Source organism: Sciurus vulgaris (genome assembly GCF_902686455.1).
Source record: "Sciurus vulgaris genome assembly, chromosome: 14".
NCBI classification, from domain to species: Eukaryota; Metazoa; Chordata; class Mammalia; order Rodentia; family Sciuridae; genus Sciurus; species Sciurus vulgaris.
In genome coordinates, this window is record NC_136475.1 from 84,743,494 (window position 1) to 84,815,582 (window position 72,089).

The 72,089-nt window shown below is 38.9% G+C and overlaps 1 long non-coding RNA gene across 2 annotated transcripts; it reads left to right on the forward strand.

Annotated features, from left to right (window-relative positions):
• Positions 1 to 1,498: 1,498 nt before the first annotated feature.
• Positions 1,499 to 53,383, forward strand: LOC306644225. Of its 2 annotated transcripts, none has more exons than XR_013759209.1 (6): positions 1,499 to 1,663; positions 16,889 to 16,947; positions 19,167 to 19,279; positions 51,955 to 52,065; positions 52,180 to 52,276; positions 52,938 to 53,383. It is a non-coding gene; the product is annotated as an uncharacterized lncRNA (long non-coding RNA). The 2 variants fall into 2 exon arrangements; XR_013759210.1 differs by having other exon boundaries at positions 52,180 to 52,273; positions 52,938 to 53,382.
• Positions 53,384 to 72,089: the final 18,706 nt, after the last annotated feature.

A 72,089-nucleotide genomic window follows, 5' to 3' on the forward strand; every position in this document is an offset into this window, starting at 1 on the left:
CAACCTTATAATATATAAGGTATACTAATTATATGTTTTAGTGAGCTTTATCATCACTGTGACCAAAAGACCTGACAAGAATAATTTGAGTAGAAAAAGTTTATTTGGGGGTTCATGGTTTCAGAGGTCTTAGTCCATAGATGGCCAACTCCATTCTTTGGGGCTCAAGATGAGACAGAACTTTATGGCGGGAGGGTGTGGAGGAGGAAAATAGCTGGGAACATCGCACCAGGAAGCAGGGAGAAAACTCTGCTTTACAAGGACAAAATATGTATCCCAAAGGTGTGCCCCCAGAGACCCACTTCCTCCAGCCCCAACCTACCTGTCTACAGATACAACCCAGTTAATCCCTACCAGGGAATTAATGTACTGGTTAGATTAAGATTCTCATAACCCAATTATTTTACCTCTAAACTTTCTTGCATTGTTTCATACATGAGCTTTTGGGAGACACCTCATACCTAATGCATAATATCATACCATTATTGTTCTATCATTTGATCTTATATCACTTCTTTGAATGAAATGATAAACTTATATGTAGAAATGTGTATTTTATATAAATATAAAAGAATAATATATATACATGTATAAGATTTAAACATGACACATGATGCATAACATATATAATATAGAGTCATGATATATAATAAGAAATACAGCAAAATACAAAGCCATATTTCACAGTATTGTGAGTACATTGTTTAAATAGTATATAATACATAATATATAATACATAACTCATATTTTAAATAATTACATATAATTGCTTATAGATTATATAATCTAATAAGGGTTAATAATTAGATTATTTACTTAAATAAATAATGCAGGAAAATATTCTCTATTATAATCTAATACAATAGTATGGCATCTCATATGATGAATAAATTTGATGACTAAATAATAAAGTTATGAAATAATTTGTAAATTGTGTGGTTCAGAGTCTAGTATAATGCCTTCAGCCATAGCTTATCAATATTTATTAACTACTGAATGCTAGAAACCATCTCAGGCACTTTACATATCACCACCTCTGAACCTCAATAAGCCAGCAGAATAGGTTCCATTTTTGGAAAAGAAACTCTGATTAGATAAATGTTTTGTTTTCCTTTAAAGATGGTAAAAGAGCCAGGGATCAACTTTGATTTTGTCTGATTTCAAATCATACGGGCTTAGTATTCTACCAGATCAGATAAGTAGTTGGAGAAGAGAAATAACTAAACACAGGAAGGAAAAGGAAACTGCCCCTGACTGCTTGCCTTGTCCTTGTCATAGAGGACACTGGGGCATGCGTTAAGTTCTCAGGGATGCAGGGGGCAAGGCAGAGGGACCTGCCCTGGAGCCCAGGCAACCATCCCTCAGCCTCTTGTTTAGTTCACATGCTGTTCCTCAGGGTACTGGGGATGCAGGAATGATCTGGCCCAGGGCCCCCAGCACGTGTCCTGATGCAGGTACATGCAGCCTCCATTGCAGGACCCTTCCAGAGGGACACCCTTGTGACCAGAGTCCACACACTTAATGACATTCCCTTGCACTCATTCTATTTTCCCTTTGCCCCAGGACTGCAGCCTAGATACTTGGCACTGGAAGGACTGCCAACAGCAAGACAGATTGGGAGGACAGAGACGGCACTGAATCAACAGCCCACATGGGAAGACACGTAAGTCCAGGGAGATTTCTTAACTATTTACCAAATAGGGGCATTGTTTATTTTCTACATATCTCCCTAAGAGTCCATTTATGAGCTCCATTTACGACTTCAAACAGGCGAGCTGGCAGAGGTATGGCAGTGGAGATAAGATGGTGACTAATTAACGGTTTTGCAACAGGTTTCAACACCCAGATCTACAACCACCTGTATTTTTTTCTTAACCGCCAACACTTATTTTCAAATACAAACATGCTTTTAAGTATTTTTTTTAAAATACAGCTAATAGTTTTATCTTGTTCCTGGCACTATTTCTTCTTCTTGATAGGGTTATAAATAGGGTATTCCACTTGGCAAGACTCTTGTCCATGGCATTGGAGAGATGGTTCTTTAGTTACTCTAAGAAAACAGCACATAGTTGGCATATTTCTCCTCAAGCTTTCCTAACATTTAAACTACCATCTGCATACTTTTCGTTTGACTTCACTCTGAAAATTGCCTGTTCTTCTGATACATACCAGAGACTTGGCTACTCAGACATTTGGGGGAAAAAAGAGAGAGAGAGAGAGAAAGAGAGAGAGAAGAACATGAACAGCATTCTTCCCATTTCTGATCTCAGGCTTTTAATACTTGCAACAGTACTTGCTTTCTTTAAAGTCGGTTTTAATTTTAAGATCGTAGGATTCTGAATAGAGGGGCAATTCAGTATTAATACACGAATCCTGACAGCTGTATTACTTTCCTTAGGTTTATGCAGCTAATTTCCTACATTCAGATAAGTGTGTAGAAAATACATGATTCCATATCTTGGCACTGTGTGTGTGTGTGTGTATGTGCAAGAGAATTCAAATATGAGTTTTAAAAATGCAAGCAATAAAGTTACATTTGAAGATCCAGAGCTAAAAGGCTTTCACTTTTCATTGCCAACATTTCAAGCCAATTTAGATAACTTGGGTGAGTTTGTAAGAGGATTGAAGTGCTAGAAAATACTATTTCTTGAAATTCAAGGCTTTTCATTGTGAGACAAAGAAGACAGTGGTACAAATAGCCTCTGCTCCTTCTCCAAGATAATCCAGGGCCCCCCAACAGCTGATCTTCACCTTTCCTGAAGGACTACAAAAAGGAAAAGGAAAGGTTGCAGTAATACTTAGAGCCATTATGGATGAATTGCAAAAAATTCTACAAAATTAGACTTTTTGGGGGTTTCCACAAAAACACATATCACTAGCCTGAAGAACTGGATGAACACTTTATCTACATGGGTCATGGTTAGCTGAAGCATCATTTGAATGAATGTCAAGGAAAAAATGAGTTCCGAATGCTTCTTCCCAAAACTCTGTATCCTATTGGTATTCGTGGTTTGTAGAAGAAAGGCCAGGTAAATGTTGGCCCATAACACTCTGCATGGAGGTCTGTCTGGTGCTCTTCAAACTCCATGTGAGGATTCTCCAACCCCAAAATATTTTAACTTATTTAAGAATGCAGCCAAAGGATCTGTTCTTTCGAGGGTCCAAAAATATTAGTGTTTCAATTGGTGGTGTTAGAGGCAAGGTAGCTTTGCTATTTTGCTATTATTTTATTCCTTTCCTTTTTCTTCTTTCTTCTTTTCCCTATTTTTAAGAAATTGCTGTAAGAAACTATTTATCAAGGTCAGCACCAATTTTTGCTTGTGTTTTGAAATTTTGTTCCTAAATCTTTGGAGATTCAATTTCTCCTGGTCTGGGGAAGCTCAGTTTTCTTTGTTTTAACAATCCTTTTGGTCCATGAAGCAAAGGCGTGGACACTGCCTACTGACAGAATGCTTCATTCATGATTTAAAAATCTAATGAAGCTGAAATAGAAATAGGATTTTTGAAATGGGTTTGAAGTAATTCAGATAAGGTGTTCAATGAACATCTTGGCGGTTTTCAAACTCCAAGGGCTTTAAGATAAAAATTTGAGGGGAGGGATAAACCAATATACGTGCACACATACACAATGTTTTTAAGTGTTGTCTTGCTGCGATTAAATGATTGAATGGTCGCTACCTCCAACGGTCATCCCTTCCACCCATTTGAGGTACTTAACCATGTTATGTTATCACCTATAGGTCTTGGACTAGCTCTCTCTCCATTCAGTAAAGAATTGAAGAACGGGACACAGAGAGAGCCAGAGCGGAGCAGGTTTATTGTGAAGTAGTAGTAACAGAATTCTCTGAAGAGAAGGAGCCCTGAAGCAGGGGGAAGTTTGGGCTTGTCCTTTTTATGTTCCCTGGAAGTTCTTTCTTTCCTTATCTCCTCCCCTCCTCATGCTCTCCTCACTATTGTTCATTGGTGTCCCCATGTCCATGCATCTATTTTGGATTTTCTATTGAATCCCCCACTTACGAGCACAAGTATAGAAGTATGTGTCTGATTGGGTCCCCTGCTTGTGTCCACAAACACTTTGGTCAACTGGGCAGTTGACCTCACTTGTAAACCCTCTCCATGCTCCTGAGGTCTGGATCTGCCCCTGACGTCCTTACTCACCATCTTGCCCTGGCTGCCTGCATCCTTCCATATCTTTCTCCACAACATATTAACAGAACTGTGATTGAGTTTAGCAAAAATATGTTGCATAAGGCACAGTGCTGATAGTGAATGTCAATTAAGAGATGAAAGAAAGGACATCATTTTGATACTGAAGGAGTTCATTTGTTGGGAACAACCTTCCATATAAACTGAGTGTGTGTGAGCAGTTGCCTTTTGAACTCTGGTTCACAGATCAGGCAGTTACAACCTTGATATCATCTCTGATCGGAACTTCCAATTCCTGTACTCTTCCTCCTTTTCTCCTGACCTCTCCAAAGAATCTCATTTCATCTCTTTCCTTCTATTAGAAAGTATCTATTTCCCCCAGGTAGGTGTAGAATTCACTGTTAATCTCATTCTGCCAATCAATTCTCTGTTCACTGACTATCCACAATGATAGCCCCTAGTAACATAAGGCCTTTAGATTAAAATTAAAATTAATTACAATGAAGCCAGTTGCAGTGGTTCGTGCCCATAATCCCAGCTACCCGGGAGACTGGGACAGAGGGATCACAAATTTGTGGTCAGTCTGGACAACAAAATGAAACCCTGTATCCAAAACTAAGGGTGGGGACTGGAGATGTAGCATAGTGGAATAGCACCCCTGGCTTTAATCCCCAGTAACAACAACAACAAAAGACTTAAGTTGAACTTTTAATTTCTTAGTTGAACCTTTCAGTGCCTAATGGCCACATACAGCCAAGGGCTACCCTATTGAATGATGCTGATGATAAAACATTGCCATCATCTCAGAAAGTTCTTCTGGTCAGACCTGCTCTAGAACATGGTTAAAGGCTTGCTGGTGGTGCTCCTCTCTGCCTGGTGCTCCCCAGGCCTGCCATCCTCCAACAAATTCAGTGTGCACTGTTCTCTGCATATACCCTGAGCTTTGCGGACTGTCTCTCTGCTATTTCCAAATCTTGAAGCTCTCTGGAAATCATGGTATTGTTCAAGACTTAGTTCCCAAGAAGCTTTCTCTTTTCCAGTCAGAACTCTGCCTCCTCTGAAATCCTAGATCATACTTCATACTTCGGTTGTACCTGATTTGTGGTTCTTCTTTAGTGTGTTTCCAACTGTAGTCTTCAAAGACCTTTCTTCCATGTAACCCCTAGCAGATTCTGCTATTTTTGAGAGAGGTGTGAGGCTCATTCTTTTTATATTTCATGACCTCTATTTTTTGATATTTGCCAATGTGTCTTATTTTATTTTATTCTCTCTCAGTTTTGAAGACAATAAGGAGGAGCTACAAAGTGCAGGGGTGTGGGGGAAGAGACACATGTGGTACCAAAGTCTGAAGGAGGAAACGAAGAAATACGTTTATGTCAACCATACAAAAGGGGACAGAATGAGGCTTTGCACATGCTGGAAAAGAATTCTGCAATCGAAGTCTGACTCTGCCCTTTGTTTTATGGCTCCGAGTACTTATCCTCACAATTCAGCCATATCATTTATCAAATAGGAATAGTACTGTTTACCACACAGGTTTTTGTGAATTCCCTTGAAGTAACATGCATAAAAGTGCCTCTGAGAAAATAAGAGGGGAGTCTCAACAAACACAGAGAGTCATGCTCACACCTCTCTTCCAGAAAAGACTGGTAGGGGACTGGGAGAAATACACATTCCCCTGCCCCTCACAAGCCCACTTTCTCCGGACAAACCCCACCTACTGATAAAGTTGCAGTAGACTCTGCGAGTTATCCCCAGGATTCTCTTTTTATCTCACAGAAATATTTATGTATCTAGAAGTCTCTATAATGTTTTTTTATTCCACCCTCTGGGGGACATAGTTATGGCTGTTGAATGTTTACTTTGCAGGCATTCCTTCTCCCTTTGAAGAAATCCACAAAAGAAAGAGCAAGACGCTGACACGTTTTCAAAGCCATGATTTACAGGAATGATTTCTCAAAAGCAAGTGGACACATCCGAGTTCATCATCAAATAATATTTCTAAAGCACCCTCTAGTGTCTGGCCCCAGGCCAGATGAGTCAAGGCCTGGGGAAGCTGCACACTTTTTAAAAATAAAATGGACTCAAGTCAGCTGCTGCAAATCACGTCTGCAATGCGTGGGCTGCTTCAGGAATGACTGACTCCCTAGGTATAAGACGGTGCATTGTTTTAGAAAAAAAATATATGATTAGACATACTCATTCTCTTAAATGCAATTCAACTCCTTTTTGAAATAGATATTCAGACTTAACAAGATCAAGTTAAAAATTACTCTGGAAATTAGAAGAATTTAAAATCTAAGTAAATCTTAGGGAGGAAAATTTGCTCTCTATGTGAAAAAAATTCTGAACTTGAGGCAAGGTAAGAAGGGCAAGAGCAGAGAGGTGTCATCTATTAGGAATGCAGGAGTCACCTGCCAAATGATGATGCTGTGGCTGTTATCCTCTGTGGAGCTCACTCAGTGGACTCTCAGGGGTACAGTGGAGAGGGTGGACACCTGGAATCAGAAGGCCTTGGGGTTGTCCCCAGGCTGTGTGATTTGGAACACATCACACAAATTTTATGACCCTTCATTTCTTCTCATGTAAAATAGTAATAATTCTGCCAGATTCACGGAATTGTTTGGACTTGAATTAGTTCAGATACGATGGACTTGTTCCTTGGACATAGTATTTGTTCTGAGAATGTAACTATTTTTTTCTCAATTGTGTGATCAATTTGGCAATCCTCAATTTCATAATATGCACTCCATTGGACTGCAACAGACAATGTGACTCTTGAATGCATTTACTCCCCTCAGTATTCCATTGTCACATCTTTGAGAATGGGATCATATTTTACACGGACTAGAAGAGTCAATTTCTGCATGGGCCAGTTGACTTCCACCCAAAATACCCAATCATTCACTCATTCTTAATTCATTCATTTAATTCTCATCTCTTAAACCCAGAAGGCTTCCTTCACTAACTGGAGATCTCATTAATAAGATAGAGCAGGCACTTTTTATCACCTATAAAAGATCTTTGTAGGCAGTGGAGAAAGAGCACTGGATCATTTCAAGAGGTCACATTGAAAAGAAAATGACTTTTGAACATGGAAGAACTTTGGTCCAAGCAAATTATATTTCAAAGTTTTACTTACAAGTTTATTTATTACTGTGTGGAATCTCACTCCTGTGGCTCCGGTCAAAGAAAATGGGCACACAGGTGTCTGCCTATTTACACAGGCATTAAAAAGTGTTGTAAAATGAGCTTCAGCCTTTTAAGTTACTGTCTTTTCCTTTATAATAATAATCTCTTCAATTTTACAAGGTCTATATTATTTTTAGGTAAGAAAACACTGTAGAGTTCATGTTTTATTGTTCCTTACAGTTGTATAAATTATGTTTGGCCAAAACAAATGTAATTCCTACTGTGTGAACTGGGAACCCCAAATGTTGATTTTCCTCAAGTTATAAACAATGTGAAGATATGTTATACTAGGTCACAATTTTCCAGAGCAGGGCAAAATATATAACTCAGTTTTAATAACAAAACTGCATATATCATTAAAGTTTCCTACTCCACACCAAATGTATTATATTACTGTGCCCAGCAAGAGACATCCTTTGTGTTGACCGCAATTTCTAAACTACCATTTGATTGAATGGAAAGCATTTTAACCACTTGTTATTCTTAAAAAAAAATATTTAAAATCTCTAAATGCTCATGAAAATTCTGCATTTTCTTTGCCAGTGAATATTAAATTGCTTATTGGTTTGATTACCATAGATTTTGTGGACACAGGGTCTGGGGACAATTGTTATAAACCTTTTCTGACTATTGGATAAATCTTCACACTTTAGCATCCCGGAAGCAAGATGCCACTTCTTTGTAACATCAAAGAGCCTTTATAATATATTTTATGCATATATTTATACATATATTATACATATATTTGTACATATATTATATCAACTTCAAGCTGCTTTGTAATTATTCACTTGCAAAGTTTTCACTCTAAAAAGATTGTCATTCAACAAGCAAGGATCAGCTCACGTACCCTGTGCTCCTGGGATAGTATTACAGCATTAGAAATGTCAAACGAATGAATAAACACTGAAGGAGCCACCACTGAATCACCAATTTAACCAATTTAATCTCATCATACAAATTTTAATTGACACATAATAATCATACATATTTATGGGATACAGTGTGATATTTTGATATACGTTTACAATGTATAATTATCAGTCAGACTAGCATATTCATAATAAAACATCGTTTCTTTGTGTTGGGAATATTCAAAATCCTTTTTTCTTTCTATTTTAAAGTAGAAAATAAATTATTGTTAATTTTAGTTACCCTGGTCTGTCTAATACTTATTCCTGATATCTGACTTAATCTGTGGACCCCATTCCCAGCCTCATTTTTCCTTTCTTTTTTTATACTGAGGATTGAACCCTGGGGTAGTTCACCACTGAGCTACATCCTCAAACTTTAAAAAAAAAATTCACTTTGAGACAGGGTCTTGCTACGTTGCTCAGGGCCTTGCTGATTTGCTGAGGGTGGTCTCTAACTTGTGATCTCTCTGGCCCAGCTTTGCCACTCACTGAGATCACAGGCGTGTTCCACCATGCTCGGCCAGTTACCAACCTCTTTCTATCCTTCCTTCAGCCTGCCTCTTCCAGTCTCTGGTAACCACTATTTAACTCTATACTTGTATAAGATAAATTTATTTAACTTCCTATATGAGTGAGAACATGTGGTATTTGTTTTTCTGTGTGTTATGGTTTGTATATAAAATGTCCCTCAAAGACTCATGTGTTAAAGGCTTGGTCCCCAAAGCAGCAGGGTTTAGAGGCGAGGTGTCTGGGAAGTGATTGGACGGATCCTAAAGGCTCCGACCTCATCAGTGGATTAATAATTTGAAGGCATTATAGTGAGACCCGGTTGAAGGAAGTATATCACTGGAGGCACTCCCTTGGGGACTATGTCCCTGTCTCCTCTCGATGTGCTTCTTGACTGCTGAGAGCTGAGAAGCCTTCCTCTGCTAGAATCTTCTGTCTCACTTTAGACAGGCCCAAAGCAATGGAGCCAGATGATCATGAATGGAAAACTCTGAAATCAGGAACCAAACTAAATTTTTCTCCTTTAAGTTAGTTTTCTCAGGTACTTGTCACAGGGGTGACACTGTATCTGACTTACTGCCTTTAACATACTATCTTCCAGACTCATCTCTGTTGCCACAAATGATGCTATCTCCTTCTTTTTTGTGACTGAATAGTATTTCACTGTGTGCACATACAGTTTTTTAACCATTCTTTTTCCTGTAGCATGCAACATTTTACGGGTGCCTATTAATTATGAGAAGTGGAGATTTTCTTTATGGCACATTGGTGCATGGCTATAACATAATTTGATCAATCTCGCACCTTAATATCTTCTCTTACCCTCCTCTCCTCCTTCTCCCTGTTCTTTTTTCTGTCCCATTGTTCTCCCTTCTGCTTTCATGACATCCTTGTGTCCCCCGCCCCTGCAACTGACTTCCACATGTGAAAGAAAACACGCAATACTTCTGTTTCTGAGTCCGACCCACTTTGCTCAACATCATGCTATTTCTATCCATTTCCTTGTAAATGGTACAATTTTATTCTTCTTTACTGCTGTATATGCCACATTTTTCTTAACCATTCATCTGCTGACAGACACCTAGGCTGATACCAACTTGACTATTGTGAATTGTGCTGAGATAAATGTGGGTTTAAAGCATGTATCTCTAAAGAATGTGAATTAAATTCTTTTGGATAAATACAAAGTAGTGACATATTGGATCATATAGGGTTCTTTTCCTTTTTCATGCTTTAAGGAATCTCCATACTGATTTTTATAGTGGATGTATTCATTCACATTCCTACCAATAGTGTATAAGTGTTTCGTTTAACCTGTATCTTCACCAACATTTATTGTTATTTGTATTCTTGATCATGGCCATTCTCAGTGTAGTTTTGATTTGCATTTCCCTGATGGCTAAAGATCTGGAACATTTTTTAAATATAATTGCTGGTCATTTATAAATCTTTTTTTTTTTTTTTTTTTTTTTGTACCGTGGATTGAACTCAGGGACATTTGACCACTGAGCCACATTCCCCAGCCCTATTTTGCATTTATTTAGAGACAAGGTCTCACTGAGTTGCTTAGCACCTTGCTATTTTGCTGACACAGGTTTTGAACTCAAGATCCTCCTGCCTCAGCCTCCCAAGCCACCGGGATTACAGGTGTGCACCACTGCACCTGGCTCTACACATCTGTTTAATGTCTGTTTAGTTAACTTGCCCATTTATTATATATTTGTATTATTACTTTTGGTGTTGAACATATTTTAGTTCTGGAGGTTAATCCTCTATCAGAGAGTAGCTGGCAAAGTAGCTCCCATTCTTTAGACTATTTCTTCTCTCTTCTGTTTCTTTTGCTGTGAAAAGGCTTTTAAATTAATTAGGTTTTCTATATTCTCTTGGTTCAGTTTTGGTAGTTTATATATGTCTGGAAATTTGTTCATTTCTTCTAAATTTTCAAATTTATTGGAATGCAAGATTTTAAGATCTCAGTTGCATCTATTGTAATATTTCCATTTTTGTCTTCAACTTCATTAATTTGGGTATTCTCTTTACTCTTCTCTCTTATTTCCCTCCTTCTTAGTTTAGCGAAATGTTTACCAAAATTGTTTATCTTTTCAATGAAACAATGCTTTTTTCTTTAATCCTTTGCATTTTTTGTTTTAGTTTCTATTTCATCAATGTCAGCTCTGAGCTGTATTATTTTTTCCTTCTGATAATTTTGTTATTTAGGTGTTCTTATTTCTGTAAGACTTTGAGAGGCATCATTAGCTTGTGCATTTGAGATCACTGTTTATTTGTAGGCACTCATTGCTATAAATTTGCCTCTTAGAACAGACTTCCACTATATCTTATAGACTCTGGTATGTTCTCGTTCCACTTTTATATAATTCCAAACATTTTAAAATTTTCCCCTGATTTCTTCAATAATCCACCCATTATTCAAAAGTATATTAATCAACTCTCATGTTATTTGTATAGCTTATATAATTTCTCGTGCTGCCGACTTCTACTTTCAGTCCATGATTATCTAAATTGATGCAAAACATCATTTCAATTTTTTCCGGACTTGATTTATGGCATAATATATGGTCAATATGTTGGAGAAAGTTGCATGTGTAACTGAAAAAAAAATGAATTTAGCTGTGATGAATAAAATATTTGATAGATATCTGTTAAGTCCACTTGATCAATGTATAATTTATTTTATTATTATTTTTTGATTCATTGTACACATATGGGGTACAACTTTTCATTTCTCTGGTTGTAAACAAAGTAGAGTCACAGTTTGTGTAATCATACATGTACCTGAGTTTCCTTTCCCCTGCCCCCACCCCACCCCTTTACACAATCCATCCTTTCCCCATTCTTCCTTTACCTCTGCTCCCATTACATATCATCATCCACTAATCAGAGAAAACATTTGGCCTTTGGTTTTTTGGGATTGGCTTATCTCACTTAGCATGATAGTCTCCAACTCCATCCATTTATCTGCAAATGCCATAATTTTATTGTTCTTTATGTTTGAAAAATATTCCATTGTGTATATATACCACAGTTTCTTTATCCATTCATCAATTGAAGGGAATCTAGGTTGGATCCACAATCTAGCTATTGTGAATAGAGCTGCTATAAACATTGATGTGGCTGAGTCACTGTACTATGCTGTTTTTAAGTCCTTTGGGTATAGGTCAAAGAGTGGGATAGCTGGGTCAAATAATGGTTCCATTCCAAGTTTTCTAACAAATTTCCATACTGCTTTCCAGAGTGGTTGCACAAATTTGCAATCCTAGCCAACACCTACTATTGCTTGAATTCTCAATAATAATAGCCTTTCTAATTAGGGTGAGATGGAATCTTAGGATAGTTTTGATTTGCATGTCTCTTATTACTAGATATGTTAAACTTTTTTTGTATATATCTGTTGATTGCTTATAAATCTTCTGTGAAGTGTCTGCTCATTCCCTTACCCCATTGACTGATTGGTTATTTGCATTCTTGGTGTAAAGTTTTTTGAATTATTTATAAATTCTGGAGATTAGTGCTCTATCTGAAGTTCCTGTGGTGAAGATTTTCTCCCACTCTGTAGGCTATTTCATCACATCATTGATTGTTTCCTTTGCTGAGAAAAAGCTTTTTAGTTTGAATCTATTCTATTTATTGATTCCTGCTTTTATTTCTTGTGCTTTAGAAGTCTTGTTAAGGAAGTCTGGTCCTAAGCCAGCATGATGAAGATTTGGACTTACGTTTTCTTCTATTTCATGCAGGGTCTTTGGTCTAATTCCTAGGTCCTTGATCCATTTTGAATTGAGTTTTGTACAGGGTGAGAGATAGGAGTTGATCAATGTATATTTTAAATCCATTGTGTTTTGTTGGTCTTCACTCTGATTGACATATTAGTGAAAATGGTGTGTTGAGGCCCCAATACTACCATCATTTTATTAGTGCATATCAGTTTCTTAATGTTTTACTTTATAAAATTGGGTCCACTGAAATTTGGTATAAATATTTATAATCATACTATTCTTTTTGAGTTGTTCCTTTTATCATTATGTAATGGTTTTATTTGTCTCTTCTAATTTTGACTTGAAGTCTGCTTTGTTGGATATGAGCATAACTATTCCTGCTTGCTTTTAGATTCCATAGTTTAGAATATTATTTCCCATCCTTTCACTTCCAGTCTGTTAATGTCTGCTTGTGAGGTGTATTTCTAGGAAACATCATACAGTTTGGTCTTGTTTTTAAACCCAACATGCCAATCTATGCCTTTATTATTTTTATTTTTTTAAGATTGAAAAAAAATGTTTTTCATTTGTCATATAACTTTTTAATTTTTTAATTCAAAATATTTCACTAAGCATCAAGCAGAACAGTTTCCAATCTTTTCACTCAGAACACATTTATTGTTGAAAGACTGCCCTGAACATAATTCGTTTACTTAGTCTTTTTGTCAAAAATTCTAAAGGTGTCAATTGGAACTTCTAATGAGTATGAGATGACCAGATTAAATCCTTATAACACAAGTTTAAAGACTTTGTTTAATCTGTGCATTTTAACTGTGGAGAGTCTTTGGCCTCGGTTGGCAAACATCCATGTGTCAAATATCATCCACAGAGCACACAAACAAAAATAAGTCATAAGTATTGTACATAAAACATGTTAAAATTGTCATATAAAATACATGGTCTCACCCGCTCAGGGGAATAGTGCCTAATGCACATAAGCACATATTGAAACAAAGAGCACAGAAACAAGTACAGATCACTAAGTGACAAGGGAGAATCAACATGGACAATGGAAGTCATATTTATAGGTCCTGTGCCCTGGACATGAAATGAAAAGGGCATTTGTAAGGAACCATTGACCAGGTGGCATCCAGGTCAGGCAAGGAACACAACTAGACATCAGTTCAGGAGGGAAAGGATCTCCAAGACTAGAAAGAACAATAATAACTGAAATACTGGGCCATAGACCTACTGACTATTCAGAAGACAGTAGAGTGGAGTGTTACACTGGGTGAAAAAATGTAATCTAATAAGAGACTGCATAAAACAAAGAAAAGAAACCTCATTCACCAAGGACAAAATGCCTTCCCCAGTGCAGCTCCCACATGCTCGCTGTGGACGATAAATGGATGAGGATCACTCCGCAGGGTTCCCTCCACCCTTGAGGCACTAGGCCTTTGGAATCAAGTCCATGAAGCAAGAATCTTCCTTAATGGAAAGTGTCTCTTCTCCAAAAAATAAAACAAAAACAAAACAAGCAAAGAAACTCAAAAGTAAAAGAGACATTGGAGTAAGCCTTGACTTCTCACATTTCACAAGCGTAGAGTGTCATGCTACTGAGACAGGGTCTGCTTCATTACTCACACTGATTCAGTACTGCAGAGTGTAATAACATGCAGCATATCATGCTTCTCATATATCCACCCTCAAGAAAGGAAACCCAACACAAAATATAAACCTATCCCAAATAAAAGGCAGCACCAACTTAAGGATCTACTGTAATAGTAACACACTAACCTAGCATATTTCAACACTTTTCTGGCTCATTTACAAAATACCCACACTATGTAATGCTTTGGAAACATTACAAATGTTGCATTCAATTCCTCTTCTAAGGTAGTTCTTGAAACAGCAAATTTGCATATTTTCCTACACTACCAGGGATGGGTAGTTATCATCAAAAGCCTAACCCTAAGCTCATCCTCTGATTCTCAGATGATTGTAATTGTTTCCTCAGATCAAAACAACCTAGTCAAACAACTTAAAGTTGTACAAAAATGAAATCGAGGGGAAAGAAAGACTCTGTGTCATCACACTAGCAGCCTAAACTTTGCTACAGAAAAAAAAAAAAAAAACTTTGTTTACCAAAGCTAAACGCATTTTATGTAGTACTCAAGAAATTAACAGCTCATAAAAACAGGGGGAAAATTTTAGGTGGAAGCTTAAAACTAACATCAACTCATTCTCCAATAAAAAGTTCTTCCAAAATTCCTTGTCCTCAAGGAGTGATGTTTGGGGAAAATGTCTCTGGGGAGCAACCATGTAGGCCAGACCACTCTTAGGTGTATGTGGAGGCCCAGGGAGTATCTTCAGAGGCCTGCTCGAGGTAGGCCGAGCAGCCCAGGGCCTTGGGCTGGCGTTGTGTGCTGTGACTGACCTCCAGCACCTGCTGCCAGTACCTCAGCTGTGTCCAGTGCTTCTGGACCAATATGTCTTTGGCAATTCATTCCTTAGATCTGAGACATCTTAGCTCTTTGATTCCCTGTCCTTGTTTCTGGACATAAAACTGCATCCTTTCTTAGATGAAAAAAAAAATCTGTCTTGCAACATCTAAAAATTCAGGGTATTTTTATATCATTCAATTATTTGCCAATTTGTTATCTTTGATTGTAACTTACACAAGGGAAAGGAGAAAGGACAAAAATTTGGAAAGCAGGTCTGTTTGTATCAATTTAGAGAGCAAAGAAAAGCAAACTGACAGACAATACCATTTCCTTCTTTCCAGATTTAATGCTAATAACTAATGATGAGCAGAAGGGGAAGCTCTAATACAGACGAGGTCATAAGGAAACAGAGGCAAGTTGAGCGTGGGGCACTTCTGTAAGCCCAGTGGCTTGGGAGGCTGAGGCAGGAGGATTACAAGTTCAGACAGACTCAGAAACTTAGCAAGGCTTAAGCAACTTAGCAAGACCCTGCGACTGAGTGGTTCAGTACACCTGGGTTCAATCCCTGCTACAGGAAAAAAAAACAAATGAAAGAAAGAAAACAGAGGCAATCTTATCCTGCTTCCCTGAATGGATACTGGAACAATATTAAGTTTAACAACAAGCGGATATTTTAAAATATTCATTCAATTAATATTACTTCTGTTACTCCATCCATAGGGGAAAATCAGAAATGTAGACAAAATAAATGCATAAAGCAGAAAGCAACACATTATTTGTAAATGTGAAAGAATTTAAAAGTGGGATTGTGATTAAGTAAATTATGATTTATTCATATTATGTCATATTATTCAGCCTTTTGAAAGGTTCTTAGGGAGTTTTAAAAGTGTTAGCTATTTTTTTGGTATAAAAATGAGGTGTACTGTCATTATACAACATGATTTCAAACATATAAATATTACATGAAAAAATTCTGCTGTTACAATACATATTTAAAAATTCTGTATAATTTGTATTTATGTATACATTAATATTTATTAAATATTTACAATACCATTAAATATGTTTTTAAACATACCTATATATTTTTACATATTCATATATTTAAAAATATATTGATACATAATTTATATAAATATATAAGTATATATTTATAAAACACACATTTATAATATATATATTTTATACTAAAATCTATATCTTTTTGTATACCTATTTACACAAATACAAATAACATATAAATATATAAATAAACATGATATACATCATATAATAGATATGTTTAAATATTTAAATATAAATAATATATAAAATACATTTAAATATAATGATATTTAAATATACACAACATATTGCATATATTAAAATTAAATGCATGTTAACACTTATTAAATATATATACTTAACTTTTTATTTTAAAAATTCTTTTCAAGTGTTTTAAAATTTTAATTGTGGGTGAAAATATACAAAATAAAATGCCATCTCAATCATTTTAAGGGTATAATTGAGTAGTGGTTAGTATAGTCACAAATTTTCCACAGGTGAAACTCTATATTTATTGTACAACTTCCCTTTCTGCCTTTTTCCAGCCTCTGAAAACCAATATTTTACTTTCTGAATTGATAGAGTTAACTACTTCAGATGCCTCATATAAGTGGAAACATGTAGTGTTTGTCTTTTTCTGCTTAGTTTACTTCACTTAGCATAATGTCCTCAAGGTTCATTGGCACAGTAACATGTGACAGGATTTGCTTCCTTTTCAAGACTGACTACTATTCCATTACGTGTTTTGTTTTTCTTTGTCAGTTCATCTGATGATGAACTTTTGGGTTTCTTCTGCCTTCTATAAGGCCACATTTTTTCCTTGCTATTTATCTCCTTGAAGCTGCCTCTTAAGTACACATTATCTGCAGGGAAACCTAGCTAGTGCACAATCATTTAATTTTTGTTATTTACGTTATTTTCCAATTAATAGATAAGGAGTCTGAAACAAGGAGTATTGTGCACAGATCATGTGACAAGTCAGCGTTAGAGGTAAGATGTAAATCCAGGATGATCTGCCTTCCTTCAAAGACAATGTTCTTAATGCTCAGAGAGACATAAAAACAGAACAGAAAGGTGTTGAGATGCCCTCCAGACTTAAGACCCATGACAGGGAGATAGATATACATACGTTCAAGAACTGGGCACACCTGGAGTCTAGAAGGAAAAGACAGTGATTTGTCAATTTAGGAGGAGGGCTCATTTTTCAGAAGTTACCTCCAGGTGCACCTTTATGTGTTCAAAGATGAGCTCCCAGTTCACCACCTCCATTCTGGGCTCTTCACAGTGGGGCATGAGATCCATAGAGGAAGGGATCAGTTGTTCTCCTGTTGATCAGAAATGTGGGAAGCACTCGTCTGACCTTTCAAAAGTCAGGAAATCTTTATGGTCTGAGGCATCAGAGAAGAGGCAGATTACAGGCAAGAGATCTAAGCATAATTTGCCCCCCAGACACCAGCAATCTGGGGCTGGTTCAGAAACCAATAAAATAGGTGTTGCATGAGACATTCATTTGTGAAGAATTGAATATTTCAAAAAGAAAAAACAAAAACAAAAACCAGCCTGTCAGACATTGCTGCTGTGTGGACCTAGCGTGCCCCCACAAGGCCCACGTGTTGAAGATTTAGTTCCCAGAGCTAGGCTTCTGGGAGGCGGTGGAATCTTTGAGGGAGGAACCTCAAGAGACGTCCTTGGGTCATGTGGGGTACGCCTTGAAGAGGACTGTGGGATCTTGGCCCCTTCCTTTCCTGTCTTTGCTCCCTGGCTCATGGTGTTAAATGGGTTTGCTTTGCCATGTGCTCCTGCCAGGATGCACTGCCTTGCCACAGGTTCAAAGCCATAGGGCCAATCAGTCATGAACAGAACCTCCAAAACCGTGAACCAAATAAACCTTTTTCTCTTTATCAGTTATCTCAAGTAGTTTGATATAATGTCAAAAAGTCAACTAACAAATCCATTCTGCTTGTTTCAATTGTTGTGCTAGTTCTTTTTTTCTATTTTTCAGGAGACATTATGGGTAGAAGCTTTATCCTGAAGGCTCTATTGAGACACCTTCCCTCCAAATGCTTTGCATATCTCCCACAGTACCTAATGCCAATTGCACTAAACACAAGTAATAGACTATGTAAGAAGTAAACAGGGAATCTCAAATGTGAGAAGGAAGAAGAATGAAGAACCAGCTAAGAAGGGAAAACCACTAAGAAGAAAGAGAATAACTGGGGAGCTAAGAGCAGGGAGAAAAAAAAAAATATATATATATATATATATATAATACTTTAAAAAAGCAAAACTCACAAGCACAGCAGAATAATGAACTAATAACTGTTGGTAAGAAAATTTCAAGAATGTCATCAAAAAGTTAAGACATTTATCAATAGTTAATATCTGTTTCTGAGATGATCTCACCATGTTGCCTAGGCTCACCTCAAACTCCTCTCAGCTCAAGCTATCCTCCTTCCCCAGCCTCCTGAGTCCATAAAACCCTCAAGGAAAGAATAAGAAATAAAGAGCTAATGATGACCTAAACTTCAAAATTAAGAAACACCATCATAATGCATTATTGAAAGATCAAATTAATGGATTCTTGAAAGAAGTATGTTAAGATATGGAAGACAGACCCTGAAGTTCCAAAATCTAAATAGAGAATGACCTTCAAAATTCTGGGGAAAAGCTGGGTGTGGTAGTGTATGCCTGTAATCCCAGTAGCTTGGTAGGTTGAGGCAGGAGAATCACCAGTTCAAAGTCAGCCTCAGCAACTTAGCGAGGCCCTAAGAAACTCAGGGAGACCCTGTCTCTAAATAAAAACTTTTAAAAAAGGACTGGGGATGTGGCTCAGTGGTTTAGTGCCGTTGGGTTCAATCTCCAGTACCAAAAATAAATAAATAAATGAGTGAATAAATAAATAAATAAATAAAATTCTAAAAACTTATGAATCTAGAAATCTCTATCTAGAAAAATCATCATTTAAGTGGAAAGTCAAAATAAAGGCAGCACTTTCAGATACACAAGGATCGGAAAGTTTACCACCCAAAACCATAATGAACAGCTTTACAGAACAATTACTCTTGGTCCTGAGTTGACATTGTAAATTCTGGTTTCCCCATAGGAGAAAGAATGCAGGATCTTTCTACACATGCAATTTAAGAATTTAAGTGGAGTCGTAGGTAGGTTGTGTCTGGTTATTGTTGGCAAATCATTCTGTTGTATTTCAGATTTCTCCCAGCAAAAAACAACAACAAAAACCATTTTCCTTCACTTATACGTTGTGCCTCCTGCATGCCTGCAGAAGAGAAGAAGAGGTTACACAGAGGACCAGATCAGAGAGGTAGGACGGGTCCTGGCCAGGTAGGACACTGTCGTGACTGGAAGGTTTGAGCAGAAGGATATGATCTGGCTCTTGTTTCGTCCAGTGATTCAAACTTCTGTGCTTAGAAAGACTGAAGGAGAACAGGGGAGTCAGGTGTTGCTACTGGATAGTGCAATCACCCCCTGAATCAGTAAGCAAAGGCAGGAATAGCGCTCTGTAAGAAGTGACCCCAGAGTGCAATGGTTTCAACAGATTCTTATTCTCCAGAATCTGGTTGTCGCTAGGAACCAACTGACCTCGGCTGGCTGGGCTGGGAATGTGGGTTCCAGCTGCGGGTCTGGTTGTGCTGCCTCCTCATATCTGCTCTAGGACTACTGGGGACAGGGCAGCGGTGAATTGGGCAGCTCGTCTCAAGGTGATGGCACAGACCAGAGGAAGCTCCAGAGTGCACGCCCATTCCAAGAGTCAGCCTTCATCCTTGGAGCACACACAAAGGGCACAAAGTCAAGGGCAGCCTGTGGACTTTGCCCACTTCAAAGCCAGGGGGAGGGTGGCTTGCAGAGGAAGGTGATGATGGTGTGCCACAGATAATTCCATTATGACCCCAGTCTGAGGTGTGAGGGTGGCTTGGGCTGTGCCAGAGACAGGGAGCAGGAGGGAAGAGGTCAAGTTGCGTAGCTACTTTGCAGATAAGGCTGATGGGATTTGTGTGTACATCAGACATGGAGTGAGAGACAAAGAAACTGAAGATGACTTCCCTCATCCAGGTGTTCAGAAATATTTCTTTCAATAATTGTACTTTAGATGGACATTAAGTTCACGTCCCTTATTTTTAGTGTTTTGATATTTCCCTTAACTTTCACAATCCCTTCCAAGATCATATACAGAAGCTCAGAGGTCTCATCTTATTTTTTGTTCTCATGGGACTGAGATTCAATGGATTGGGCCAGGTGAGATGGTCTATGTTTATACACCTGTGTCAAAACTCTCTCAATGTCTCCTCCACAATAAGACATCAGATTCTTTGCAACAAAGTCCAGACCACCCTTCTGTCTACCAACAAGCCCTCTTGAACAAAAACAAGAAGTAGAATAAGCCTGGCGTGGTTTGCTTTTCTTGGTTAGTCACCAGCATGAAAGCTTCAGACTTAGCCATGTGCCTGGCCATTTCTTTTCCACTTTTTTCCCTCCAAACATATTGAAAGTCAAACTTCACTCTGCAGATTGTGTTTAAAACACTAGGGAAAGTTTTGAAGGGTTTTCATCATATGTAGTTAAAATTTTCTGAAGTTTTGGCATTTAAATTCACAGGCTTGGGTTATTTGGAATATTTATCTGTAATAAATAGTGCATTCCCTAGTGACAGTAAATAAGTAAGGAGTCAGTCCATTTCATTTTCAGTGATTTATGCATCAGTATGGAGATTGTGTTCCATTTAACAATGCAAAGAGTGCACGTGGTGAGTTTGTTTGGTTGCTATGTGTACCGTTTAGTCCCAGGATAGCTTGGACTGGAAATTAAGCCCTGTGGAGTGACAGAGTTGCATAATTCTGCCTTCCTGATGAACTGTCTTGGGCCTCAGTGTCCCCAGCTCAGATATCTGTGTATCAAATGGAATGTGGGTCTTGCATTGTTCTTTCTGGTTTGACCCCAAGCCAAGAAATTTACAGAAGCCTGAATCCTGAGTCTCTTTCCTAAGCAATTGCCACTGGCATAGAAGCAGTCAATTCCTGCTCATTATTACAGCTTTGATTGACAGAAAATTGGGTGCTGGTTTTCTTCTAAAAATACAATGAAAATCATTCCCTTACAGGTGGAGCTTTCTGGCTCCAATGAAGATTAAAAATGAAATTAGCCATTAGTAATTTCATTCAGCTCAGTCCAAACATTGCAAAATACAGCAAATGCAGAACTTTGCGCACTCAACAGTCAAGTTCAATTTCTACCTGTGTCTCTCTTCCAAAGCAGTCAGCTGTGAAACCTTTATAATTGCCTGTCATGTATCTGGTTGTTACCAGAATCTAGAGGTAGAACATACCAGAAGAACTCTGATTCCTGACCTGGCATGATTTGTGATCTAATCTGGGTGACCAGAGACACCCACATAAACTTCTCAGTGAAAAAGGTAGCCAGGGGATTCAGGCAGTAAGGAGCTCAGAGCCAAAAGCAACTGCTAAGTGCATGACAGAGCCAAATCCAAGAGCAAGCAGAATTTGACAAAACAGTATAAATATGACGCCTGATTTGGATATTTCAACCTCTACGGTTTCCTTTCGTCCGACTTTAATTTCCCTGTAACAGATCAAAACCACTCCATAGCAGTAACCACTTAAAATGAACTTTAAACTTATAGGCTCCCATTCTAAAGCAATGCTCTTATTTTGGATGGACTGACCATTCATCAATCACCCTGACCCACCCCAGCAAAGAGATGCATAATCCATCTCAGAGCTTTCGGCACATAATTCCCCTGCTCAGGCACATCAGTGGCTTCCGAAAGCCCACATCAATCAGCCTCTGCCTGGAGACCCTTGGTGTCCCTAGTAGAGACCTGCCTCACCCACCCACATCTGACTTACAGCATAAGGACTGATCCCTGAGGACCTCTTCTGCAAGGTCCCCATGTCCTCATACTGAGTCCACCACTTTGTGACCTATGTGACCGTGATGGTTCATGGAGGTGATGATAGAGCTGATTTAATTGCTTCTCCACTGCATGTCTTATCTTTTCAGTTAGATGACATTTTCCTTCAGTACATTCCTATGCAATATGATTGGAAGTGGTTTCACTTGCCCTACAACAGAGGGCACATAGTAGATGTTTAATGAATCTCTAGTAGGCTGGCTTTCATTTCAGTGGAACTAGAACATGTGGTAATCGTGGACATGGGGCCAAGACTAGGGTGAAGCAAATCAGTGAGGAACTTGGACATCGCTGACCACCTTCTTAAATTGAGCACCAGGGGCTTTGCTTCTCTCATCCTAGAAGTGTCCCTGATTGGATGGTATTGTGAAGCATTCCCCCCACCCCCAGGATCTGTCTTTATGCAGTAAAAGTAGATATTGACTTTATTTTCTCTCACAGATCTTCATAAACAGGACACACAGTGTGTATGCATAAGAAGGGGCCAATTCCATCAGAATGGCTTCCCTGTAGTGGTAGCAAAACCACTCAGATGACGATGACACTCCTTGAGTCAGCTCCACAAGAGGCTGCAGAGCCTGGCTTTGAGTCAGATCTACTCAGCGTTGAGGATTAACTTCACTCTTTGCTACCTAAGTCATATCAGCAGAACCACCAAATATTATTTGCCAAAGCAATAAAATAAGAATTAGAAGAATAAAATGTAGAAAATAAGGAGAAGGAGGAGATGGAAAAGGAGCAAAAATATAATTATAATTTTTCTTTAATTAGGACTGATCAATTGCAGTTGTATCAATTGCAGTTTCTTTGTGCATCACAAAGCCCTAAATAAAACTTGGTTATTATCATTGTTATTATCTATGATGGTTGCAGCTTGCTTTTTTAGAATGCATTCTTTGCTCACAATTGCAGAAGTATCATACTCTGCACACATATATCTCTGTACAAATGCAGTCAGAATAAATAGTAAAGTTCCTGTACATTAATTGCTTACTTAACAAAGACAATGAGGGATCACATAGAAACTATTTCCGAGTTGTTCCAACAACTAAGAGAAGGGAAATATTGAATGAGACCACATATAAAGTGTTCTGGGGTTCTATGCACCAGGGGCCAGCTCTAATTCACCTTCACACTGGGAGATTTCAAGGTTACTGATACTACTGATGCCATTTAAAAAAAAAACAAAGACAGCAGGAGCAGTCACTATGGGGAGAAAATGGTACATCCAGGCTTGAAGTACTAATGGCACCAAGGGAGGACTAGGTATTTTTCTAAGGAAAAAAAAAAAAAGTTTTCAATCTAAGGGAATCATTTCTTAATAATTCATAATCAAGGAGTGAAATGTATGTCACGTGTGCCATGATGCAAAGCTCTCATGCACTTTCTGCAACTGTTCCTAAGTTAGACATCACAGGCCCATGTGTGGTGCTGAACTTGTTAACTTCAGTGAACTCGCTCACCAGTCGGGACCATTTCTACCATCAGGCGTGATGTTTCCATGACTTACTCTGGTAAGAGCAGACTGGCAGTGAATCAATGAATACGTACACACATAGCCCTGAAACATAAGTGATCTTACCTAAATTAATTAGGCAGTTGTGAATATATAACCTTGGTTTGAAAAATAATCCATGAGACCAAAATGGAAAAACATATATACATATATATAAAATATTTATTTCTGGCCAGTATATTCAGAAATACAACCTACTAGATCAGGTGATTTCCCATGGTTTTTAATGAACTCTTAGTAGTAATATTAACATTTGGATATAAAGTCTTTACATATACAATCTGAAAAATGAACTAATTTGTTTTTCCTAACCTCATCGAAAAAAAAAAAAAAAGGATTTATAGGTTGTGTATGTGCATTTCTTTGTTACTTCTTTTGCTCAAGTGTTCTGAAGAATTTTAGGATGCCAAATTCAGTCACTGACACTAAACAGGTTTAAACCATAGTCTAGGGAAAGTGGTCTTTATATATAATGTTAAGGAGAAATATTCAGCCAATAAGTGGTTGAATATTAATAGTCTTTTAATAATTTAATATTTAGGACAAGTAAGCAAAGTCAGATGTTAACTGAAATGTCTCTGGGTCAGATTGGAGTCTGAGCCTTCTCCTCCAGCATAAACAGCATAAACACTCCCACCTCGTACCCAAGAGCAGAAAACCGACCAAGGACTAAGTCACATAGCATTCACAACCCAATCAGTGTGCAGGTAACACAACTGAAACAACATGAATTAAGGATATGTTAACAAACTCTTACACACACACACACACACACATACACACACACACAGGAAAACCTGGTATTAATAACCTCACGTTCTCTATTAACAACCCAATTCTTTTGGTAGTTCACCACACTGATGACTTGAAACCTTCCAGGACTCATTTAAGAGTCTCAGGGAGTCTGATTTACTTCTCAATGACCCATTCATCCTTTGAACGTTTACTCTGTAGCCTGTGCAGTAATAACCTAAGCTGGATTTCATACATGAAAACCAACCTCCAACACCCAATACTTTTGCCAAGTCCCAGCAAAGGAAGGCTCTTGGAATAATTTAGAGTTTGCCATAATGACAAGTTTAAGATTCAATTATTAAGTGTAGTAATTTATTTTTACTATGTTTGTAAAATGGCTTTAGTCCAACTAATTTTACTCCCCTTCACAGCCAAAAGGCCTAAGATAGCAACACTGATCCTCCCAGCAACGCGACACAGCAGTTCGCTCTCCGTTGTTTAATGCCACGTCAAACAGAAGGATTTCTCCGGGACTCAGATGGAGACATTTCTCTTTTGCCTTAGTTTGGGCAAAAGCTTGATTTCCTTCAGATAGCTGTAATGGATGGCGAAGACGGCAGAGAGGAATCAGGCGCAGCTTGAGGCAAATGCCAGAAGTTTCCCAGAAGGATAAATCTTGTTTCCTGCCTTACTTCACAGAATTAAGCCTTAAACAAGTCATGTTTTGTGGCTTGGATGCTGTGTTTATATCAGCTTTGGCTCTCTGGCTCGTGGTTGGGAACATTGTATTGGTCTGGAACTCAGGAAGGTTTTCCTGAAGCAAGAAATCACTATCCCAGTATCCTTATCTCCTGCTGTATTTTATTTGTTCTATTAATACTAGCAAACGAGCTCTGAATGGTAAGTAGATTCATAGGAGACAGTGACATTGACCAGGTGCAGCCTGCAAAGCCATTGATTTAGCACTCTGCTTTGGTAACCGTCTTTCCCAGGAGCTACATGAAGGATACCTCTTCATAAAGGATTTTGTTTTGGAAAATTATAACAGCACCTCATCTGTGCATGATGCATTCTCAGTAGGTTCAGGAGAAAATCGTTTCTGTAGAGTTCAGGGTAGGCTGAAACCTTGCGGTCTCTCAGTGTCTTAAATGAAACCAAATCCTCCGGGAATTGCATTCGTTTATGGTTAGTAACAGGCCACTTCCTGTTTCGAAGCAAAATGGGCTTGAAGAGGCTTATAAAAAAGGCTCAAAAGGTTTCTTGGACATCAAATGGCTCTAGTAAAACATTTTGATGAGTTAAGTGTAAATGCATCAGCAGCATACGGATTAAATTCCCTTCTAAATAAACATTAACAGAGAACATGTTTGGCAAAATGCATTTTGAGTTTTGCAAAACTGAAAACATTTGAAAAAGGAGTGTGAGATGTTTGATGAACTCAGAAAGCAGCCGGATTGCCCATCCCATGCTTGAATATCTTCTTTGGATGTTCTGCAGATGTCAAATAAATTAGGATGCAGATATTAAAACCAACGTAGGCTGCAGAAATGATCAGCTGCCTGTCAGTTAGAAGGGCGTTTCTGTGGATACCCTGGTCACGTATATGTGGCTGAAGAAGGTCCCAGGGGCCCTGTAACCCTTTCCTCACTCGCAGGCAGCAGCTCTTGCCTGGACTGAGCTCTGCAAATCCTTCTATTATTCATAGTTCTTGCATCTGTTTTTCTGCCTGTGGTATGTTTTAGATCCCAAAGGGAACTCCGGCTTTGCTATACATCTGCAATGAAATCTCAGTGCCACCAGCAGATGACATTCTTGGCACTGCTTGGGCCAAGGCCTTATATCAGGAAGCCACTGTCCTTGTCAAAACTTTCATTATCTATCACCATCTCTATTTTTCTGATATGCTCCCAAGACAAAATTTATTAATCACTTGGGGCAGTGGGAAGTGACAGTGGAACAGACAGTAGAAAGCAGAGATGTACACTTTAAATGACCATCGGCTGTGTTTGTTAGCTCACTGTAGGTAGGAAAGAGTCAACTTTTACTCCAAGAGTTGACTTCTCTTGATCAGATATGTGAGGAAGCCATTGAATGAGAGAAAGGCACCTCTTGGCTTATGAAGCTTCACAGAGCAGGGATAACTCCATTGTTATCTTGTCTTGTAAAATGCTTGACCCCGAACCACACACTGGCTTGACACAGGGCAAATCTCATATATGCAGATGCCACATCCTGAGAGTCTGTAGATACACTGACTTCAGGGACATTTTGTTTTTTGAGTTCTACAAGGGGAAAGCAGATTCTAAGAAAGCTTACAAGCAGATCAACTACAGGTATTTGGTGGAAATGCTTGAAAGATTTAACTCAGTGTGTTTGGCAAATGATAAGTGATAACCCAGACATATAAAATTAGACAGGAAATTAATATACTACTCATTAAAGTATTTATTCAAACCTCAATAGGCAGCACCCACTTGTTTTGCATTTATTCAACAGCCCAACAACTGGCGGCCTCTTTGCTTCTCCCTGTTCTTGGATTCATTAAACGGTTTTCCACTGAGGCCAGAGCAGGCAGAGTCTGTTGACCTGACATCTCTCTCCTTTCAATTTTCTCTCCATATGGTTGCCAGAGTTTTCTTTCAAAAGGACTCGTCCTGTCATTCACCTGTTCAATAATCTTTGATGCCTACCAGGTGTCTCCAGAATAAAGCCCGAATTCCTTAACCTGGGGTCCAACCCCTCTGTTCTGGCCCTAATTCACCTTTCAGTTCATGTCCCACCACCTCATCATACAGACAGAGTCTCCATTCCCAACCTCCGTGTGTTCAGATGCGTTCACAGTCCTCGGTTACCTCTTCTCAGCATTTTGCACCCTCTAAATGATTGCTTTAATGCAATTTTCCTGCTGCACTCTCTGTTGCATGAGGGTAGGATTGTGTCTGACCCGTGTATCTCCAGGGTCTTGGGCAGTGACTGGAACACAGCAGGTGCCATGTGACATTTATGAAGTGGTGAAGTGATCTCTGCGTTCTCATGGCACTGGCTTTATATTTACATCATGGAGCTTATAAATTCCATGTTGGTTCACCTGATTTTTCTACCACTGGTCTTTGAACCTGGAGGACAGAGACTGTGCTTTAGTAGATTTCTGTGTCCTTGGCATCTGCGCTAGTCCCTAGCACACCCGGAATGCTCAATACACATCTGCCAAATTTAAATGAAGAGCGTAGGCTGCAGTAAGAGGTCCTGCAAAGGCAGGCCTGCCCTTAAGCGAGCTTTGGGGCTTGATGGCAATTCGGAAATGTGACTTTCATTCTTTTTTTCTTAATTGATTTGTTTTGATTCATTGTACTCAAATGGAGTACAACTGTTGTTTCTCTGGTTGTACATGAAGTAGAGTCACACCATTTGTGTAATCATACATGTACGTAGAGTAATGATGTTTGTCTCATTCTGTTATTTTTCCTTCCCCACTCCTGTCTTTTTCCTCTATACAATCCATCCTTCCTCCATTCTTGCCTCTCTCCCACTCCCTGTTGTGTATCATCATCCACTTATCAGAGAGATCATTTGGCCTTTGTTTTTTTGGAATTGGCTTATCTCATTTAGCATGACATTCTCCAACTGCATCTATTTACCTGCAAATGCCAGAATAGCTAAAGCAATGTTTAGCAGGAAGAGTGAAGCAGGGGGTATCACAATACCAGAATTTCAACTATACTATAGAACAGTAGTAACAAAAATGGCATGGTATTGGCACCAAAATAGACAGGTACGTCAGTGGTACAGAATAGAGGACACAGAGACAAACCCACATAAATACAGTTATCTCATACTAGACAAAGTTGCCAAAAACATACAATGGAGAAAAGATAGCTTCTTCCTGGGAAAACTGGAAATCCATATGCAGCCAAATGAAATTAAACCCCTATCTCTCACCCAGAACAAAATTCAACTCAAAATGGATCAAGGATCTAGGAATTACACCAGAGACCCTGCACCTTATAGAAGAAAAAGTAGGTCCAAATCTTCATGTTGGTTTAGGATCAGATTTCCTTAACAGGACTCCCAGAGCATAAGAAATAAAAGCAGGAATCAATAGTTGGGATAGATTCAAACTGAAAAGCTTTTACTCAGCAAAGGAAACTATCAGTAATGTGAAGAGAGAGCCTACAGAGTGGGAGAAAATCTTTGCCAAACATACTTCAGATAGAGCACTAATGTCCAGAATATATAAAGAACTCAAAAAACTTTACAACAAGAATACAAATAATCCAATCAATAAATGGGCTAAGGAAATGAGCAGATGCTTCATGAAAGAAGATCTACAAGCAATCGACAGATCTATGAAAAAATGTTCAACATCTCTAGTAATAGGAGAAATGCAAATCAAAACTACCCTAAGAGTCTATCTCACCCAATTAGAATGGCGATTATCAAGAACATAAGCAACAATAGGTGTTGGTGAGGAGATGGGGAAAAAGGTCCACTCATACATTGCTAGTGGGGTTGCAAGTTAGTGCAGCCAATCTAGAAAGTGGTGTGGAGATTCCTTAGAAAACTTGGAATGGACCCACCATTTGACCCAGCTATCCCACTCCTTGGCCTATACCCAAAGGACTTAAAATCATCATATTACAGAGATGCAGCCTCATCAATGTTCATAGCTGCTCAATTCACAATAGCTAGATCATGGAACCAACCTAGATGCCCTTCAACTGATGAATGGATAAAGAAACTGTGGTATATATACACAATGGAATATTATTCAGCCATAAAGAACAATAAAATTATGGCATTTGCAAGTAAGTGGCTTTCACTCTTGGGCTTATGACAAGGTTCTGGGCAGGTAAGCTACCAGCCAAGGACTGAATCTTTGCCTCTCCTTGCTTTTGAAGATAGTTAAATTGGAATTCTCATTTTCACATTGTCTAAGTCAGCTTTCGCACTACAGTGGCAGAGTTGAGTAAGTAGAGATGAAAGTCCCACAAGGGCTATAATATTTACTATTTGGCCTGTAAGAAGATGTAGTTTGCGAAGTCATTGTTGTAGGTGGCAGGCATAAATAAGAAGAAGAGTAGGATCTGCTTCCTAGAATGGAGGTGAGCTTTAAATGAAATGACGCTCAGTACCATACTGAGCGTCTTGGTCATATATGAACAGCTCAGCAATTCTTAGGTATTATAATCATTATCATAGTATTTTGAGTATTTTCTAACATTAATAATATATGATATTCTAGGAACTTGAGACAGGCTATGTTAAAGGCAGGAACAGGAGAAGCCAAGGCTAAGAGGTTGGCACTGAAGGGCAGCCTGGTGGACTACAGTTTATAGAGATGTCACTTGATATCTGCCAGTCTTATTATCATCCCCATTTTTCAGATGAGAAACACGAGGCATCAAGTGTTTGCCCACTTGTCTTAGAATATTAATTGAGATGCCCTGGGGGCTGGGGCTCGAGCTTGGAAAAACTGTTCCACATGACCCAGGAGTGGAAAGGAGCAAGTCTACTCATTGTCCCAGCCTCATGAATCACCAGTTAGATAGGACATCTTGTGAAAAGGAATCACCAAAAAGTCCTGGCACCTTGCCAGCTGTGGGAGCCCAGAGGGGAAACAGGAACAGAAGTTAATCCATCAACAAAACATGAAGAGGAGACCAATGCCCTTGGCGAGATTAGGGGACCGCTCATCAACATCACACTGGTTATCATTTAACAACCAGGTACATTTTGCAGTTGGTACATATTTTAAAGTCTGACATTTCCAAGTACTTGAAAGAATGAAATCAGTAGACAGGATTATAAATGGATACAACCGATTCAGAAAAGAGCTTTATGTCACCTTCTAAATCTGACTGTTCATATACCCTATCACACAACAAATATACTCTTAAATATTTGCCCAACAATACTTTTGCACACATACAAGAGAGAATATGAATGCTGACAGGGCCCTGTTTTTAATAGCAAAGGCCTAGGTGTCCTTCAACAGAAGAATGACAAAGAGTGAACAACTATCTTTCATATAACTGTCCAAACAAATGAGCTCCAAGAATACATAGCAATAGGGATTAAGCTTAGTAACATAAAATTAGAAGCTATCAAACTAAATAAACACTTTTACAGAATATGTAGAGGGGTACAATAAAAACATAGCAAGGGAAGGGCAAACACAGGATTTAGGGTAGGACTTTCTTAGTGGTTAGAGAAAGCAATCTAACTGAGATGTGTTTGACAGGTATTAGGTCCTTTATTCCTTTATTCATTCAACAATAGCATCAGTATTTATATGATAAATGCTGTGAATAATAAAAAAATATGAATTATCCACAACATACAAAGCGCTCAGTCTCAGGACAGTGAGGGAGAAGACAGAAATGACTCCCACCTTCAAATGGCAATGGATGCCTTCACCTTCCCTGGGCATGACTCCACTCACTCTGTGATTGGTTCTCTCATATCTTCCTTCCATTTGTGACTTCATTGTTCCTGATCTCTTCCTCATGAGGTTTCATTCTAATTTTTCACTTTCTAGTCACAGAAAAGAAGGAGGATATCTTCTGTTTTTGTGAAAAAATTGTTCCAAGGGGGCCAGTTGAATGTATCCCCTGGTGGCCTGTTTCTCAGTACCCACAAAACAGTACTCGGGTTTATTGTCCACATGGGGAAGTTGGTTTCTGAGGGTTATGTCCTTCTTGAGAAATTGTATCAAAGTCGGAACTGCTAATTCAAGTCTCCACTATCTCAACAGAGGCCCAGGCCAGGACCGGAACCATGACACAGGGCTTCCACCTCTCCGCTTGACAGACTGGGAACTGTCCACATGGGATGTCCACATGCCATCCCAGAAGACCCCGAGTTAGAAGGGGTCCTAGATTAGCGGGCTCCTAGTCAGGAAGAAGCTTAATTTGATTAAACTTTAAGCAGTTGTCAATAAATCAGGAGGGAATTAGAATCTGACTGCTGTGGTGATAAGATCAGGTGCTCACAGAAACCATTTGGCTGGGACAATGAGTCCCTCTATCAGGCAGGGAAAAGTCAAGTTCCAAAAAGAGAGTCAAGGATTGTCGGTCCAAACTGTGCGAGAAGCAATTTATTTGTTTTGTGGGTGTTTTTCTTCTCTGTAAACACGTTCCGAGGCCAAGTGATTGGTACATGTTTTATAAACCGGAGCTATAAACATAGACATTCTCTTCCAAAAATGGATCTTGAGGATGTCCCTAGGGAACTTGAGCTTGTGTGTTATGAATTCTTAACCTGACTTTCATGAAAATGTAATGCATCTAAGTTTAGGGTGCTGACCCCCACATCAGGGAGAAGACATTGAGAAGTTTTTGAGACCTAAAACACTAAAAAAAATTCTGTTTGTATTGAGGACATTACCTTTTTATGGCATGTGTTAATGAAGGAGGAAGGGAAAAGAGATGAGTGTGTATGTGTTTTGGGAACAGGGAAAAATGGCACTTTGGGAAGAATTCCCTTCAAATGCCTATTCTGAAGTCTCTGCTCATGCAGTTTGTTTTCAAAGTCATTGCTGTGAGATTCTATTTTTTTCTCCTAATATGACACTTTTCCTCTAACCTAGATGTGAATTGATTTTAAGGATCTGATAGAGCCCACAATCCGTAATAAAATGTCCACACATTGTATTGAAGACTTCACCAAATGGTATACTTCAAATAAATGGTCTTTCTGCAAATAAGATGGTTCCTCTCCCACCAACTTGTGAAGGGCTGGCCCAGAGCACGGCTGGTAGTACATCTGTTCTCAGCTTAAAAGCTCATAAGTCCCCCTCCTTCTTCATAGATGATATTCTTCAGCTGGATAAGAGAGCTACGCTATTTAAGCTGCCTGGAAGAACAGTGTGTGGGGGGGAAGCATTTAGCATGCACTGCCCGGGGAATGTGCTTTGGTGTTCTGAGCTAGTTCCTCCTTACACATCTTTCTTCCACCAGAAGCAGGGCAGGGCCTCTGTAGCCCCTTACATAAACACTGCACTGCTCCAGAGTCCCCTGGGGTTTCCCTGGAGGTTCATATTTGTTAAGGATGTCTGAGTTTTTATTTGGGGCTTAGAAAATGCATCTTTTACCAGTCAGCTTTGGATCACATATATGTAAAAAACACAGAACTTACAAGAACACAGAGCATTTGATCCTTTCTGTACTTACCAATTGGCATTCAACTGCAGAATCTCTCCAGCTGAAATCTGCAATGACTAAACCTGACGCCATGAGCAATATGTATTTTCCTATTTTTCTCTGTCCCTTTCTCCACCTGTCCAATTCCAGTCAACACTGTTGACACAATAGCCTAGCAAAATGAAGAAGGGAGGCTGGCCTCTGGTCTCATCCTTAGAGAGTCACCAGTTAAACACTGAATGGAATGGGGTCATCTCTTGTTCTCCACTCTTGTTAACCTGGTGTTATGTCTGGGGCAAATTTCCATTTTTTCTCACTGGCATACTATCTTCACTGACTTAAACTCCACCTTGATTCTCCCACCACTGGGCCTCAGTTTCCTTAAGCCTTCCAGCCTACTCGGCCAGCTTCAAACAGATTCACCAGCTGACTTTCCTCATGTCACCATTCACCCTTTGACTTCCACATTTTCTAAAAATATGTTGACCTGAAATGAACTATACGCTCTTCTGATTTCATCTCCATTTTCCCGCCACAACACCGGCAATCCTACAGGTTCTTCTTTATGCCGGAGACCCAGTGGTCTCTGCAGGTTCCATTTATGTTTATGCAATCCCAGGTGTGTTTCAAGATTGACATAAGTCTCACCACTTCCTGGCAAACCTCTTCCATGTCATGCTGCCAGGTGGAACTGTCTTTCTTCAACTCATAGTACTTTCTTGCTTTTGTATTGAACAGAGCTTTGCTTAGCTTTCTAGTAAAGTTGTATCTGTGGACACTGTTACGTCATCTCTACAGATAATAGTGGAAACACGGTAAATAAGATGACACACAAGGCACCATCCATGAGCTCCCAGAAGAGGGTGTGTCTCATGCTCTGTCCTCCTTCACTCTCTGCTCCAATGTCAGCTAGCTTCTCACTGAGGGTTTGAAATTATTGCAGCTCACCTTCTCCCAGAGCAGGTACTGATCCCGTTGCTTGCCCACCTCGGTCTCCAAAGCACTTCTCACTCCTTAATGTCATGCATAATGAACTTTGTTATTGTAATTATCATTTTGAAGCCACTTGACTCTAAACTTGATAAGGGCAAGAATTTTGTCTGTTTTGTTCATGGCTATATCAGAAACCCTGGAATAGTGTCAGATACATGGGAGCTGCTTAGTAAATATTGGCATTAGTTAATAAAACTGAGGTCAGCCACACATCTAGTGCATTTGAGACCCAGAGAAGACCGCTTTTACATCCACCCGCCTCTATGTGATGAAATTATTTTCATTAACAGTCAGGAAGTAAAGCAAATAATAATAGGGGCCCCAAATAGCAGGCATTGAATCATTTATTTATTCACATAATCCTATTAGTAAAGTAATAAAATTAACTTACAGTTCAAAGCAGAAAAATACTGTGCAAATATTTATTGAATAGTTATTATATTTACCAAAGCATTTGAATTGATTCTTTAGCTACTTGCTAATACAAAAACATTTTGTGTAAATATTGTCCAATAATTGTGAGTTTTAACAAAAACAAAAGATCCAAAAAGGCACATCACTGATGTACTGTTTCATTTTATTTTTCTATTTTTTCGTTTTGTGACAATTAACAATTTTGGAGAATACACTTCAACTTTGAAGATATTGTTGAAATTCAATAAAATATTCATCTATATTTTGAAATGTTTTCTTACCAAACAGAATTATCACCTCTCAGATTGCACACTGACTCACTAAATGGAATTTTTAAAATGAATAAAAATAAATTCCCCAAGAAGTCACATAAATCATTCAAGATATGTTTCTTTGTTTTTAAAAAATCATAATTTCATTGTTGTTCATTTGGAATCTACTATTTGTGCAGAAGGATATTCATATTGTCACAAACTATACCTGAAAAGAGCTCTAACAGTTCTGAATCTCTAATTTCAAAACAAACACATGTAGCTAAATGGATGTGGATTAGCACTGATTTATCACTAGGAGTTCTCTAAATCGACATACGTAGAATACGATGTTTATTAAAGGATAAGTAATAAGAGTAGGCACATTTAAAAATTTTATATATAAATAGAAATGTATGTTATATAATTACATATTAAATAGTATACTGTTAAAACACTGTTAAATACATATTTTAAATATTTTCTTATATAGTATTCTTGCTAGATTATATTTATGTGAATATAATATAAGTTTAAAATATTTTATTGTACTTAGACATATAGTATATATTTGTGTAAACATTATATATTGTGTAAATGGTAACCATCATGATTTTTAAAGAATTATAAACATAACAGTAAATATAATTTTATACATGATATAAAAACATATAATTTCATAATCTTATATGATTATAATCCCAAAATAGTCATAGTAATTGCTTAGAATTCAGAGCAACAAAAGTTTTTTCACTTTCTCACTGAAGTTGCTTAGAGTTGCTGATGCGTGATAATAACGTGAGCCTTGAATGGACTTTTTTACTATATTTCAATTTTACTGTCTTTCAAAAGCGAACGTCCACTCCTGTTGCTCTCTTTACACAGCAGGTTGTTTTTGCTCATCTTTAGCTTTTGTGGCCTGGATGTCCCAGGAGGCTGGACACACCCCACTATCTAAAGTGAATTAGAGTAGAGAAGAGTCTCTAGGGAATGCGTTTTAGTACAGTGAGCTTTTTCTTTAGGGCAGGGTGTGAGATGCCATCTGGCCTGTTCAGTCATGGCCATGCAGATGCTCGGCCCCCTCGGCCATCGGGACTCCTAGTGCCAGTGCCCCAGGCCCATTCGGAACCAGTGCTCTCCCAGTGAGGCTTCATGGCAGCTCAGGGGTTCTCAGTGGCACAGGCTGGGTTGTGCATATGTAGCTCTGACCTTCTCTGCCCAGGAAGGGGCAGCCAGAGTTTCAAGGTCCAGGACTGTGTCAGGAAAGACACGTGACAGGGAATACAACACATTTGCTTCTTCTAGCACACTGAGCTCTGCTTCTCTCGCTCACCTCAGCAGAAATCACAGTCCTGGGAGGACATTCCCTGTGGGTCTGGGGACCTTTTACTTTATCTAAATGAGGACTTGCTCTTGGTATTTGTGAAATCATTTCTAAAGAAGCCTTTCTCCAGGACCAATGAATAACCTTTCAATCAGTTCACGGGAACCAACAAAATAGTACTCGAAGGAGAGCAGCACATGCATGCAGGAGGCCCTCCTGCAGGTGATTTCTGAGGGTGAGCACCACAGGTTTACGCTTGTCTCCTATTCGCTGAGGCACCATCAGTGTATAGCATCCCGACTCTCCTGACCCACTTTGTTTGATGGTAATCACTGTGCTTAGCATAGCGAGCACTCTATTCCCAGGGGAAGATGGGCAACTGGGAGCACTTAGGTCAACATCCTTCTCCGCTCATCATCTGTCACCCTTGGTGCTCTGTAAAGCTCTGCAACAGCAGCACCTGAGTGTGCCATCAGAGAACCACTGTGATCCTCCCTTGCTCCCTGGGCTAATTCTTCTTCATTCCTTTCATGAAATTGGGCACAGCCCACAACTTTTATAGTCAGTTGCTATTCACAAAAGTGCCTTGGTTTGCTGCTAGTCACAAAACTGTACTGTTTCAGTAATTAAAATGCCCGATCACTAGTAGTGGTCAAAAGTCTGAATTCCATTTAAAGTTACAGTGAGTCCCCCAGCGTGGTCTGCTAGGGCTGGGCCTGGCAGTGGGATGGGACAGTGTGGAGGACTTGTCTATTTCTCTTCCCTGGATTGGTACCTTTCCTTCCCCAGTGAGAGGTTTCGATTCCCTACGCCAGACAGGCTGCAAGGAGAGAGAGATGTGAGGTACAGGGCAGGAAAGGGTTTATTTGGCTGATGCTCTTGAACTTGCTGTCAGTACTTTCTGGGTTCTTTCTCGTTTGATGGCTTCTGGGGGATTTTTGGAGAATCCTTGCTCATCACTAATAATCTCTTCCCAGTTCCCTTCTGGATGATCAGATCACTAAAGGTCACCTTTCTGCCTGAATGCATCTTCAAGAAAACCTCCAGGAGACCTCCAAGACTGATGGAAATCCTAAACCAACACAGTCCAAATGGAGTCTTGCTTTGATGCCTCAAACTGGCCTTCAGAATTTCCCCTCAAGACCTATTGTCTTAAGGTCTTGGATGAAACAGAAACAGACTTTGATTTTAATACTTCTTAATGCAATACTAATCCAGTTTGTCTTACTCATTGACTTTAATATGCAAAGTGCTTCTGAAAATCATGTGTGGATATGAAAAGGTTCAACGAGGAACCTTTGGTATTTTGATGGGAATTACATTGCCTCTGTATAGCACTTTTGATAATATGGATATTTTGATATTTATTCTGCCTATTGAAGAAAATGGGAAGTCTTTCCATCTTCTGAAGGTCTTCAGTCTCTTTCTGTAGTGTTTGGTAGTTTGCATTGTAGAAATTTTTCACCTTCTTGGGTAGACTAAATCCCAATTTTTTTTTTTAAATGCTATTGTGAATGGAATAGTTTTACTGATTTCTTTCTCAGCATGATCACTATTGGGGTATAGGAATGCTTTTGATTTGTGAATTTTGATCTTGTATCCTACTATTTTACTGAACTTATTTATCAGCTCTAAAAGTCTTCTAGTAGGGTGTTTTGGATCTTCTACATTTAGGATCATGTCATCATTAAACAGAGATAAATTGACTTCTTCCTTTCTTATTTTTAATTCTTTAATTTCCCTATCTTGCCTGATTGCTATGGTTACAGTTTCAGTGACTCTTCTGAATAGGATTGAGAGTAGACATCCTTGTCTTGTTCCTGATTATAGAGGGAATACTTTTAGCTTTTCTTCATTCTGTGTGATGTCGGCTTTGGGTTTGCCTTAAAAAGACTTTATAATGTTGAAGTAAGTTTCTTCTACCCCTGGATTCTTCAGTGTTTTAAACATAAATGGGTGCTGAATTTTATTAAAGATAATTTCTGAATACATTGAGATAATCATATGATTGTCATTAATTCTATTTAAATGAAAAATTACATTTATTAATTTGCATATGTTCAATCAAACTTGCCTCCCTGGGATGAAACTGATTATGGTGCACTATCTTCTTGAGGAGTATTTGAATACAGTTTGTTAATATTTTATTAAGGACTTTTGCATCTATGTTCATCAGGGATATTGGTCTGTAGTTTTCTTTCCTTAATGTGTCTTTCCCTGGTTTTTGTATCAGGGTTATACTGACTTCATAGAATGTATTTAGGAGTGTTCCCTCCCTTTCAATTTTATGGAATGATTTAGGAAGACTGGTGTTACTTCTTCATTAAAGATCTGGTAGAATTCAGCTGAAGATCCATCCAGTCCTGGGCTTTTCTTTGTCAGAGGACTTATAATTACTGTTTCAATTTCATTGTTTGATATTGGTCTATTTAAGTTAAAAACCTGCATACTATAGTGATACAGCCACATCAATGTTTACAGCAACGCAGCTCACAATAGCCAAGATATGGAACCAGTGCAGGTGTCCATCTGTAGATAAACAGATTAGTAGAATGTGTTATATGCACACAACAGAGTTTCACTCAGTCATAGAAAAGAATGAAATTATGGCATTTGCTGGTAAATGGATGGAACTGGAGAACATCATGCTAAGTGAAATAGGCCAGACTCAGAGAGCTAAGGGTCTGATGTTCTCTCTCACATGTGGAAGGCAGAGCAAAGTAAGAGAAAAAGAAACAAGGGTCAGATAGAATAGAATATCAGAAGACAGAAGGAATATCAGTGGAGTATAAGAATGAGATTGAGGGAGAGGGAGGAGGGATGAGAAAGGGAAGGGATTGCAGAATGAATATGACAAAATGACACTATGTGCTTGCATAAACACACCACAGTGAATTCCACTTTTATGTATATCTATGTAGTACCAATTAAAAAAATACAGAAATGAGTGCAAGATAGTCCAGTAGAGTAGCAGATGGGGAGTGGAGGATTGGAAGGGAGGGAAAGGGAAGCAATAGGGACTGAAATGGAGGGCATTAAATTCCTTGCATATATAATTATGTCAAAATGAATTGCTATTATGTACAACTATAATGCAATGATTGGCGTGGAAGAAGAAGAAGAAGAAGAGGAGGAGGAGGAGGAGGAGGAGGAGGAGGAGGAGGAGGTAGAAGGAGGAGAAAAGAAAGAAAGAAAAGGAAAAAACAGAAAAGTTTCAATAAGGCAACAAGTAGGTAGAACGAGCGTGTCCAAAGTGTGGCTACAGACATAACCTGAGACCTCCTGTTTTCTTCAAGCCAAAATGCTTGGAAGCCCATACAATCCCTGTCTCCTTGGCCCCATGGCCATGAGCATCCACCACACCACTTTGGCCCATGGGAAGGATACTTCTAAATACAACTGAAGACTTTTCCTCTGAAAACTTTCTTTCTGCCTGGTGTGAAGGATTGGTTGTTGACATCACTCCTTGGCCTAGAGATAAATGAATATTGTCGATAAAAGTGTTATATACATTTATTTTACCACCTAAAGATTACTTCCCTGATTTTAGGATCATATTCCACCACAAGGTTCTTGTTCTCTTTGAATCATGTTTTGGTTCTTTGTAAAGACTTAAGCTGAAATAAGGTCTTCTGACGTTGCTCCGGAGAGCATTCTGGCTAGTAATTACAAGTTACTACCCTAGAAGAACAAATAAAGGTGCCAGTTGTACAATTGCATCTGGACACGCCCTAACTTCATTTTCTTATGCTTAGTTTTTACACTTGCACAAAATAATAATCAAACAACTTAATTTGATGTTTAAAACAACCTTAGAGAATAAACATTAGTATTCCAGATTTTTTAAAGAAAACATAAAATTATTTGTTCAAGATCACACCATAAGTAGCAGAGATGAGCAAAACTTATCTTATTTAATAATACTTCAGTTAAAGTTTATTGTGGTAAGAGTGAAAATTTTTAAAAAAATTCCCATCAATGATCTATTGATTTTCACCATTTTGAAACTCAGCTGGAGATGCCTGCCTCAGGCTGCCAGAGCTGGAAATCCTACTCTAACACTGCATCATGTCTGTGTGCTTCCCGCCTAAAAACGTGCGCATTTCTTTATGCTATTTGTACATACTTTTTAAATTACTCCGATTAAGAAATGCATAAATGTGGCTCTCACTTATTCCTAATCTCCTGCCTCTTACTTCCTCTTTAAACAACCAGCAGCTTGAACCACAAGACAGGATGAATTAAAAATCCAATGTAAGTACTTTTTGTTTATATCAATTTCAGTACTGGCCCCCAAAATACAAACCAGTATCAACAAGTGGAAATTGCTATGTTAACATTTTCTGTTTCTAAGCTAAGCTAAACATTAAGAGCGAATTGTATTGCAACACGTATTTGTTTTAACTCCAATACAACTGAGATTCTTATCCAAGACATGTTAAAAAACTTTCCCATAGTAACCCAGAGAGTGAGGGAATGGATTTTATGGAATATTTTGGTTTACAAATTTGAGTAGAAATAAAAGTTTTACAATTTTTTACAACTCAAAAAATTCTGTTTTTACCCTATTAAATTTCTTTGCTCTGCCTGAGACACAAACATCCTTACGCTTCGTCCAGTAAACATTCCATTTTAGCCTTCAATTTGCAGCCACAGGCCTTTAGTGGAAATCTATTAACAAGAAAATTGTTATGGAATTGTTTTTTTTTTTTTTTTTTCTCCTCATCTACCAGCGGATTTTCTGAAAAAATCAAGACCGATCCTCACCTTAGAGTCTACTCTTGTACAGATGGACAAGAAAAACTTGACCATTATTTTTTTTTAAATTTCATATCACATGATAGGAGACCAAAGTTCTCTTTACAATAAAAGTTTCTATTGTCCACCTGAACTCATTTTCTCAGGGGTCACTTGACTTTATTTTGGCATAACATCATGTCCTTGGAAAGAAAACTAGCCTAAAAATTAGAGAAATTGCCTTTTGATTAAATGCATATTCCAATGCTAAAAATGCCTAGGAAAGTATCACATATAATAGTGATATCTTCAAACAAAGTAATATTTTAGTAGAAGAAATTTTTTAAATTACTGAATAAATGATGACAGATCATTGAATAAAACATTGTGCACCGCTCAAAATTGTATATCTATGAAAGATTTTTTAATAACATGAGAGAATTGTGAAATACAGTTAATTTTTAAGAGTTTACTGTAAGAAAAAACACTAAATGTTATCAGTTATGAGATGTGTGATTGTCATCTTTTAGCAGCTCTGAGATCAAAATGCACCTTGGACTCTATGGCATCTTACAATCCTAGAAGGCCAGGTAACAGAGGTGGCACAGGTGGTTTTGCTGGCACATGTGTGAGCTTGGTTGTATTCCTGGTAGAAATGACTGTACAGCGACAAATGGTTGGTTTCAGTCAACAAACGAGGACAATGTCCAGAAGCAAGACAAGTCCAAGTTGTTGCCTGAGAATCTTACATACATTTCCTCTAACTACAAAAATGGTGCTAACAACAAATCACTTTAGGCGAAAAACTGAATTCTTTCCCTACTCAAACTGAAAGCCAGGTGAGATGCTGACTCTCACTACACTTATTTAAAATAGAAATGGAAATGTTTGCTAGTTTAACAAAGGAAAAAAATAAATAAAAGTCATACAGATTAAAAACAGAGAAATAAAACTATCTCTATTTGTAAAAGGACATGATTATCTGCATAGAAAATCCCAAGGAGTCTACAAAACATAACCAGTACTTAGAGCTGACAGGTGCGTGTAACAAGGTCACAGGGCACGGTGGCCCTCTGTGTCCATGGCTTCCTCATCCATACATTCATTAACTGCAGACCAAAAATATTTTAAAAACAAATGCATTTGTACCAAACATAGACAGACATTTTTCTTGCCAGTATTCCCTGGCAGTACTGAAAAACAATCATTTACATAGCGCATAGATTGTACTAGGTACTTTAAGTAATCTAGAGATGATTTAAAATAAACAAGAAGATGAGCATAAGTTAATGTAAATAGTATTTCACTTTATATAAGGGGCTTGAGGATCTACAGATTTTGGTGTTAGTAGAGAGTCCTGTAACCCATCCCCCATGAATGCCAAAGAACAGTCGTTGAAGGGCAACATATAAAATCAATCACATTTCCACACACCAGCAATGAATAAATGGAATAAAACCTTGAAAATACAATGCCATTTGCAATTGCTCCCCTCCGAAACATAGGTAAATATATAAGAAAAGAAATGTAAGATCTACCTGCTGAGAAATGCAAAACAATGATGAAAGAAATCGAAGGAGACTTAAGTAATTAGAATAAATTAGAAGACCCACATGTTCATTAATTGGAAGATCCCGTATAGTTAATATATCAATATTTCCCAAATTTGTCAATACTTTTAAACTATTTCAGCAAGGTCTCAGAAAGATTTTTTGTGTGGATATAAAGAAAATAATTTGAAAATGGTTGTGGAAACGTACTTGAATTAGTAAAACCAAAACAATTTTGAAAAAGAATGAAGCTGGAGTACTCCATCTCATTTGTAAGTTATTCTAATGATATAACAATCTAAACTGATGAAAATATGACACAGCTCAATGGAAAAGAGAGAATCCAAAAATAGATTCACATTAATATGAACCATAAATATTTGATAAAAACAAAATAATTGAGAAACAGTAGTTTTTGACCTGCTGTTGGTCAATTAATGATGTTGGACAATCAACTTCATATGCAAAAAACACCCTTAATATAAAAAACGATAATTTTGCACAAAAGTTAATTTAAAATGAGCTATAGGTGAATATAAAATATAAAACATAAACAATGTGGGGGGTTGAGTAAAGATTTTAGACATAATGCAAAAAGCACAATCAATAAAATAATTAATCAAGTTGGACTTCGAAGTTAAAACTCTTGCTTTCCCAAATACTGTTAAAAAATTTAAAAGGGAAACTATCAACTGTGATAAAATACTTGACAATAACTTTTTTGTTTTGTTTATTTCTGAATAATTTAGTGTGATTTTATTGTTTCTTGTATTTTTTTCTTTTTAGTTATACATGACAGTAAAATGGATTTTGGCAAATTACACATATATAGAGAATAACTTATTCTATTTAGAATCCCAATCTTGCAGTTGTACATGATGCAGAGTTACCGTGGTTGTGTATTCAAATACAGGGCTAGGAAAATTATGTCCACTTAATTCTACTGTCTTTCCTATTCCCCTCCCTTCCCTCCATTCCTCCTCGTCTAATCCAATGGATTTCTATTCTTCCCCTCCCCACCCTCCCTTGTTGTGGGTTAGCATTCACATATCAGAGAGAACATTCAATCTTTGGCTTATTTCACTTAGCATGATATTTTCCAGTTCCATCCATTTAACAGCAAATACCATTATTTCATTCTTCTTTTTGGCTGAGTAATATTCCACTGTGTATATATCCTACATTTTCTTTATCCATTCATCCATTGGGGAACACCTAAGTTGTTTCTATAGTTTTGCTGTTGTGAGTTGTGCTGCTATAAACATTGATGTGGCTGCATCAGTATAGGATGCTATTTTTAAGTCCTTTGGGTATAGACTGAGGAGTGGGATAACTGGGTCAAATGGTGGTTCAATTCCAAGTTTTTAAAGGAGTCTCCATAGTGCTTTCCAGAGCAGTTGCACGAATTTGCCGTACCACCAAGAACATTTGAGAGTACCTTTCTCCTCAAATCCTCACCAACATTTATTACTTGTATTCTTGATAATTGTCATTCTGACTGGAGTAAGATAGAATCTCAGTATAGTTTTAATTTGTATTTTCCTACTTGCTAGACATGTTGAACATTTTTCATATATTTTTTGACCATTCATATTTTTTCCTCTGGGAAGTATTTGTTCAGTTCCTTTTGACAATGACTTCTATCTAGCATATACAAAGACCTCTCAAAAATTGACATTAAAAAATAACACCAAATTTTTTTAAATGAGCTAAATACTTCACATAAAAAGTAATGTCAATGTTAAATAACCACATAAGTAAGAGTTCATCAACATTAGCTATTGATGAAATCCAAAATAAAATTAAGATGAGATACAATCTCATGAGATTGCCCAAAATAATAATGATAGTATAATGAACTTGACATTATCGAGTGCTGGTGAGTTTGGGGAGCAACTGGAACTCTAATATCTTGCATCCTGAAGAACCGTGTAGTAATTTCTTACAAACGCATACTTATCACATGAACTAAATCTCACTTGAGGGCATTTTACCTCAAGAACTGAAAACTTAAATTCTTATGAAAACCTGCACATGAATGTGTAGAGCAGCTCTCTTGTAAGGACAGAAAGCCAGACACAGCCCAGACGTGCTTCCTGCTGAACCGTTCCATGGACTACGGTATGTCTCTACAATGGACTATTGCTCAGCAGTGAAAAGAGACCAACTGCGTATGCACACAGCATGCAAGAATCCAAAGCATTGCCATGAGTCATCATCATCGGAGATTATGTCCTCTATATATGATTCTATTTTGATGATGCTCTAGACAAGGCAGAACAATAGTAACTGAGGACAGATGAGTAGTTCCCAGAGTCTGGGTATGAGGGAGGGTGGTGGAAAGGGCCACAGCACAGGTGGCCTTAGGCGATGGAGTTGATCTGCAGCCTCCATGTGCTGGCAGTCATGGCAGATCCAAATGGTAGAACCACCTGCCCCAAAAGGTTGATTTTCTTTACATTAATTAAAAAAATACAAACCATCCAAACTATATCTCTGTGGAAGTCTACTTATGTGTCTCAACTAAAAACAGAAACAATTTTAAAAAAGAAAAAGAAAAGAAAAGCCATGTAAAGCCATGTGCCGTAAGTTTTGTTGATGGTGCATAAACTAATGGTATCTCTTGACTTTAACACACCTACAACTTAACGGAGCCCAGTCTCCGTACATCATTGTTAACATGCCCATACATGAGAACGATATCGTGCAAAGTGGTAACAGTGATTATTTAGCAGAATAGAGATGATTTTTAATATTTCTACATTTTTTTTTTATATTTTACAATGGAGGATAGTTCCTTTTATACCAGAAAAAAAGAATCGAATAAATGCTTTTAAAAATTAACAACAGAGATTCAGGCAAGTGGGCCCTGCTGGTCCTGATTTTGCAAGCACAGCGTGCCTCGCCCATGGATATGATACCATGAGGTGATTCACTGAACTTGGAACTCCCTGAAGAAAATTTAGTTCCTATTACTCACACCTATCCTCTCACCAGATAATTCTTCAAGAGACACACATCAAGAACAATCTGCAAGGCAATAATCAACTTGGGATTATTTTTGGCAACTGTAAATGTGTTGTAGTTGGATAATTACCCACAAAAGTAAAAGAAAAAAAAACAGAATTGTTATCTTTATTGGGAAACAGAATACCGCCTATGGCTGCTGCTTCTTAAAATCCTCTCCAATTACAGGACGTGATGAGAAATCCAATATTTCAGGAAAGGTGTGACAACACAGTGGCGGATGGGCCTTGTTCCCTGTCTCTGTTCCCTCTGCCCTTACATGTCCACATGTCGGCTCTCTGACCTCCCTCTGCAATGCCGCCTGTAGCAATAACTGTCAGGAGCTGGAACAGTGACACTTTCTAAAGGCAAATGGCTTCCAAATGTGGACTTCATGAGCCTGGAACGGAAACTCAGTCCAGAGCCTGAGGGCAGCTGGAATCAGCCTGGCCACCCCAAAACACCTCAGTCGCCTCTGTCTTCCCTCACGAAGGCCACTAGACTTGGCCTGCTGATTAGATACAAGAGTGACTCTTCCAGTTCTGTGCCCTCCCTGCCCTGGGACAGCTTACACTGCCACTAGGTCTTGTATTTCACCCTGACGGATGAGAAGTGGGTGGCTGGTGGGGAAAAATGGATTGGCCCACTTCCGAGGCCTTTCGTTCTTTTGTCTAGAAGAAAACCTTGTAACTATACCAAGATTCGGGTTCCATATTTTGCCAAGGTCACTCAATCTATGGAAATTTACACTTTGACTAACAAGGTCAAGACCCTCAAAGTGGTTTGCTGATACTTAAACATTTCTTTCCTGGGGGTGCACAAAGTTATGGAATACTTATAAAACTAAATAACACCAGTGAATTAAAAAAAAATGTTTTCAAACATTTTGAGGATGTGACAAGGGAAAAAGGCAGGGACAACAAAATCTGCACAATTTTATTAAAATGCTCTGTAATGGGGGATGTCTGTGTTAAACTGAAACAACACAAGAGAACAACATCAACTTTTATTGCTGTGGTTGGATTGTGAGGGATTTTTACATCTTATACTATTTATATGTTTTCAATTGAAGACATATATATTTTTTTAAAAAAATCGAAAAGTAATATGTAACTTATCTCTACATTTTGAATAAGATTTTATTTTTATATCAATATAATGGAATCTTCCTACTCTTCTCTAATTCCATGTCATAATATACAAGTATATTATTTAATAATAGAAATATATGTCTTTAAGTATTAAAATACAGGATTTGTATCAGCGTCTTAGTGGAAGGGATTATTCCACTTATTATTCCGTTTATTGTATTAAATTTTGATCATAAGGCACCCAGAAAGTACCTCCATCCTTCTGTCCTGGATCACCCATCTTGGTGCCCACGGAGACAGCCCTGTGTTCTCTAAACTCTGGTGTACTGGATTGCTCTCTTTCAATTTTCTCCTTGGTTCTTAGGGAATTTCCTGGTTATTCCCTGCTGACAAAAGACCCTCTGTAGAGATGTGGAGCCAGCTCATGTTACAGAACTAAAGGGATTGTTTTAAAAAGCAAATAATCTCTAGTCTCCCTGAACAACTTCTGGACATCAGAGCAACTGAAAGATGTTTGAGAAACTCAGGGGCATCCAGAAGTGTTTGCAAGAAACAAAGTCAAATTGGAGATTTCCCAGCCAGGGAGGCTTAAGGCACTGGCTTCCCCCAAGGCCTGCAGCTGCAGGCTCTGCTATGGTAGAAGCTAAGACAAGAAGCACCAGGCCAGGACCTTTGAGTAATTGACATGGATGCCGAACCCTTGGCTGAGTCTGCAGACCGTGCTCCATTTCAAAGGACCCCCACCCCATATCCCTTTGAAGAGTTTGCTTTCCTGGGGACAAAATATCAAAATTTGTACTGTTTAATTTTCACAGGAAGCCAAGGCACTGATAAATGAGAGCTCATCCATACATGTTTTTACTCTGTTACCTAAGAAACTATCTTCAAAACAGAAGTCCTCATAAATACTCTGGAGATGCATCAGGCTCTCTCCGGGGCTGCGCGACACTGTGTATATTGTTTGGCAGGAGTTCACGGAGGAAGATAAACTAGCACGTTTTGCCAGGATTCTATTATTCTTGACCCTGACCTTGGCTGGAGGCTGTTTCCAGTTATGCTCCATCTTAAAGAAAGACAGCGCCGACTCTCCTTGCTTCCTTTTCCCTTCTCTTTTCGGTTGCCCCCAGCGTCCTGCCTCACTGGACGGAAGAATCTTGTGCTGGCTTTGCTTCCGTCCTTAGATTTCTCATTGGAACACAGCAGCTCAAGTGAGCTGTGAAACCCTCGTCTCTGGGCAGTGGAGGTGCGCTCCTGGGGAGCTCCGGATCTTGCTCTGGGAGTTTTGCGCACTGTGAAGTCTTTTCCCTGATCCAGGAGTGATGACCCAATTCTTGGGCTCCCCCTTTACAACATGCAGCTCCCTGGCTTCCCAAGTGTGGTCTCCCTGGGTACAGTGTCCAGTCCCTCTAAGCACCAGCTCCGACTGCGCTCACTTCACATGTTCTTCAGGGAAGCATGCACCCTTTGGGGGCAAAACCCAGCAGCCTAAACGGCCACTGTCCCTCTCAGGGGGCCGAGCCCAGGGCTTCCCTCTCAGGCTCCGCTAAGTAGCGATTGTAACTGAAACTGACTAGAGTGTAATTACAGTTTTGACATGTTCAGGTTTAATAACACCCTTCAGAGTGAAAACAAAGGCTAATATTTATCAAGCACTTATACGTACTTTACATTCATTATCTCATATTATCCTTAAAATAATCTGATGTGGGTAGGTCTTATCCCTGTTTTACTTATGAGAAAACAAAAACTTGGCGAGGATAAATGATCGTCCCATGGAAAATCAAGTGGTGGTTGTTTCATTCCAGAGACTGGATCCCTCCTTTCTGCTCCACTGATACTACGAGGTCTTAAACAAAAGAGAAAACCATTAAGAATAAAATATTTTTGTACAATTTTGTAATAATCGAGATATACTTAACTCTTACAGCAAAACATGCTCCTACAATTTGTTATAAATTATTTCATGATAATTACAATCTCCATTCTCATATGCAGAGATCTTTTATTCCACTATATAGATATAAAAATACAATCAAACTCAAAAATGACATAGCAGTTACATTTTAGAGTGCTACTCATCAAAGTCATTTTATTTTAAAGAAATACATGTTCCAGTCAAAAAATTGAGAACAAATAAATGTTACAAAAAATTAAAATCACATACAACACCCCATTCAATAATAAAAGTTTCTATTGCTTTTCTGTATGCTATTTTGCTCTAATGCTGACATCCCTCAGTAGAAGGTATTTAAACAAAATTGTATGTGATTATTTATCACTCCTTTTCTCCTTAATCACATTTACAAAATTTTTGAAAACATGATTCTTACATCCAGTTGCATATTGCATTTATTTTATGAATATTCTATAACTAACATAATTATCTTCTTTTCATGGGCATTTGGATTTTCTTTAGATTTTTGCATAATGATCAAACATGTACATAAATCTTTCTACATGTTGCTCATTTGTCTGGATATGTATTTTTCCATCCATGGAATAACAAGAGCAAAGAATCTAAACAGATTTAGGGCCTTAGATGAGCAATATCAAATTGCCCTCCAAAGAAACTCTGAAACTTCTTCAAGTGACATACAGGAATCTTTATTTATCCATGTGTTCAATCTATCAGGTGGTTTTAATCTCCACTTAATATGAAAAGCAAATGATGCATCTTTAATTTTTTATAATTTGAAAGGATTACACTGGTTTACATATATATATTTCAAATGTTTATATTTCATTTACATATATATATATATTTCAAGTATTTATAAATGGGTCCCTTTTTCATTTTTCTCACCTGTGTTATCTCAGAAACTTCTAAAGTGTCTTTCCAAAGATATTTTCAATAGTAAGGTATTGATCTTAATATTTGCCAAAAATATTTTCCCAAGATTTTTGCTTTGTTCTCCATGTCAATGAAAATACTTTTCATGATAAAATGTATTGATTTTTTTCTTACTTCATTTATTTTGTTGTTATTTATTTGCTTTGTTGTTGTTTTCTTTACTCCTGCTGTTTTTTGCATAAGAGGCCTTAGGTACCTAAAGTTCAAGTACCTAACTTACTTGTTTTCTGGTTTTTTTGTAGTTTTTCTCTCTCTCTCTCTCTCTTTCTTTTTGTTCTCCATTTTATGTTAATTTAGAATTAAGAGTGACATATGAAAAGAGTTAGTATTTTCAACTACATACTTTTCCCAAACTAGTTGTCATGTTTATTATTCCTGGAGAATAAACATTAATTTAAGAAGAATGAACGTCTATAAAAATTCATTCTTCTCCTTTAAGAACTCTATTTTTTCCTCTTAAAAATTTCTTATAAAATTTTTATTGTATTCTTATGTGTTCTTTGCACATTTTTGTCAGGCTAGATGTTTTGTGAGCATTTTATTGTTGATATGAATAGAATATTTCCCAGGCTGTCTTCAAATTGACTGTGTATCTATATTAGAAAACTCTTGATTTTAATTTTTATGTTGTTCCAATTACTTCATATGAAGATTTTATTAATCGTAAGAAATTTTTAGTTTGTTAACTCCTGCATTTTTGTTAATATTATTTCGAATTATAAACCCCGATTATGGCTGGAAAATGCATATCTGTGTGTAGTCTATTAAGAGTAAATTTTGATATTTGCTCTCTTTATTGTTACCAAACTTATTATTTATTCTATATTCTGCCCCAACAGTTAACATCATTACATTAATACTATATTTGAATTACTAAATTTTAATGATCTTTTTGACTTTTTTTAATAAAAGATATTTGGGAGACATATTTTCTAAGCCTTAGTGAATCATGAAAAGAGAAAATTTCTGTTCTTTGTGTGTGTGTGTGTGTGTGTGTGTGTGTGCTGTGTATGCTTATCTATGACATGAACAAAAGCTTACTTTTCCTTAATAACATCTTATCCATGTATGCTGGAGTAAGATTCAATTTAAAAAGTAGCTGAAATCTGGGCTGAGTGTTTTTGAGCAGACATTTCAAGGCTAGACAGACATAGCCGAAGTGTTCAGTTGCACAGAAATGATAAGACAAGTTATTTATTTATTTTTTTTATCTAGGAAGTAAATCCAGTAGATTTTCTAGATGGTTGCTGCTGTAGAGCAGTTTTAACCAGTACAGCAATGGCAGTCAGGGTTCAATCTTAGAATCTCTTTTGATCCCCAGAGCTAGCTAACCCTCAGCCCTGTAAGTCTCTGCGGGACTTTAACCTAATACTTTAATGATCGTGGCATCTCTGAAACAAGATTTGCCCAGTCGGCAGTAGATTTCTTCTTAGCCAGGGTAGAGTCTTTCCATATCTCCTTCTAAAAAGCTTAACATTTGCAAATCCTGTTGACTTACCCCGTGTTTTCAGAAGGTAGGCAATAAATATTTATATTTCTAAGGGTAACCTCAGATATTAAGATTGGTACAATGTCTTAAGTGATTTTTTAAAATTTTTTTTCTATCTTTTTTTTGTTGTAGATGACTCAATACCCTTATTTCATTTATTAATTTTTATGTGGTGCTGAGGATCAAACCCAGTGCCTGACACATGCAAGGCAAGCACTCTGCCACTGAGCTATAACCCTAGTCCATTTTAAGTGTTTTGTAATCCATAGTCAAGTCATAATCAATTAGAATCAGCTTTAGAAGTGGGGAACACTTTATTTTTATCTTTAAGTGACTATAGAATCACCACCTTCTAAATGAAAAGAGTTCAATTAATATTTTATGCATTTGGTGCAAAAAATAAAAACAATTTTTTCTCCTGCCATGCTTCCGAAAGGGCAAAAATTTAATAAGTAAAAGAGGAAGAAAAACATCATCTTTTTCTCCCTTCACCCCATACTGTCCCAGTGCAACTTTCTATTGGACATGCAGGAAGGGTGGTGGGGAAGATGATAAGGATTATGGAAAGCTAGATTTTAAGAGAACAAGAAATAGACTAGACCACTGTTTGATTTGCAATGCTTACTGCTGAGTAATGAAGGAATGAGACTTTACCTTTAAATCTGGACCTGAGAGTAGTCAGTGTAACATGTACAAATCCCAAATGAACTTAAGGAGACTTGGAGAATTTTATAAATGATGACCGGGGCACCACAAATTATTGTGGGTGGAGTCTATCGATTATTTTATGAATTGTGTTGTGAAGATGGGCAATCAATTGGGGAAAATTAAATTCCTACCTTGTTCCTTATATCCAAAGAAATTCTAATGGGTCAAAGAAAATGAAATGATAGGTAGTTTAGAGTGTAACTGTAGAGAAAAATAATTAGAGTTGTAGCGATAACTCTAAGCATGGTATAAATCCCCAAATTTTGAATGCAAATCAATTAAGTTGGAGCTTAAATCATTAAAAAGTCAAAAGACAAATGGCAAACGGAAAGAATAAAAAAAGGTGCACCATAAATAATCAGATGTTGAGCTGGTAATGCAAACTATGAACAGCTTTATAAAATCAAAGAGCAAAGAACTGACCCGGGAGAAATATGGACAAAGAAGACAGCTGTGCAGAAATACGGAGAACCAATACATGCACCAAAAAATTGCCAACCACCCTTGGAGGCACACACAGCCTCCAAAACACACACAAATTGAAGACAAAAGGAGACAGCGTCATCTTTGATCTATTAGATTGGCAAAGATAAAAAAGTTTGCCAACATTTGATATTGGTAAGGATATGAAGAAGACAAGATTTCTATTTTCTACCAGGAGTAGTGTAATGTAAATTAATATAATCTTTCTGGGTAGAAATAAGCAAAATAAATGAAATAAATGCACATTACATCAGATTATGTAAAACATGAGGTTCATTGTAAATTGCTTTATGATGTTCATTGTAAATTGTTTTATATACAAGTAAAACATACAGAATAACCAAATAGTCACTATCAATAAGATTAATAAATATTTTTTTATATTTTCACACAATACACTGTTAATGATTACTGGCATGCACTACCGCACCTGGCCTCTCATTTCTACCTCTATTTCTATACCATCTGCATTTTAAACATTTGAAAAAAATACCAAGTTTTCAGTAATTATTTGGAGCTATGGGATTTGTTAGACTTTCACCTCTAAATCAGATATTTCTATATTTGAGAATCATTTGCTATGGGAGATTTTTTTTTTTTTTACTTAAAAATATGTCATTATCTCTATCTCAATATATTTATGAGCGCTACAGGACAATGGAAAATTTATGTATTTCATTTGTTAGGGCAGTGATATTTGGGATAATTGATTTTTCTCATTTATTGACCATCACAATATTGCACCATTATTATTGCCATAGACCTTGGAAGATGGCAGGTGGGAATCAGCATCTACCTAACTTCTTTGTAATTTGCCTTCCTACTGCTGCAGAGATTGAAACCTGCAAAGACTCTCCCAAGTTCTCCGGCAGGTAGGCTTCCGGGTGTGATTTGCCTCTAGCCATTTTGATTTACTTACGTTCTGTCTTCCCAGCATCGCCCATGATGTTGATGGTGACTGGGATGGTAACAATGATTTTCTGCAGGAGCAACAGATATCCTGGTTTTGAGTCACCGCCATTCCGAGAATCAGCAAGAAGGGCTTTGGGGATTCATTGGTCAACTCTGGAACTGGCAGCAGTAGTAACAATTTCTTTCATTTTCTTTCTTTCTTTCTTTTTTTTTTTTTTGGTACTGGGGATTGAACACAGGGGCACTGAACTACTGAGCTACATCCCCAGCCCTTTTTATATTTTATTTATCGACAGGATCTTGCTAAGTTGCTTAGGGTCTTTCTAAGTTGCTGAGGCTGGCTTTGAACTCGTGATCCTCTCGCCTCAGCCTCCTGAGCCGCGGGGATTACAGGTGCACCACCACGCCCAGCAGTAGTAGCAATTTGTAATTTCATCAGTGTTACCTGATGACAAAACGTGTCTGAATTGACCTGATTCTGCACAAATCCGAGTCGGTTTCTTCAAACCTTCAAAGGATTCTTTTACACTCGATGTCATGGTTTGGAACTTTAAAGTCCCTTGGAAAGCTCATGTTTTGAAAGCATGGTCTCCAATATAGCAAGGTTCAGGGTGGGAGACAGCTGAGGCAATCATTAGATCCTGGGGCTGGAATCTCATCAATGAATGGACTGCTGGGTGGTGACCACAGGAAGGTAGAGTAGGGATGGAGGAATTAGGCCACGGGGCCATGCCTTGGACTGTCTTGTCCCTGGCTCCTCAGTCTCTCTCTCTCTCTCTCTCTCTCTCTCTCTCTCTCTCTCTCTCTCTCTCTCTCTTTCCTGGCTGCCAAGAGCTGAGCAATTTTTATCCACCATGCATTTCCACCATGAAGTTTCTGCCTTGGAGTCAGCCAACCAACCCTGAACTGAACCTCTGAAACTGTGAGCCCAAAATAAACTTTTCCTCCTCTAAGTTGTTCTTCTTAGATATTTTGATCACAGAGATACAAAGCTGGCTACCACCCTACATGATATCCCAGAGTATTCTCCTTTAATTTGATGTACTCCCTTATCTAGATTCTGATTGAGACTTTGTTAGATAAGTAAGTAGAGGAATACATATAAACAATAGATGGAAACCAGGGCTATGACTCTCTCTAACAGTACATTGATAGAGCTTAAATTGAGTCTTTGCTACCAATCCTGAGGAATGTTTCTGAATTGCAGACAGGAGAATATTTTTGAACTGATGCTTGAACATTTCAATATATTGAAGTCTTGGTGGCTTACATCATATACAACTATAGAACAAACACATATCAGAAAAATATTTCATAATACCTATAAAGTGTATACGATCTTATAGTGATACTCTGGTCTGTGTACTCAGAAGAATGCTTACTGCATATACAACTGGAAATAATAATGTGTTGTTTTTTATTCCATAGCACTCCTTAATAATCTATATCATTCTGAAGAAATTTTCACAATTGGTGATTTAGGAATGGCAAGGGAGAATTGATTCTCCGAGGAATCTCTTCATACAAAAATTCTTTGGATACAATTTATTTACCATTGGACCATTTGGGATGTGATGGGGTTCTTGTTCATTCACTTTCAAGAAATAGTTAAGGAAAAAAGCCTTTTCCTCCCTGAAAGTGGCCATACTTTGAATGTGACGCTAGGGACCTTTGACTTATCTTTATAATCACAAAGGAAATCTTTTGTGGGGAGAAAGCCAAATTACTCAACCTTCCAAAACTAGGGTTCTTCTTTGGAATCACAAAACAAAGAAAATTATCCATGTGGCTATTTTCTTAATTATCTCAAGGATGGTAGTAAATAGTACCATTTAGATGCATAGAAGTTAATGAATTGCAAGCAGTAGATGACTTAGGGCATTAGGCTAAATTCCCTAGGGATCTTGTTGAGCAGGTCATATGATGTGTGGGATAATGGTACCCACTGTATTATTCTCTATTTTTCTCATGAGAAATAGTACATTTCCTTATTATTTAAGGTAATTAGAGGTGGAGTTTCTGAAACTTGCAGCTGAAAGCAATTTAATCTATATGCCTTACTATGAAACGGAGTGAATTTCAGTTCTGTTTCCTCACTGATAAGCATGGGAAGCTAGTGTAAAGTCCCCAAGTACATATTGTTAGCAAAGAAGTTGGATATCTATAAAGTTATAAATTATAGGTCTGCTGAGTTCATTTTAGAAGAGTGATAACTTATTAGCATCATTAAGACCCTGAGATTTCAAACATTTTGTTCCTCATTTAGAAAAACAAAATTAGATTATTTTGAGCCCTGCTACGATGAATAAACTTCTAGCATGTAATGATTTAATAATTAGTAGTGAGAATAATCCAGTCCCGATGGACTTACTGTTGACAGCAGAAGTGTAAGCATAACCTCAGTCCATTCATTTGCCACCAGTGCTTTAGAAGTTCAAAGACATGATAGACAAGGGTGCATCAAGCATGGAAGCATGGTACAATTTTTAAAAGGTGGACATTGCCCTGGGAGAAAGGACAGGGACAGCGCTTACTTTGCAGTTTTTCACTTGCCTTAATATAGTGATAAATGACAAATGTTTCCTTGTGGATTGGTCCAGGTATAGACTGAGGCATTGAGTAGGTTTGTTACAAAATTGTTTTTAAAAGAGACATTTGATTAATAATTGACTACACCCATTGCTATTTTTATTTTTAAAGAGTCAGCTGTAGAATGGCTTCGTTCCATACAACTATATTTTATTGCAAGGAATTCTACAAAATTAAATCTGGAGCTATACTTAGGAAAGAGTTTTGTTGGAATGTATGGATCTATTGTCTATCTCTAATCTATCTCTCTCCTTCAAAGTAAAAACTGAAGTACTATTTCATTTTATGATACAGGAGAAGCTGAACTGATTGAAGTAGGGAAAAGACAGGGATCCCCACCCTCTTGCATGTATTCTCAGCCTTTTAATGGTCCCCCCAAGCAGCTTTGAAAGGACACAATCTCAGAGAATAAAGATGAGCCTCAGCACACCCACACAAATAGACAATGATATATGACAAACAATTCTGTCACTTCAATTTATCAGTTATAACATGGGCTCAATCCGCAGTGTTAGAAGATTGGTAAAAATTGTGGTTACCACAATTCCTTGCAGGATTATGATACTGTGACTGAGAGCTCAGGGATTGGGGCCACAGGTGACTTAGCAACAGCGCTCAGTAATGATGGAACTTGAGGTAAGGCTGTCCAGCAAAATGGAATTTTTGTTTAAAATTCTTGTTTCATTGCTGCTACTAAGCATGTTGCTTGACCTCTTGAACAATCCGTTTTCACATCTGTAAACTAGCGACAAGATCACAAATTAGTCTATATATTACGCATCTTAGAGTACTTGATTTCTCTGGCAGCATTCCAAGTGGTGGGTGTTGTGCAGAGTTGCCTTCCTATGCAATAGCTTTGAAGAGAAATGGCAAAGTATACATAGGTTACCTGCCAGAGTACCTGGCACAGAAATGGCCAACTAATGAAAGCTAACATACCCACAGTACCAGTGTATCTAGAGCCTGGGCTTTGGAGCAGGTACCTAGAAACAAGGACCAGGAAGCCTTCTGGTGACTACGTTGATCAGATTCCTAAAGTGCGAAGGAGGTGTTCGTCTATAAAAATATTTGGATCTTTTCTCTTGCTTTCTCTCTCCTACTCACTTTCTTTCTCTCTCCTCCTCGCTTTTCCACTTTCTCTAGTGCACGCACTTTCTCTTTTCCTCTCATTTTCTCTCTTACCCTGAAGGGAGACACTCTGTTCACTTAATAAACCCTCTTACATGAAAAAATATATATGTATATATACATTATATACATATATATTTGTACACAATATTTGAATGCAATATATATATATACATTTTATATATATATATATATATATATATATATATATATATTTGTACACAAATGTTCCCAGAAACTATTTGTGATAGGAGTTGGGAATAACCCAAATGCCCATCAACCAGTAAAAGGATAAATAAATTGTAGCAAAATCACACAATGAAATCCTCCTCACATTAAAAGAATCAATAGACTTAATAATGCTAATGTCTCAAAATAATTATGGGAAAGCAAAAAATACCTAAAAGGGTATATGATTTCATATATGTAACTTTCCAGAGAAATGCAAACCAACTTACAGGGACAGGAAGCATATTGGAATTTGCCTGGGGACAGGAACAAGAGAGACAGATCACAAAGGAGTACAGGGAAATTTCTGTGGTTGATGGAAATGCTTATTATCATGAGAGTGGTGATGAGCACATGCATATATTAAAATGTATCAGATTATACGATTTATGTCTATGTTATTTATTTCAATTATCCCTCAGTGAAGCTATCAGAGTTTGGAGGTGCGATGATTCTTAACAAAGGAAAGATGAGAGTGTTATGGAAACATGAAATAGCAACTTCCAAGGGTGTCTATCTAGGCTAATAACTGGTCACACCTGTCCTTGGAAGGTTTCTGAAAAAAATTAAGAAGGAATTCACATCAAGGAACCCAAATCCCAGGGCAGTGGACTGGAGATGACTCAGAGGCATCGGAAATAAGGAAGGCAGCATGGGTCCAGAACGTCCATACAAGGCACTCGGCTGGGGCACGCTGAGGTACCGAGCTCAAGAGCGATTTACCTTAAACCAAGTCCATAAGAACTGACTTGTGGGCTAGATAGTGACTAAAATTTACATTGAAAATTGAAATTACTGAATGCATGAAAATGCTTATGCCGTCAGGTGAACACACTCTCCCATACTGGAATCATTAAAATTGTTTCCAGAATTTTGCTTTTAAGGGAGAATCACATCTCAAAGCATGAGAGAGACAACTCTTCATCTCTACTTAGAAATACACATGTAAGTGCTAAACCCAGGCTATTTAAACACACTTTTCCCTGAATCATGTAGGAGTTACAAATGCATTCATTCTTTTGCAGGAAGAATCTTATCAATTTCACCTTACAAACAAATTTCAAGTGTTAAAGAAAAATTTTAGACAATGTAAATGGAAAAGCAGTTATCAGAGGGAAGAATGATTCCTGAGACAGGCAGCGTCCAGAACCAGAAGAGACTCAGAGCACTGTACTACACATCGTGGGAAGCTTTTTATAGAAAGAATGTGGAAGTAGGGCAGATCAGTCACAGCTAGGTATTTCCTCTGCTTGGACATTGTTTGATCAGGTGGCAGCCTCAGACTCACTGAAGTCCAGCAGCTTGGATTGGCTGAGACCTGCTATCTGTTACCAAAACAAACAAACAAACAAACAAACAAACAAAAAACTCCTAGTTAGGTTTCAATTTGTTTGCAACAAAGTTAGCACAGTCGTCTAAATTCTTGGCTTCTGAGAACTACTTCTACGCTCTCACTGGATTTTCATTTGTTTATAAAGGTTATTGAAAGCTCATCATTACTTTTGATACTAATTGGACTATTAGTATAGCTCAAGAAGTCACTCATTCATTCGTCCTTCAGTGTTCATTAAAAGCCTCTTCTGTTCAAAGCATAAAGCTAGGAGCTGTGTACTCAGCCATGACCTTTACGGCATGGTCTCCCCTCTCCTGTTCCACACAGTCTAATAGGCAATGCTATTTAATAAACATACAGTTACAAATTGTGACCAACAGTAGAAGGAGGGACAAAAACCACTTAATGATATTATAAAGAATAATAAAACCAGGGACCCAACTACTTTGTATCAGTAGTAAAAAAATAATTCAGGACCCTTTAGAGTTGAAAGAAATCTATTCCTTTTTCACCAAAAAGAAGTAATGATAGCACAAGGGAATGAATGGGACACAAATTTAGAAAAAATGAAGGTGATTTGGACTTCAGGAACAGCTGCATCCAGGTACACTGAATGCTGGGAGCTGATGTTCCTCTCTTCATGTCTACTTCTCTTGTCTGATTCTTTCTGTGTGTTAACTTCATTTGCTTCTATTCCATGCCTCCTTTGTCCATCCCATGCTTCAATGCAGGACACAGTCCTTCTTTGCTAATTCTGGTTCCTCTAGAGAAAAAGTGCCCAAGAAATAACCCAACTATCTCAGGATGAATGTTTTATTCTGGAAATTGTATTTCAATGGCAACACCAAAACCTAGCTACAGGATGTTCAGGAGTAGACAATATTAGGAGAAATTGCATGCAAGCTTAAACAGCTTTCCCTTTAATATTTCCTTCAACAAGATAAGAAGCAGCTGTGAGCAAGCAAGAAACAGGATGGAAGGTACATGCCACATGCCACCACTTCAAGATTGGCCAGTGTCTCACTGTCAGGGCCTCTACTTGCACTCAGCAGGTGTTTTCTGTCTCTGTTTTTATTTACTCCTATTAAAATATTGGCTGGCAACTGCCATGACCAAGAGGAACCCAAGGAGGCAAGGCAGCTAAGTCCAATGTGGAGTCTAGATGAGGTCCTGGGACAGCCACAGGACATTAGAGGAAAACTAAGACAATCTGAACACCATATTAGTTAATGATGATGTGTCAATATTACTCATTAATTGTAATCAATGTACCATTCAATGTGCTCATGTAAAATGTTAATAAATGGGGAAAGTGGGTGTAGGTAGATGGGAATCAGTGCAAAATTTTATGTAAATCTAAAACTGTTCTAAAATGTCTAAAGTTCATTTAAAACAATCTAAAATGGAGTGCTCTTCACAAAAATTCATTTCATAGACTAATGAGTCACACGGCATCTATGCCTGATCACCAAGGTCAGAGGAACTGGAGATTAAAATTGGCAAACAGAAGAAAGAGAGGTGGTCTGAATCCTGTCAAACAGCTGCAACTGCATTTTATTAGAGGCATACCTATGTGAGGCTTTAATTTAACAATAACCCTGATATATTTTGTTATAAATTACTAAGGTGCACAAACCATAATTTCTTAGTGAGACAATGATAACAGATTTTTAAATTTTTTTTATTTGTTGATAGACGTTTATTTATTTTTTGATTTTTTAAATTTTATTTGTTCTGATTAGTTTATTTATATGCAGTGCTGAGAATCAAACCCAGTGCCTCACACATGCCAGGCAAGTGCTCTACCACTGAGCTACAGACAGATTTTGAGATATATAAATACCTCTCAATATTTTTCTCATTATCTCTGCATCAATTTGCAGAGTGCAAGCTGGCTCCCCTTTCCTTAGGTGAAAACCCCCTTCTGAAAGTCCTGGTTCTCTTACATTTCCTTCCTCTCCTCCTGTTTTCCCGCTTCCCCTTCTCTTACTCCTCCAAGAATATTTATTGAGCATTTTCTCTGCTACAGACACCATGCTTAGGAACCTTCAATGGAACACCGCCTTGTGGGAGAGAGACATAAAACAGATCATAAAACTGAATTCACTGTGCAAGGATAAGCAAAGCAACGATCGTTCTCTTTTCAAAAGATCTTTACAGGTTTCTTTCCTTGAAAATTCACCTTTTAATGGATCCGGGTGAAGACAAATTGGCACAAGCTGGCTGTCACCGAGAAAGCTTTCCATGGGTGGGACAGCTCAGGAGGCCTATGCCAGGGCACAGCCAGCCCAGGGAGAGTCCATCCGTTCTCATGGCCCCAGTTTCTCATGGGTTTCTGGGATGAAGGTGCTTCTAGCTCCATTCATGGGACCATAAGGGCCTGGGTCTCTTTAAGAAACTTTTGCTTCAGAGGATATTTAAAGATTTCTAATTCTCCAAGGATTGGCCACAGAGGGTTTTCCTGTTTTTCCAAGCCGCCCTGCAGAACGTATTATACTGTCCAGAAATGATGTTTAAAGTTTCAATAGCTTCTGGTTCTCTGGGCCACATCACCTTGCAGTTGCCCTCAAATTGTTTCTGAATCACGTTTCCTCTGGCACGAAGCAGGAGCGCTCGGTTCACATTACGCCTTACAATGCACAGCGCTCTCACCCTGTGCAGAGGAGCTTTAATGTCAGAATGAAAAATGATAAAGCATAAATGAAATAGCAACCACATGTTCTCTGCAGTGTGGCCCTGGGTCTGCACGGCCTTTCAAAGCAGGGAGTAACCGTCTCTGTGGCGCTCGGGAGTGGAGATAGCGCCTGCGAGGAGGGAAGGCGCTGCCCTCGTGGTCCCCGACCTGGTGTGATCTGGAGACTGGAAGGGTTGCCTTGCTGGCCAGGGTCACACCAGAAATGACCGCTGTGTGCAGAGTGGAGGGACAACAGGATGGAGAGCCCGGAAGATGAGGTTCAGGTCTTGGTTACAGCACTGTGTCCAGCTGATCCAACACCCCGGATGTCACACCCTCCCTGTTCATCCCCAGCCCCTTATGTCCTCAGCTGGATTCCTGTGGCATCCTTCTGACTCTCATTACTGCAAGTCTTGTCACTGTTAAGTCTGTTCACTGCCTGAGAAGCAAAGCAATTGATTCTAAAAAGCCCCAAAAGCAAATCTGAAAACTTCTTTTAAGTTCCCTCAAAATTAAGCAAACCTAGACTCCTTAACCCAATATAACATTGTCCTTGTGATCTCACTATTCCATCTCTTGAGGCTCTCTGGGACAGGTTCACCTGTCTTCACAGTCTGCCCCCAGTCCCCTGGGTGTACCACACTATGGACACTCACACACCCACCCCCAGGTTTCCCAGCTGTGAAGTCCTGACCTCAGCTGAACTCCTCCACCCAAGACATCAACTCCTCTGTGACTCTATCCAATAGTTGTTCTAGAAGAGTAGCATTTCCCCATCGGTGCCTGGAGAGACCTCTGTTGCTCCATGTTTCTAATTCCATTTTGTAAATACTGACTCCCCTATTTTGTCCCTTGCCTAACACTATCGGCACCGCAAATCTAGGGCTCTTTTCTGCACCTTGTCATCTGGCAGTGTGCAAGACGAGGGTCCATTGCGTGCATCTCTCTTAACCTTTGAGTTCAGGAGTGGCATATGCATAGTTAGAAATTGGCTACAGTGAAATTATATATTCCACAGAAATTGGCTACTGTGCCCCAAAAACCTGCTTGTTGAACTGGTACACCACAGCTTACATCTGCCCTCAAAACCTAGCACAGGCTCTGAAAACAGTCCTTATGAAAAACCAGAATGAATAAATGTGTAAATGGGTGATATAAATCACGAACAGCAGCACCGGACTCCAGAAAATCTCTAATGCTTTCACCATAAACTCATCTAGAAGACTGGGGAGGAAGCTGTGTTAGAGCTTGTGCCCAGGCACAAGGCCCTGATTTGAACCCCATTGCTGAACCAAAATAAAACAAAACAAGGACAACAATAACAACAACAACAAACCCAAATCTTTCATCCATAAAAGATGTTCTACCTATCTGTACAGAGAATAGCAAGGCGATCAAGAGGGAAAAGCACAGAAGTTCTATCACACATGCCACCATAAGAGGCTCAATTTACTTTGTAAATCTCAGCACCTGCCTGGAAGTGTCACCAAATGGAAGATTAGTGGAGCACTGAAGGGCAGCCGGAATCCCTTCTACAGGTCACAAATTCTCGTTTGCTCCCATTCATAAACCTTAGGTACCAACCCCACCAGTTTTCATGTCCTTGTAATGCATGACTCAAACTTCTTGGAACGTGTCCTGTCATCTACTTTTAATTGCTGAACTCCTAGTAAAGAACAATAAGAACCTCCACTTTGAAATGGCATCCGACTAATTGTTCATGAGTCTCCCTGGATTCTTACTGTCGCCCAGCCCTAACATGGATGTGCCATAGCCAGCAGCTTTCACCTCCACCTCAGCTTCAGAAGCTGGAGCTGACGCCCATCTCATTGCCAAAATCTGGGAAGAAGTCCCCCTTGCCCGATGCCTACAGAACTCTGTTGAAAAAGAGAATCTGGCACCCGTCCTTGCTGAGCTCTGGAACCAGGGTCAGTTTGCTGACCTGAAAAGCAGAAGGATGATCTTTTGTCCTTTCATCTGCATCTGCAACTTGGTACAGAAATGAAGGCTCTGGAAATGTGGACACCAGGCCCCTACTTGTGGAACACACCAGGCCCTCTCTACTTCTTCTTCACCCCTAGAAGATTCCTGCTCTGAAATCATTTGGAGACTGATTGTCCTTACAGGGTCAGGCAGGCACTGAGCATGTGAATGAGAGGAGAGGGACCAGGGGCAGGAATGGGGGAGAGTAGGGAGGGTCAGAGCATTGAACCTGGAGGCCCTGGAAGTGCACAGACCTACACAGAAGTAGAGACGGCCCAGGGACTGGGATGCTGCATAAGGACAATTCGATTAATTTTTTCAGAATTTATTTTAAAACAAAGAATGGAAGGAAACACATCTTGACAGGATTCTGCATAGGATGGCTATTTCTCTGAAATTTAATAATTTCTCTACTTGTCACAATTTAGGATGTGTTCTCTAAACAAATCTAACACAGACACATTTAACTTCCAGGGCTGGGGGGGAATTTTGCGGGCATGTCTGCATGAGGGAGGTCTTTGCAGCTGTCCTCCAGCAGGGAACAGAGTTCTGGAATGGACTTCCCAGTAAGTAAGAGGACACACCCAGGCTTTGAGCAGCAAGAACAAACTTCTTGGCAAGTTTTCAGGGAACCCAAATCACCATAGAGGCAAGAGTCTGCCTGCCTTGGGTCTACCAGCCTCCACTCTGTGTGGTTCTTGGGTCAGAGCTGAAGGAGAAGCCAGCTGCCCCAGGGAGCCTCTCCCATCTTCTCTCCCTCTCCCACCACCGCAGACCTGCCTGTGCTCCGCAGAGTAAGCACAGGATTTGCATTGGTTCAAGAGGGTCACAACTTCAGCCTTCGGAGCTGCAAAACAGACACTATTAAGTATCATACCCCTAGTGGCAAGAGAACGATTGGCCTTTCCCCTTAGTAGCCACGGAATAAGCACACTTACAGTTTCAAACTGAAACACAAAAGCTCATGCTCAGTTGTATAAGAATAAACAGATTGAACCCCCGAGCAGGCTGTTTTGGCACTTTTGAAAGTTGCTAATTGGAATATTCAATTAGCAACGATGCAGCCAGTGGGCCTGTGACAAACAGGAGGCAGAGTTTCCTGGGAAAAGTACCATCCTGAATGTGTACCCAGAAAAATTTTGAAGCAGGAAACTTAGGCCTAGTCTGTCAACCAAATGTCAGGTTCATTAGTAACTTTTTGAGTGACAGTGCATGCTATTGATGATAAATAATATCAATGTTCTACAGAGGAAGGTGGAACGATGGGTCATTCCGTAGGAAAGCCAGTTAGCTGCCTCAACTTGCCAGGAAGGCAGGGTGGTGGGCAGCTTGCTCCCATTAGTTTTCTGCTTTTAGCGTCGTGGTCAAAGACTCCACGGTGCACATACCCACTAGGCAAAGACTGCCACGTGCACCTTGAGCTGCTGGACAGATGTGAATGTGTAGCGGCTCTGTCATTATTTCAAAGTTGCTGCGAGGGTGTCTGTCCTCCTTGTGCAGTTCATATATGGACCCAGAAGCAAGAGGAAATTCTTCTAAGGATGTCCTAGGATGGCAGGGTCCCAAATTATAAGCTGAAGTGCCTCAGGATGGGGAGCAATTTCACAGGGTGCCACGGGTTTTTAACATTTTCTGAATTAAATAAAACAAAATTGGTTTTCAAAGGAAATTGGTTTCAAAGGAAAGAGCTGTGTTCGACTATCTGCATCACATGAACTTCTGGATGGAAGTAGCAGTTTCCACTTCAGCCTGCATTACATGACCTTCGAGGGTGGTGTTTTTACAAACCATCAGTTTCTGGTGGTTGTGGATAAAAAGCAAGCACAGCACTGGAAATCAATGTGGGGCATGGTTGAGAGATGCGGCACCCCATCTGATTTCAAATTTTAAGGAGCTTTGGGCTTGCCCGGCACATATCCCACTAGGGAGTATTTGCATTCCTTAAAAAATGAAATCAAATACCTTTCCTCTTATGTAAATCTGTCATTTTCTTTCAAGTGGCTACTGAATTGGTAAGCACCAATATTTATCAAGTTCTTTGACCCTAATTATTTAGTAGGTGGAAAAATTAGTGTTTCTTTTGGTTACCATAAACAAATTATTGAACCACTTATGGGCAACAGGATTCAAGAAAATGTGGGACCTTCTGCCCTAGGCAGAGCTAGTTGGTGATCTTACTAAAGGACAGCTCTCAAGATTTCTTTTCTTGGTTAGTTTTCATAGACCTGGGGGCGGGGGCGGGTGGAGGAAGTAACTGACCCCTCTACAGACCCACCAAATATTTGTTGGTGAATATTTTCTCCTAAAATGTATTGAGCCTGACATTAATCAAAGCACTTTAAGTACATTATATTACATAATTCTTGCAATTCCGCAATTCCTCAAATGAAGAGAGTATCATATTATGTTTTACAGTTGTGGAAGCCAAAGTTCAGAAAGGTTAAGTAAGTTACCCAAGTCACACAGCTTGCAAATGTCATTTAAACACAAAACGGTTTGACCTGCAGCTAGCTCTCTTTCAACACACCACACTTTTCCTAAATGGACGAGAAGATCATTGCCTGGACAGAGATCAAAGACCTGGCCTTTCTGAACAGGGTGGACAGGGAGAAAATTCTAAATGCTACGGGATGGTTGAGAGATCTGGACAGCATATTTTCTTGTGTGAAATCATACATATCAATTACTCTTCTCTAGAGGACTGAATAAGTCATTGCAGAATGCCTGATATATCTACATTTAATCCTACGAAGTCCATCTCTTCTTTGGCATTTTGAAGACACATAAGAATCATATTCTCTGTTACCCCACAGTTAAGTCCTAAGTACTTAGTAGAGTCATAGTCTGGTCCAAGTTCAAAGAGAACAGTCCCTTCAGCTCTGCATCTCTTTCACCTTGCTAATACATTCACAAACCATGAGTCCAAATACTTGGGATGTTTGGAATATTTCAGCCTCAATCAAGCATATCTATTTGCATAAAATATTTAGATATTACATTTCTAATGCTTTTAGCAAAAAAAAAACTTCAGAGCAGAAGTATGTTTTCCTTAACTTCATTCTTTTTTTTTTTTTTTTTTTTTTTTAAAGAGAGAATGAGAAAGAAAAGAAATGCATCATGTTTTACATAAAGGAAACAGCTCCAGGCGAACATTGCTAAACATTTTAATGGCTTAAACATTCATTTTAGCAAGTTTTCTTTAATTTTCTTAACTTTGTTCCTTTTGAACTGGCTCAACCTTCATGTTTAATCCTTAGAGCTTTCAAGGAACAGCTCACAGAAAGTTATATACACAAATATAACCAACATTTCAAATAAAGCCCCGTGCACGAAACAGAGAACAGGAGAATGCTGACAACAGCTGCCCAATTTAACACTAATAGTTTTGAAAGATTTTGGCTTGAAGGTTAAGAGTATCTTATGACAACAAGCAGGCTTTGTATATAATGTCAACAGTCCCGGGGCAACACGTCCAGTTTTAATTTATTCTTTTTCATTTGTATAAGACAAATAATATAATTATGGATGTCTGGTTCATGACATTCGGTTAAAAAAAAAGTACAAAATCAATCATGTTTTTGAGGAATAACAACTTTTAAAATCCTCTGGCCTGTATGTCAGCTAATAGCTACAATTTGGCCTAAACGTGATAATATGCTTCAAGTCTTTATGCATTTATTTTATTCAAATGAGTGTTTGGTGTATCGGTGCTTCTGCAAGCGTGCAAGAGGTTGAACTTCCCACTCAATTTGCTTCTCCAGAGGGTTTTGGGACTGATACTGTCTACAGTTGGTGGGGTGGGGGTGTCCAATACAGGGACCTCCCTTCACAGAGGCTGGGTAAGGTTCACCACCATCACCAACCTGTCTTGGCAAAGATTCTGAAACCATCCTAGGCACATCAGAGAGAGGTTTACATACGTGCATATGTGCACACAACACAATTTGGTAAGTAATTTCCTTTTTTGGTCTTTGTTTAAGATATGACATCAGAAACCTGGTTGCTACACAATAAAGCAGACATGTAGAAAACCGGACTGAAGTGCACAGCAGGGTGCCACAGGGGAGGCAAGGGAGGCTGCAGGGTGGCTTTTGAAGGAGGTGAGTTCACCACAATTCCTCTCTCCAGATATGCAAGTCAGGGACAAATGCCTAGGCAGGGAGCACAGGAGACCTGGCCTTGCTTTCATTTATGGCAAAGGATACCAGTGATTTTTCCACATCCTTGTAGACAGTACAACAGACCTGGCTTTTGCAGCCCAGTGTTCAGGGACAGAGAAGACCAGGCAATCTCCTAATTCTTGGGTCCTTCTCAAGGATAAGAGTAGACCTTGAGCACCATTCTCTAGAAGTTTCCACAATTAAAACAAAGACAATAATAAGTGAATATATACTACGTGACAGGCACTGTTATGAATGACTTGCTGATATTTCTCTACCATCTAATGAAAACAAGTGTAACTGCATTTCCACACAAAAGAAAACTAAATTTATGAATTTTCCTAAATCCATGGCAAATACAGAACGCACACCCAGATCGGTCTTTCTCTATAAAGAACCTGCAGCCGTGGAGAACATAATGCTAAGTGAGATAAGCCAGTCTCAAAAAACCAAAGGACGAATGATCTCGCTGATAAGTGGATGATGACACATAAGGGGGAGGTGGGAGGGCTTAGTGTTAGGGTTAGGGTTAGGGAGGGGGGCAAGAATGGAGGAAGGAAGGACTGTATAGAGGGAAAAGAGGGGTGGGAGGGGTGAGGGGGAAGGGAAAAATAATAGAATGAATCAAACATTACCATATGTAAATTTATGATTATACAAATGGTATGCCTTTAACCCATGTACAAACAGACAAACAACATGTATCCCATTTGTTTACAATAAAAAAAAAAAAAGAAGAACCTGCAGCCGGGCACAGTGTCCCACACCTGTAATCCCAGCGGCTTGGATCCAGAGCATCCTGAGTTCAAAACCAGCATCAGCAAAACCTAGGTGCTAAGCAACCCAGTGAGACCTTGTCTCTAAATAAATTACAAAATAGGGCTGGGGATGTGAATCGGTGGTCGAGTGCCCCTGAGTTCAATCCCCAGTACAAACAAACAAACAAACAACAAAAAACTGCAGTAAGCATCCATCTCTCCAACAAAGAAAACGACAAAGAAAGTACTAGTGATTAGACAAATGTTGTCGTGTTTGATGGTGTGATTTTCTTCTAGGCTTCAGTGCGATCCACTGAGGTCTCAAGAATTCACCTTCTCACATGTTCTTCTATTCCCTGGGGTTTGGTTTGGTGTGATAAAGAGTCGTAACCTTGAAACTTTTGGAACTTTTGTAAACCTCGTTTTGATGGGCACCAGTGGTTGATTGAGTCCTGCCTGACCACACACAAGCACACATGCACACACACGTGCGTGCACAGGTGTGTCAGTCTGCATTAAGTGCTGATGTCATACTCAACCACTGAGCATCAGCACAGATCATTGGGGAAAATGGAGACATCGTAGGACTCAAGCTTCAGAACTTGAGAGGACTTGGGAAGTCCTCTGAAGTCCAGGAACTGATCAGAGAAAGAGGGCACCAAAAGCAACCATCCTCGTCTCTTCAGCAGACATTCCGACAGCCCTTTATTTTGTGCACAGGTCCAGGAAATGAAAAGAGCAATGTGAAGAGTGGAGAAGAGGAGTGAGACAGGGTCACTGCCTTTGCAGCTCAGAGCCATCAGTACTTCCGGGATGGGTCCTTCATGCTGAGGGAGGAAGGGGTGGGGGCTCTGGAAGCCAGTCAAAGATTCTTATCCAGATTTCCTGCCCCCTAGTCTTTTATTGAGGTAAAAATGTAGTAGAATGCTTTATAGCCACTTTTAGGACTTACAAAAATTGATGCTCTGGTGGCTTTTATTTCTCCAGCAAGGATGACTGTGGAAATGTCTATAGCCCTAGAACACTGAAGCCCACTCGACCCGTTTCCACAGCATGCAGGGACTCCCCAAGTTACATGGTATTAGCCCTGTTGCCTCTAGACTCTGAGCTTTCTGAAGACAGCAGTTACTTCCTCTCTATTAAATACTCCATTTTAGGATACTCAGTTTTAGCATGGAGTTTGACACCTAGAAAATGTTCACCGTGAGTGTGTTGAATAAACGGAGGCCACACTTAGAAAGCTCACATCAAAGAACAATACATCTTTAAATTACTCTATGGATCTGGGGTCGCACCCTGCACCATGTGCAGCTCTGGGCACAGCACCTGAACACATCTGCCCAGTGTCAGTCCTTACTCTGCTTGGACTCTGTGGTCTTAAGCAAGGAGGTCTCCCTAACCCTACCCCCCTTACCACACTCCAAGGCACAGGCAAGCCTGACACAGACACGGAATGGTGTCAGGGCAGAGCAAATCTCCACCCTTGAGATGTCCTTAGACAGGGTGGTGTGTGGGGAGAACAGTTGGTACTGGACTCTTGGGTTGTCAGCTCCTCTATGTCAATAACCACATGTGGGACACACTCCTCCTGAAGTCCAAGGTCAGTACAGTGAAGAAAGCAGGTGGAAGATGGGTCCACAGCCTCATCTCCCTCTAACATCTGACAGTACAGAATGTACAGAAAACAGGGGGTTCCCTGCTCCTCGGAGATAAACAGTAGTACAAAAACTCATAAAAATGACCAGAGTGTTTCACTCTGAGCTATGAATAAATGCATGCACTGAAGCTATTCCATGCTCAGGAGTTCAAGGAGGGCACATATTGAGAGCAACCCCAATCCCTCCCTTGAACAGTCATAACGGCTAAGGTGTGAGAGGCCAATTACTGTGACAATAGTGTCCAGTTTTTCAGCTCTTCTGAAGTTGATTTAAAGGACACAAATCAAGGCCAAAGGGTCATACCTGAACCTTTTGGGGCAGCTTTTTACCCAGTTTTCCAGACTCCATAAGATGTGGTGTGCTCTGCAGTAGAGGATGTCACCAACAAAAGGGTACAAAAATGTGTAGAAAACAAACTCCTTCACCAAAAAGAGGGTCATTTAACTTAGGTGAGGTGTTTCAGGTGTTTGGTGTTTTGAGTGGCAGTGGCGACAGTCCCAGGAAATTTAGAGGCCTTGTGGAGATCCATGTGGCTGAAAGAAAAGTAAGTCATCAACTTCAATCAAGAGTTTCCTCAGAGATCTACGCCATACAGGTGACACATTAGTGTGGGGACAATCACAGTGTAATGTCCTGCTGGAAAATCCCCAGGCGGTAACTGTCTCCTGCCATTTTCTCTGCCAGCACTTGCCTCCAATGCCCAAGTTGTTGATCTAACAAGGCAGTCCTCAGGGTACCTTGAAGGGGACACGGGGTCTTATCTCATGTAAGGATCTATACCTATTTTCTGTCCTTTTTATATTCTTAAGTGTTTTAATCAGCTTTTTTACCACTGTGACGAAAGGACCCAACCAGAACAACTGTAGGGGAGGAAAAGCTTATTTGGGGGCTCACGATTTCAGAGGTCTCAGTCCACAGACAGCAGGCTCCATTCCTCAGGGTGTGAGGTGAGCCAGAACATCAGGCAGAAGATGTGGTGGCGGGAAGCAGCTCAACATGATGATCAGGAAGCAGAGAGACCCTCCACTCCCCAGACCCAAATATATACCCCAAAGCCACGCCCCAATGCCAACCTCCAGCCACACCCTGCCACTTCAGTTACCACTCAGTTAATCCCTCTCAGGGAATTAATTCACCGATTGGGTCAAGACTTTTACAACCCAATCATTTCTCCTCTGAACCTTCTTGCATTGCCTCACAGGGTGAGCTTTTGGGGGGCACCTAACACTCAAACCATAACATTAAGTATATTATTTTCTTTTTCTTTATTTGTTATGCTTCTGACAGAGTTATTTATTCATCACACACTGGGCAAATCCTTGTCAGATTTATATGTTTACTTGTTATCCATGACTGCTGTGATTTGGGTGTGGTTTTCCTCCCTGAATGTTCCTGTGTTGGAGGGGTGCTCCCTAGGGTGGTGGTATCTGGGGGGACTTACTGGGTGATCACAGGTCCTTTGAGGGCACCACCCTTGGGGAAGAAGTAAGGTCATTCTCCTGCAACCAGGTAGTAGTTCTACAGAGAGGGTCTCTACCCACTTCTCTTGCTTCTCTTCTACCTGCTCTCAATGCCCTACTACCATTTTCTGGGCACCATGTCACAGAGCAGAGAGGACCCTCACCAAAATCGAACAGTGCAGGTACCATGCCCTTGAACCTCCAACATCATGAGATAAAGGAAGTTGTTTTCTTCATAAGTAGTCTGCCTCAGCTGTTTCCTTATAGCCTTGAAAAACTGACTAATATAATTGCCTACAGCCACTAAATCTAAAAACAACTCAAAACAGAAGAAAAACACTTAAAATACAGAGAAATAAAGGAAATAATACAAAAAAACCTTGTCTGAATTTTTATATATTCTTCCATTTGAGGGTTATGGTATGCCTTTAAGCATTAAAATTCAATATATTGGGAAAACTTCCCGTGGCAGATACAGAATAAAAAAACACCTTGAAAGAGTGGAAAAGGATTCACAAACATTTTTCCAATGTTCAGTAAAATTGTGCCAAGCATATTTTTAAAGGATTCTGGTGCATGTCAAATTGTAAGTTTTTAAGTTCCAATGGACAAAATTCCTTGAGTGATTGGAGTCGTCTAATGTTCAAATTTTACCATGTGCTGGCAATTACAATCTTTGGAATGATTTAAATTTATGAAGAAACATTTTAGAGCACTAGGAAACAATGTGTGAGAGTAGAAAAACATTGTGACAATTCACAAAGATTCTTAGGGATTAAAATAGCTCGAAGACACTGCTGTTGACACAGTTTTCCTTTTGGAATTATGGGCGTTGTAGCTTCTCTTCGTGTTGTAGGCAGATTTTCACATCCAAAAACTTGCTAACACCACCACGGTTGTGTGAAATGGATTTTTCCTGCTGCTTGTTCATATAGTGCTGCTCCTTGTGACACAAGCTGATGTACTGGTCAGTGCAGCTCTTGGGCACCAATGTCAAAAATGGGACTCAGCTTTACATCATCAGATGTTCAGGTTAAGGAGATGGAAGCCTGCAAGATTAGTGGAAGAGCTGCAGCAACCAGAAACCCCCAGGACAGTGAACTCACTTCTTCCAGTATGCTGGTTCCGATCCTCTTCCTCAGTGTCAGCTGTGAGTCTTGGGCTCAGCTCTATTCTCACCAGTGTTTCTGTGAGGTAGGGGACATGGTTGGTAGTCATCACATGTTGGTGGTGGGTGGTGATTGCCTGCTAGGTTGGCAGTCGTCACCTTCATGATTAACCATTATAAGGAATAAAAGGGATGTTCTCTTCTCAATCCACTTAAGAGAATCCTGGGGAGTAAGACAAGATGATTGCTATATGTTTGGTCATAACTCCCAAACTCACCAGCAGAATGGGGCATTGATATTGTCAGGACCTGTGCTCACACTGGTCTTGGAAATGAGGTCACGGAATTGGCAACATGCACAAATTCATGTTTGAGCCCGGGGGGAGAACAGGTTCCCAAAGAAAGGGTCTGCGTTACCAAAATAAGGAAACAAATGTATTGGACATAAAGAAATAATAACATTATAGAATGATATATGATGTCATTATTTCTATTTGTCATCATAGAGTGACACGTAACATTCTACATGACATGACAATATTTAGCATACTGTGTGGCAAGTTTCAGATGGTTCTTATAATAGATACTTGAGATTTCTACCTACTCATTGATGAAGAAACTAAGGATTAAAGGATTAGGCTATAGGGATGGGGCCATGGCTAAGGTGAAAGGCTAGAATGTCTTTTACAATCTGAAAAACATTTCTTAAAGTCTTAGTTTGTTTCTAAAGTCATGTCTCTAGATGAAAATAAATTGCAATAAGGGCACCAATCAATAAATCTTGTTGATAATCTATCAAATCGTCATCACAGAGTAGAGGTAAAGACACAGATACACATAAAATTGAAATCGTAACTATTAAAATAACATTTGTGGTTTATCAATTTTATTCAAAGAAACAACTT